The 72089-nt window shown below is 36.2% G+C and overlaps 2 protein-coding genes and 2 long non-coding RNA genes across 7 annotated transcripts; all 4 read left to right on the top strand.

Annotated features, from left to right (window-relative positions):
* Positions 1–7842: 7842 nt before the first annotated feature.
* LOC127860833 (serine/threonine-protein kinase pim-3-like) lies at positions 7843–8433 on the top strand. The gene has a single exon (XM_052399167.1). It carries the CDS (start codon positions 7843–7845, stop codon positions 8431–8433), a length of 591 nt encoding a protein of 196 aa, XP_052255127.1.
* Positions 8434–41358: 32925 nt separating this feature from the next.
* On the top strand, positions 41359–44917 carry LOC127857979 (uncharacterized). Of its 4 annotated transcripts, none has more exons than XR_008038712.1 (5): positions 41359–42648; positions 42823–42889; positions 43080–43131; positions 43437–44359; positions 44563–44917. It is a non-coding gene; the product is annotated as an uncharacterized LOC127857979 (long non-coding RNA). The 4 variants fall into 4 exon arrangements; XR_008038710.1 differs by having other exon boundaries at positions 41362–42296; positions 42461–42648; positions 43080–44359; positions 44563–44908; XR_008038714.1 differs by having other exon boundaries at positions 41363–42296; positions 42572–42648; positions 43080–44359; positions 44563–44908.
* A 1194-nt stretch (positions 44918–46111) lies between these two features.
* LOC127867526 (uncharacterized) lies at positions 46112–47115 on the top strand. Its single transcript, XR_008043536.1, has 3 exons — positions 46112–46412; positions 46533–46592; positions 46757–47115. It is a non-coding gene; the product is annotated as an uncharacterized LOC127867526 (long non-coding RNA).
* A 13985-nt stretch (positions 47116–61100) lies between these two features.
* LOC127857966 (neuropeptide FF receptor 2-like) lies at positions 61101–70052 on the top strand. The gene is made up of 5 exons (XM_052394763.1): positions 61101–61690; positions 67214–67662; positions 68467–68571; positions 68928–69036; positions 69338–70052. Exons 1-5 carry the CDS (start codon positions 61330–61332, stop codon positions 69454–69456), a joined length of 1143 nt encoding a protein of 380 aa, XP_052250723.1. The 5' UTR covers positions 61101–61329; the 3' UTR covers positions 69457–70052.
* Positions 70053–72089: the final 2037 nt, after the last annotated feature.

Genomic DNA, 72089 nt, shown 5'->3' with positions numbered 1-72089 from the left:
AAATCTGTAATAAATGATCGTGAGAAGCATTTGGTGTCTTTTGTTTCTCTTTGAACAATGTTTTCATCAAACGTTTAAGCATGTAACAGCAGTAAAAGTTGGATGTTCCATTGCAAACAATCACATACGCTGGACGTCGAATAAACCGTTTGAAGGTTAGAAGCGAAACAGCCTTTTGTGTTTTACCGAACTCATTCGCCGATTGAGTGCAAGTTTTAGTATACACATAACGAGTGTCTTTCAATACAGTTTTCAGTAATTTGTAAACCCAAGCTGGTATATTGATAACAAGAAATGCCATTGAGTGGTTTGAAATGACTCGAAAAGAAGCGTTGCATTTTAAGTCTTCGTTCGATTGTATCCCAACATCAATTGTATTTGAATATCGTTCAAGTTGATAAGGCTCCTTAGGCCATGTAACTAATGATGATTCTAGCTGTGGTGAGCATGACAATGATGTGAATGTTACCGCATCCATGCCTCGACACTAAATGATCAAAATATCGCTCTGCACATTTATCATGTATCCAGTTAATTAATATTTCAATGCACCTATTTTTGACAGACTGTTAGTTTTGACCATGAATACACGGCAATCTAGAGAGTTTTTAAGTATGAAACTACAAACTCGTGTTAATGAAGCTAAATGCAAGGCTCTAATAGATGATAAATTACTGTCAGACCTGTTCGCACACGATATTCAACAAATGCATTACGAGACTGTTCACAAAAAACTCGAAATGGCTTATGGTATGAAAAAGTTATCCGTCGCACACAACAAATATCTTTGCACTGCCATTGAGCAATATTCAAAGGCAATCAAATCCAATCAACAGTTGCTTAAAACGGTCAATACGCAAATAAACACAGTGATGGATAAAGAAAAAGATCTCTTGGAACTTCGAGAAGAAACAATTTTGGGAGTTAAAGAAACAATGGAATTAGAATTCAATTCCATTCTACACATTGATAGCGATAACGACGATGATGATAATAACACTTACTTACAACTATTGCCCCCTGTTCCTATGTGCGAACCAGATAGAGATGAAAAGCCTAAAAAATCATTATCGTTTGGAAATGTGATAATCAAGACCATCGATGAAGCAGAATTTGAACACCAGGAGAGTGAAGAAAAACAAAATAAGTCAACTCATGAATTTATTGATAATGTTGAACAAGAAAACGTTACACAGATAATTTGATGCCAATAATGTCGTATGCAATTTGAAATCGGTTGGAAGTATTGTTCTGTTTTATCGAACTGTTTGTATATGATTGCTGCTTTATAAAAAACTTTGGTCCTGCATTTCTGTGTTGTTTTTCTATGTTGACTAGTTGGTTTTGGTTCAAAAACGTATTGCAATCCCCAATACATTCTTTTTTCAAGAGCTTTGTTAAATTTGCATAATCTCTGATGTTGGTCGTCTTTGTTTTGATACCGAACAGTATCTTTTTTAAGAATTCAACGACATCCAAATCGTTTGTCACACGTTCTCGCTGTCCACACACGTTGATGAAATAGTGGTTTTTGATTGTGTCAGGATCCAAAGTGCGTATGATGTGCATCGCTGATTCGTTATCGCTCAGTAGCTGATCTTTGTGTAGTATAGTCATTATTGTTAACACGGCAGCATCTAACACTGTAACTGAGTGATAAGGCATTGCATCGAAGTAAAGTCCCAACACTGATACTGCATTACTGTTGTACGTTGAACATACAGAACACGTTGTTATCGGTGTTCTAAATATTCGCTTCACATTATCGGTTTCTGACCAGTACTTGTGATAGATGTTTGCAATATCTTTGTACGTTTCATTGAGTTCTGAGCTGAAGAGTAATTTGGCTAGCATAGTTAAAGCTCAATAGTTGAACACATCTTCATATATTCAATTTTACGATTTTCCATTCGATCAACTGGCTTGAATCGTTTCTCTTCGTGTAACTCTATGTATCGAAGGCCTTTTCGAAACCAGTATTGACTTATAATTTCCTGGATGTAAAACGGATTACCTTGAATGCAATTGACAAAATAGACCGGGTTGATTCTAACCATGCCGACCGAAACCATAAAAATGATAGTAGCGGTTATATCGGCTGTGGTAACTGTACTAAATGTGACATCTTTATTCAGAATAGACATAAAGATATCGTATGAATCCCATGTTGCTGCGTGCGATAACGCCCAATACAAGTTGTTGAATTTTGTGACAACTGGATAAACGATATTTTGATTTATGGTAGCTGTTGGTGAATAGTTGACCAAAAGCCTATTGATGTTAGTTTCGTTGTATCCTGAAATGCAATTCATCGCTAAAAACGAGTTGATGAAAAATACCAGTATACTTTTCACCACACGATCGATTAGTTTAGTGCGTGGTTTGCCGTAACTGCTCAGTATGTGATCAAAAATCTCTTCACATTGAGTTTCAAAACTGTTTCGAAACAACACCGTTTCATGCAAGGACCATGTTTCTTCCATGCTATCCAACAAGCAAATGGGCATTTTTTCACGATTTTGTTTATTTCATTAAAACGTTTACAGTTTTGATTATGAAACGACAACATGACTTTTCGCATTTCAGTTCCGATTAACAAATTTCGGTCAAAGCATTTTGTGTTCGCAAATCCTAACGAGCGACTTGTATTAAGCAATCTCGACAATGCCAGAAACACGTTTACGCTTCACTTTGTTAAAACAAACGTGAGTATTCGAATAGATACAATTTTATCGGATAGCAGTTCTATAATGCGATTATTTGCATTAGTTCTAATTCACGAAACTAGTGCTTATTTACGAACTCACACAGATTCATGTACTGGAAAACAATTTGTTCAACGCCTATCACTGCAACAAGTACAGCAAGAAGTGGATCGTGTAGTGGACAATTCAAACACACGTTTTCTCTATCAAACTATAAAATACCATTTTAAACAAAATAGCGGAGTTTTGCTCGATGTTACAGAAGGTTATAAAATTCTCCCTCCACCAGACAAACAACTGTATGCCCCACCGCGATTGCTTGATCAGTATGGTGAGATGATTTTGTTCTACAACATATCGCACACTATTCCAGTCAATTTCAGGACTTACAATTTTAAAGATCATATAACCGTACTTAACCCTTTTCCAGTCTATAAACGTGGAATCAATTTCGTTATACGAAATTACCAAAGTGGTTTGTGTAACATTCACCCGATGTTTATTTATCAAAAGGGGAAAATGGCAAAATTGTCATCAGCAACAACAAACAAAATAGCACAATACATGTTTTTGTTGAATATTGAAGACAGGCTATATGAAGTTATGGCGATTTATCCTAGCGATTATATCCACAAACTGAGACCCAAAGTACTTCCAAAAACAAAGGACTTCAGTCTTGATCGCAATCATATTGCCGGCTTGCTAAACTCTATCAATGGCGAGACGCAAAACGAAAATATGTTTCTAAATATAACGCCATATGAGAATCATAGTTTGCAATTAGAAGACTGGCTGTTGCAAGTTGTGGAAAAGTATGTTACTAAATTGGTTATTATACATGACGTTCCATCTACACAACTAACCAAGGGCGACATTGGATCTCTTACAGTTTGGGTACACGAAAGTGGTCTGCAGTTTTCAATTCAACTCAAATCCTTTTGTTTCGTATATTCACAGTGCAACAAAGTCAGCGACGCCCAAGAAACGTACTGGTATTTTGACGATATTGTAAAAGATACAACAACTCAAATGATACATTTAACTGCTATATTGCGAAGTGTATTACAAGCTATGAATTGTAAATCAAAACAACGAACATTTTGTTGGGACTCAGTGGACATCTACAAACAATCACTGCTATACGAACTTGCTGAAACTCAGCATTTGATTGATTACGCTGGAGCAAAAAGCATACTGATGATTATCTGACTAGAAAAGGTAACGAATCGACAGTGTTATTATGTACGCCAGATAGAACAACAAAGTAGTTGTATTTCATAAATGTGAGATTTGACAAAAAGTTTTCAAAATAAAAATCTGAAATAAACGTTTGCTTTTGCTCAAGTTCATACACTGTTTGACAAATGAAGCGACATAAATTCTTCAAATGTTTGCTGACTCGGTCGTAGTCCATAGTTCCAACTGCCGCCTGAATATCCATTAGCATATTTAAAATTCCTTTTGGATCAGTGTTATTATGGCTGTTGTAGTATAACATAAAAATGATGGTAAACGCTCCTGGGTACACCTGACAAACGTTTTTAGTTACAGTTTCATTTTCAAAAGCTATTCTAAATCGTCGCTTTAAATCTTCGCGGATTGTTTCAGACGCGTTCGTTAACAAAAACCTTAGTAGAATGCATTCAGATACTAGAAATGGGAATAAATCTCCTCTCATAGCAAACAACGCGTTGTCTATAACCGGTTTCATTTCACCGTCATTGTCATTGTAGTCGAAATAGTTTATTCTTGTGAAAACGCTTAACACGTTGTCATGTAGTATTGCTGGATCTGGTGATGGTAATGCATCGCCCTTTGTCAGTTCCTCCGTTATTTGTTCAAAAGTATATTTCTGTTTTTTGTAGATACTTAACACAAAATTCAATGAGTTAAACTCGCCCCAGTCAATCGCGTTAATGCAATAAACTAGTTTGTTCAAAGCACAAGCAACCTTAAATGGATAGCTTTCTCCATCGAGTACCTCATAATCTTGAATAACACTTTTGAATGTATTAGCATATAGGCATTGCAATAGCTTCTTATTTTTGGTCAATGTATTATGTCCAAAAAATATTTGATCGTTCAGATTTGCTTTAAGCGGCATATCGTTAACCCACGGGGACGTTTTGCTAAGCACCACATTCTTTTTGTAAGAGAAGAAACGCTTTGTCGCCAATTTTATGACTTTAGATATATTATTGACAAGTTGTCGTCTCGCTAAATATTGTGTCATGTATTCACGCTTCTTCTGTAAAACGCTTACGACACAATCTGTTGGTGATGATGGTTTACTTTCCTGTCTTAGTATTCGGATGAAATCATCAGCGCATTGAGAGCCTATATCATCGGTTGTCGTACCAAAACGTTTCTTTAGGTAATTAGCTCTGAGATGGCGCTTTAGGCGCTTTGTTCTTGCTTTCCTTTTCTCCGCAAGAAATTGAAAACGTTCGCGAAAAGAAAAAGACATGATTTTCAAAAATATTGAATGTTGACCGTTCAAATACAAAAAAAATAATACATAACTTCAACCTTAACGTCTAAGGACTCATGTTGCACTAATGACTCATTTACCATGTTGTATTACAGCGTGCGAGACATAGGTATTATCAATGAAATTCTCAGCTTCTTAACATGCGATTCGAACCACAATATTACAGGGCTAATCAAACATTTTCCCGAATTGGCTTCAGATCATGACATAAGAACAACTTCAAGTTCAGCTGTTTTGTCATTCCCACACAAGCTGGTAGCTATAGTTGGACACGCTGGTTCGGGAAAAACTCATATTCTAAAACATATCGCAAACCGAAAAAGAACAATGTTTTATGCCCCTAGCAATGCTGCTGGTATAAACTTACAGGCCACACTGTGGCCATCAATACTGCATGCTGCCGAAAAGAAAAAAGTGTACAAAACAATTCATTCATTTTATAAGATTCAACCTGCGGAGAGCACTATTTTAGGTCAGTGCGTTCAAAAGGCTAGAATTGGACACGAATCCCATGACAGTTATGATGACTACCTGGTTACAATGTTTAAAGCATGTAAGCCGTTTTGTGAAAAGTTGTTTACCAAAGATATGTCTGAATCAAAACTTTCTCCCGATCAGTATAACGAGTACAAAACACAGTGTTGTGGCAATACAAACTGCGACGATGACCACGAACGGGTGATAACGTATATTCATTCCCTAGGTCTCGGCAGCAAAATTCCTGATATTTTACTCTACGATACATGTGTTCTTGAGGAAGCAGGGAGAACACCTGATTACATGGCATTTCTCTTTTTGTTCTACTACTATTATATGCATATAAAATACAAAACATTCATCTGGAATCACAAAACACCATCAATGATATATGTCGGTTCACCAACTCAAAGTAGAGTTATTGACAACTATACGTCTTGGAGTGCTTTAACATTTGCTGGACAAGACTGCTTAAAAAATCACATTATGGAGTTGAATTGCATAAAAATCAAGTCATTTAAGGACAATCGCAGAATAACAATGGGTAATATTGACAATAACACAACGCTAGCGGCCGTGATTGGTAAGCTTGAACTAGGAATGCCAGTTGTTGGCTCACTTAGGGACAAATTCAATTCGGTGTTTGTAACCGATGAAGCAAATTTTTTCAACCCATTGTTCAAACCAAACTATTTTCGAATAGCCAAAAAACACGAACACTTGAAATCGTACAAGGAAAATGTATATCGACAAAATCAGCACAATGCTATTGACATACCAGAATTTATCTTAAGTAATCAAGACATCCCCGCCTTTACAGATTTAGAAGGTCATATCAATGTCAAATTCAAAAGTGAGAAATACCAAAGCATGTGGTGTAATACGAAAGAAAAATCAAAACTATTTGAAGAGGATTTCATTGTCTACAAAACATCAAGAACTTTGCTTAAAGGTTTCAGATATTTACTCACAGAATATCACAAGCTGTATATTTGCAACTTTTCTGGAACGATACAGCAGTTTGTAGAAACGACGGATTTACTGCAATCGTACATGGCGAGTGATCGAAGCAATTGCATTTCGTTTTTTGTTGACTGTGCAAAGTACATTATTGAAGATGTATTTTCAGATATCGCTGAACACGTTGCAAAGGGCATGAACGATCTTGTTACACAATGCTCTTCTGACCAGCCTACCATTCAGCATATATTATCACTTAAAACGTTATTACAACACGCCGACAGCAAAAGCATGTCTAAGGTATACTCGTACGCTAGTGAAAAACCAGGATCGTGCATTGTATTGCCGAAAGACATTTTTTCATTTGTGTTGATTGATGCAGACGTAAAAAAGAAGCTATGCGAACTCGATCGAGTATGCATATTTCTCCAACTTCATGAGTGCATACTGTTCAAACTGTATCATAAAGTAAAAGCAATTAGCACTAGCGAAATTTCATCGCAGCGGGAAAGTAAAAACCAAACGTATCGCCCCAATAAAAAACGTAAACTTTCGGTGTGTGACAGAGAAGATGAGGATCAAATGTATGAGATTGAGGACGATCACTGCTCAAATATGTCAGACTTAATGAACCAGTTAGTTCACAAATCATTCTTCAAAATCATCCCCTTGGTATTGCATATCTGTGCAACTATTGACTCGACACAAGGTTTAACAATACATAGTCCCATTTTAGCTTTACTCAAACGAGATGATAGAGCTGAGGACATGATTGTTGCACTCTCAAGAACAAGCAACCCCGACTCGCTTCTGGTAGCAAACAAAATATTCGATCAGCATTATGAACATATAGCGTACGAAACAAGAAGTCTAATCAAAATGATCAACCAGTCTCAAAAGAAGGATGGTTGGCTCTAAAGCAAAAAAGTATATAAATGGGTTAACGAAAACAAAATCGTCATTGTTCAACTTGACTTTGATGCAAACGGACGAAAAATGGATGATATCGCAAACATTATAGAACGGTACCATATTGGGGATTTAATTGAAACTGGCGCGACTGCTCGTGTGTTTGAAGCGATTCGCTGTACTGACAAAAAGGTTTTCGCCATGAAAGTCGTCAAAAACGTTAAGGGGCTTACTTCGTTTCCAGAAGAAATAGTATTCAACCAAACGTTGAAAGCATCTGGAATCAAAGGTGTCATTAACATGCACGAGTACGCTCTCGACTACGAAAGAGACGGATACGTGATGATCATGGACTACATGCCAATAGACTTACACACGTATGTGTCAAGCCGTCAAACACCGATGACCGAAGACGAATGCTGTAACATCATCAGTCAAATAGTCAACATTCTACTTCACATGCAAAATGTTGTTTGCGTGCAACATATGGACCTTAAAATGGAGAACGTGTTGATAGATCCTGAAACGAAAGAGGTTAAACTCTGTGATTTCGGACATTTAGCGCAAATAGCACATTTGTGGACGGATTCAACATCGATAGGGACGAAATGTTACTGGGCACCAGAAACTATTAAGGAAGGAAGATTCTACCCAAAGAGAACCATAGTATGGCAAATTGGCATTCTCGCTTATGACCTCTTACAAGAAATTCCATGGGATGTGTACAAAGACGGAAACCTGCAAGACTTGACTTTTGAACGTTATAAGTCTGGCAAGGCCGTGGAATTTATTCAAGTTTGCTTGGAACCAGACGTGCGCATTCGTGTGGAACTCGATGAATTAGTGTATATGAGGTGGATAGAAGAAATGAACAACAACGAAATGGTTTAAATCATATTTTGTATTCAAAAATAAAAACATGTCAAACAAACAATGCTCGTATTTCTCTTTTTACAACATTAGATCTAGTACAATAGTCGAAACAAAAACACAAACAACCAACGCAAATGTTTTCTGACAACGAACTCTTTGTAATGGGATTTCCATCAGCGATATAATCTGATATGATATCAACACAAGTACACTATTCTGGGGTTACATTTACAAGATAACTGTGGCTTTTCACCAAATTTTACTTCACTGCTAACAATTCCAAAACAGGTTCGACTGTTGCGACACATGGTAGTGTATAGTGCAGTTTTCTTACCAGATATTTGCTTCCGAAGCGCCAAATACTGATATCGAATACAATTAGTTGAATCTATGAAACATTTGTATACATCAACCAAATCAAATTCTCGACATCCATCGCAACATGAGAAGTAGTTTGCTCGACTATTCGCATCGTTAACAATAGACGTTTTGTTATATGCTTTGTGATGATAGTTGATGGGTTGACAACAGGTTTTGCATAAAATGAACAAGCCATTTTGGTACAAACGATCAAGATTTCCTTCTTTTCTAGTACACTTGGTGTGACAAAAACACGATGGTATATGAAGTGATATGATTTTGTTGTTCACAAAATCAACTTGCTGTCTGATGAGGTTTTGTATATAATGGCCAAACGATAAGTTTCTTGTTACAATAGGTGACGTGAGTAATATTTGAATCGATCTGAAACATTTGCGCTTACTACTAGGATTTGTAGTAAGCTCTCGTTTGAAGTGATACGCAAAGTCTAACACTGGTTTCGGGTAATATAGTTCAGACGTCAAAAAGTTTGCAACAGAGTCATGCAAAACAAGATTGCTAGTGTTATAAATATACGTACAGTTACACATTGACTTGAGGACTTGAAATACTTTGTGGTTAGGAATCCACTCTAATCCTTTCACTTGAGTTACCATTTTCCTGAGCGATGGGTGCACTTTTGAGATTTCCAACTGTAGTAAAAGGTCTCGCAGATGAATAGTTGTATGGTTATTCACACATATGATGTTGGACCTTTGTTTCGAAAATGTTACATACAGCTTATGAAATGGTTGTTTCTTTTGACATATTTTGCGAATTCCTCGCAGAATCTGTATGATTCGTTTGTTCATTTCATAGTCAGGTTTCTTGAAATAAAGAACACACAATTGAACAATCAAGTAAAACATGTGTATTTTTTCATCTGTGCTTTGTTGACTATACACATTTATCAGCAACAGGTCAACTTTCAGGTTTTGTGGAAACATATTTTTGATAACGAAGTGAGCGAATCTATAACAATGAAACGTGGTGAGAGTTTGCTTCAGTTTTTTCAAAGTAACAACATTGAGTCTTTTCAACAGCTAATATGCTTGATGGAAAGTTGCGTATACCGTTATACAAATGGTCATTTAATACATCATACACTGATTCCATCATGAGCAAGAATGACTAGATGTGTGAAGACAACATATGTTTATTTTAGGTATGTACGTGCTCATTATTTCGAAACAGTATAAAAGGGCGATGAAACCTGTGTCTATCATTCATTCTTACTCTTACAACCAAACATGTCACATCAACTTAGGTTCAAAGAACAACGTATTGCTGAGACATACATGATCTACAAGCAGTACGGTGGTGATATTGGTTTATACGGTATCGTAAAAGAAGTACAAGAAGCAGAGAAACGAAAACGACAGAACCTTTTGTCGCCAGAAATTGTTTTGGCAAAGATGGAAGAGCATAGCAGAAGATTTCCTTCATGGTATCATGTCGAAGATGCCACTGATGCTTTCCTGACTGAGTCGTTGATCAGATCGCCTTCTATCAACGCGTTTCTGAACGCAAAACGGGTCTTCGACATACCAATACTCACCAAAAGCAACACAGATATGTGCTCTATTCTAGAAGCTATTCTAAAGAGCGACATCGATATTGACAATGTTTCAGTATGCTGTTCGTTTGGACATTCAACCGTCGACACACCTCATAAGATGGTCGTGATGAAACACAGAGACAGCGGTACACCGTTCATGGAAGCACTCAAACATCAAGAGAGACAAAAAAGTCCAGTGTATATTGGAAACGTAGTAGGTGGAAAGTTTGACGATCCTAGCCAAGCGATCATTGTCACTAAAGAAGAAATGAGGCATACACGATACTTGCACGGCGCTTACTCCGAGTGTCAGTTCAGCGATTACATCCCGAAACACGAAATACCAATGAGGGTTTGCTACGGAGTGGTTCCAAATACTGTTTCAATCATAACCATGTGGAAGGACGACCTTCAAGATTGTACTTTTCCCGGCACTGCATACGGAACAGTGGACTTTGACCAAAAACAACGCCCTAAATGGAATCCACAGCATTTTGACCATCTGTCGTTATCATTTGCTAAGATGAATCAGTTTTGTATTGAAAAATGTTTATTGTTATTACATTGCAAGTTTGTTTTAATCATATGTTGACCAATATAAACATGAACCTAAATGTTGTTTTATTTTTATTTTACGTATAACTAGGATACACCAAGACAAAACACTCATTCATCATGACAAAAGTCTTTGCGATAGAAGGCAATATTGCTGCCGGAAAAAGCACACTACTCGATCTGTTAGGTCAAACATATCTTGTATTTCCAGAACCGCTGGATGAGTGGCAAAATGTTATGGGCCCTGATGGCCAAGTGTTAAATATGTTTGACATTTATTGCCAAGACATGCCAACGCATTCATTTGCATTTCAAATTTTTACACTTAAAAGCGCTATGAGTGTTTTGAGAAAAGCTCTAGCGTCCGGTGAACCATATGTGTTTGTTGAGAGGTCGTTTTTGTCAAACTTAAACGTGTTCGCAACAGCACAAAAATCGATGGGTTATATCGATGATGTTGAATGGATTGTATACAACGAATTGTTAAAATCAATGCTTCCGAGCGAAATTTTTGAGCTAGCCGGAATTATATATTTGCAAACATCACCAACAAAATGCTACGAACGTCTTAAAATCAGAAACAGAGCAGAAGAAAGCGAAATATCGCTAAGATATTTGAAGGAACTTAATAACAATCACGAAAAATGGTTATCGGGTATGGATCCAAGAAAAGTATTGGTGATAAATAACGATGCGCATAAATACGGATTGGCAGAATATGAAAATGACATTGCTAGAATAATGTCTTTTGTCAGCAAAAGGGACTAAATTGCTTAAAAGTGCGAGTTATTGGACACCACAGCCACTTTTTTCTTGTGTGCATTTTTGGTGCGGGATGCGGCGCTATATGATATGCCCGGAAAATGTTCTGACGGTTTAATAAGGGGGGTGGGGTTTTAAAAAAGACCCCCCCGCTAATTTTGCCGGGCGTTTTATTTTTCTGACAATAAGGCATTTGATCGCTACATGGATGGACATAAAATTTACATTACAATTTTTTGTATAAATAGCAGATGAATGCTTTACTGAGTCTAAGAACGTTCGTTCGCAAACATGTCGTTGTATCAGAGACTTCAATCGTTTAAAAACATGCCTTCCCATTTCGGCGTGTCAAAGGAAGACCTGGCTAGCCAAGGGTTCATCTACGACACTTGTGTAATCTCCGAAAATATTGAGTGTGTTCGATGCGTGTTTTGCCATGTGCACATTTCCATTTGGAACATGGATAAAGAAGATGTAAAACTGAGGCATCGACAGCTGTGCCCCGTTTGCCCTTTTGTGTTCGATTGGGTCATGAACACAGAAGAAGAAGTGAAACTGAAACTTAGTCAGCGACGGTTTAGCCCTGCTTGTCCTTTTGACAATGAATCATTCGGTCGGTACTTACAAAATGAGTTTTCCAAGCTATATCAAAAAGCGAACAATGGAATTGCGAAAACAGAAAGCAATAACCAACGATGTTCAACGAAATCGGTTGATATCCTTCAAACCAAAGATAACCAAAATGATGACGAATACGATGATTACAGTGATTTCGATGACCTGCTTACGGCGAAAATTGAAAAGACTTGTACTCGTACCCGCCCCAATTCCTATAAAAAACAAACTGAAAAGCAACGTAAAAAGGCTGAACAAAGGCGTTTGCAAAGGCAACTTTCAAAACGAAGAACAAAAATACGCAATGCAAATCGAGATCAAAAACAAACATATTGCCAGGAAAAAAACGACGATGATAATTACACAACTCAAACAGTTTCCAATGATCGAGATGTAAAAATACATGATCGAAAAATGTGTTGGGTTTGCAGAAGCCGTGATATCGATGATATGATAGAAGATCAGTTTTTGCAATCTTACGAACGTTTTTTGGAGGAAAAATATAAAGAAGAATTCGACAATTGTTTTGCGGACGAAATCGGTGGCGTCGATGATGAAGAACAAAATCAAATTGAACGTGTACCCTATGTTCTATCGCCATATGAATATTTGATTGATAAAAAGGTGGAAGAAGAGGCCCACCATATTTATTTTTCTGATTATGAGGCATTCGATGAGGCATACGATCGATTGCTAATCAACGAACCAAAAGATATATACCATCAGTACGTAGCACAAGGATGGATATGAAAATCAACACATGCTTATCAACGACCCAAATTTATAGCATGTTTGTTCTGTTGTGTTCGATTGTATGTGTTAATAAAAAACCTTGAAACAATTTTGCGTGTTGTTTGTTATTTGAGTATGTTCTGAACAAATCACGAAAACACAAGCTATGATACAATACGTTTTATTGAGCAATCACGATGTGATACAATATTACTCATGGTAATTTTATTGGTATATCTAGTCATCGCAGTGTGCGCTAAACATTTCAAAAACGTGCTCTGTTTCAAGAATATCTTTGGCAATATCTTTTGACTTTTCAACACCATGAAAATCAATTGCACCACATACCCAGTTTTCGGCATGAATGAAACTATACAATAAATCGAATCTACACAGATTTGCTTTCGTAGCAAGAACGTTCAGAGTTTCTTTTGTCACATCTTTGATCAGAAACGACCAAACTGAAAAGGTTTTCCTTGAAGTACAAGAGTCCATCAGCGCGTGTTGAATCTTGATTTTGCTTATGTTTGTTTTGCTGCAAACGAATTCAACAATTTCATCAAATAGACACATTATCAACTTCGTTGGTTGTAGAGAAGCTTTGAGTCTTGCGTACGTTTCGAATTGATGTGCAAAATGTTCTCTTGTATTTATTTCCACATGCTGGAAATCTGTCCACAGACACATAGGAATGCTATTTGTGGTGTAATCCATGTGAATGACTGGAAGACAAATAACTTCAATTTGTTTGTAGAAAATACTTATATAGGAACTTTCCAAAATGACAATGCATCAAAAACTCGTCATGTATATGTTTGTGCATATAGTTGCCCTGTTTTGTCCCATAGTTTTACAAACAAATGCGTTAGGACGTCCTAAACCAAATTTTTATGAACCGTCTTGTTTCAAGCATGTACAGAATACACCGATTGACGTTACGAATGGTTTATTTTATGTGTTGATAAACGTAACCTATGAGTATTTGTCATTATACGACGATGTCAAAGAAAATTTACAATTTTTCAACAAATGGATGCAAAACCCAGAGTTTAGTTTAGAAGGTCATGAGCAACAATGCAAATCCATAGGTCTATCTAGATGTCCGAACAAGAAAAAAGCGTTTTCAAAACCGGTATACAGTGTAGTTGATGGTTTTGTAGCGGGATCAATGTTTATCACTTACGACTTACCAAGTCTTTTAGTTAGATTGCAAATTGAGCCGAAAACGTACTCTATCAGTGAGTTTGTAGAATCTGTGTTTACTGAGATTTACACACACGCTTGGATACCTTTGTTTCCGTACAATTTTTCATTGACCTATGATGGAAGTGAAATTTGTGCAAATGGGATGCACGGTCATGCCTTCATCAGATTTAATACTGAACTGTGTACAACGTTCGGAACATGGTGCGATGTGAATTTAGAAGGTGCTAGTCCCGAGAAACAGGATCATGCGTTAACACGAATCAAAAATGCGTTATTGAAGAGAAAAATGAATGATTTGTCAGTCGCCAAGTATATCAAAGAATATGATCTAGGTTTGGAAATAATCCCTTCTAAGTCCAAAGAATTGCGAGACACAATTACACAAATAGAGCAAGAAATGAGTGAGATCCGCTTAAAAATCGATGATAAGTTCGACTTTGACTATGATCAATCTGACGAGGATTACTCTGACGAGGATAACTTTGATGAGGATTACTCTGACGATAATTTGGATGAAAAGCAAAGCGCTGAAAATGTACCAATTATCGATTTTTCTGACTTTTTTTTCAAAAACACTAAAGTTCTGTCAGTAACAAACAAACCTATCGTTGAACCTATCGTAAGCCAAAAAGTTCACGATATTCAAAATGCCAATACTTTCGTTAGCCAACAATTTTACGATATTCAAACTTCTACCAACAAGCCAAAAAACAAGATAAGTCCAACAGTTAAAAAAAATACTGTTGTTAACCAAACTTCTCACAAAATTCAAAATGCTCTTACCAAGCCAAAACTCAACGTTAGTCTGCCAGTTAAAAACGATAACATTGTTAACCAACAATTTCAAAATATGCAAGATGCTATCAACAAGCATAAAATGGGAATTAAGCACCACAAGCAGACCGTTGCAGAAGTATCTACGTATGGATTGCAAAATTGTTACTGCCTAACATGTAATCGTTCTACTACAATCGGTAAAGTACATAACAATCGTTGCTATTTCATCAACTTGGATTCATCATTCAAGATTTCCTCTAATACGCATTTTTCTCCGTTTCGTGAATACACACTCTTGATTATCAACGAACGTAATCATGCTTTACGTGCGATGCTAAGTCAAATAGTGAAACAAGTGAGTAACGAAGTTATTCTCGCGAAAAAGGCTTCATCATATCGACTTACTGTCTTCAGCACCAAAGATGGCACAACTGTTGATAAGATTTGTATGTCGTTATTCAGAAATACGTATCAAATTGAGAATTGTACCGAGAGCACGAATGCTGTGCTTATAGCGAGAAATGGTCATTTCATTCGCGTACCACAAATACAATTGGCTAATTTCACGTACTGCGATATTGGTGCTGTGAAAGCGGAAAATGGCAAATGTTTTCGGATTGATGCAAATTGTTCGCACTCAAGTATTGCGAGTGTTTACGATTTGGATGATACGGTTAGTTTCATATTTGGTTAGCATTACTCAGAACACTGCACACAATATGAGTGAGGCAAAGTTTCAAATAAAAAATATAGATGACAGTTCTGTCACAAGCGAACACTTCATTGTGTACAACAAAAGGACGAACAGTGGACAAGAATGCACGTATGTCGATATGCGATCAAAGACCATTTCAATCGAAAAATGCAAACACAGTCCCACGATTTGCGAGGTATTGTTGGGTAAAAGTACATTGAATGACGAACCGGGACTAAGAAAATTAACGTTTTGGGAAACTGTCGCTGTTTGTGTTGGTGGATTCATTGTGCTTGTGATAGCTGCTATTTGCTTCATAATTGTACTACACAGCATAGCTCGGCATAACGATACTGTTGTAAACAGTTAACATATATCAAAGCGTTTGTATCCGCTATTGTCATAACTCACAATGACTTCGTATGACAACATGTATACCATTGAACGCGAGAGCATTGGTAACACTCAAGAATTTTCCATCCACGTTTTTAAATGCATCAGCGTTTTGATCAATGAACAAGAACTGCTCGAAAGCATTTTTGAAACCATACTAGACGATATTGGAGACGAAAACGTGTTCATATTCGACTTGACAATCGAGTTTTGTTTCACAAAAGTTAGTAAAACTCTACATATCAGTCAGCTAAATTCGCAAAACTGTTCGTGTTTTGACATTACTTGTGCTATGCAGGAACACGGAATCAATTTCACGGTACCAGCTGATCTTCACGTCTCAGTAACAAAAAGCGTATAAACACATTTTCAGTCATCAATCTCGAATATTCGAAGTTGTTGATGGACTACAAAGTTAAACCATGTAACGGTGAGCGCTGCACTCTATGTTCTCAAATAAAGAGTGGAAATAGTTTTCAGTTTAAATGTGGTTTTGTGTATAAGGTGGAAGATGGAGAGAACTTAACTTGTAAATCAACAGATGTTATATACGTACTGAAGTGCAACACTTGCTGCGGTGAGTACATTGGAGAGACCATTAATCTGAGAAAACGCATTCATACACACAACTCTCATATTCGAACAGAGCAGCATTTGTGTCGAGCTACTGACCATTTGATAGAATGTGGGAAACACTTGTGCGATGTTAAGGAACGGTACACTGTATTCGTTTTGGAGACAGAGCGAGACAAGCACGTGCGTAAAGCCAAAGAGGCGTACTACATTCGATTATTCAAGCCAATGATGAACAAGTAAGGCGTGCATTATTTTTCAAGCGTATATATATAGCTGCAGTTAACAAAATAAGCACACTCGCAATCACTTTCTACGATGGCACAAGCAATGTTGACCTCGAGCTATGCTATAAAAACGAACAACCGAGAACGAATACAGCAGTTTGCGAACACTGTACTCAATCACGGCGTGAAAAGGAATTTGGTTTCTGAAGTCGAGTCAGGTGTCTTCTTGTCGCCTAACGATTATTTGAAGATAAAAGAACTTTCAGAGAAACTAAAACAGATTGATGCCAAACTAGCGCAGTACAAAAGCCTCAAAGTAAGAACGCAGAATCTGATAAAGGGCATCAAGAAAACAAAAAACCTGCAGGACGATGTTGTGAAGACTGTGAGCTCTAACGTTTTCGATCGAATTCCAATTGATGTGATTAACAAAATACTCGGTTCTGGGGAAGACGAAAACATGTTTGCGCTAATAGAGCGAATAAAATCTTCCAATGTTGAGGAAAAACGCAAATATGCCGATATCGACATCTCCGATACAGAAATCTCAGATACGCTAAACGATGATGAAAAGGAAATTATGAACGGTCTGGCTGTTAAAAGAATGCGCAAATCTGGTGAAACGAAAGCTGCAAAGAAACCGAAAAAGGAAAAGACTATACTCAGTGATCTAGAATTGAGCGATGATGACGAATGACTACGTTGTTGCAATATTGTATGATTATGTTGACTTGTGTGTGTTACATTTTTTGTATATGTTGTAAATAAATTGTATCAATGAACTGTAAACATTTGTTGCCTTATCAATGGATATTGACGAGGTTTTGATTGTTGACGAAGACGAACAGTTAGCACAAAACACCTACTTGCTTTCACCCATGTACTCTAGACATCACCACGAATGCTCGCTATGCATTTTTCAATACATAACAGAATATGAAGAACCAATACGAATATTCGAAAGCAAGCTAGTAGAAATGAACTCAAAACTCGGGTGTGGAATTCAAACGTGTGTCACAATGGTTCTCAATGAGTTCAAAGACGATGAACGCATGTCGTTGTTCAAAAAATTGACAACTAGCGAAATTACAAGCCATTTTGATTCAGTATTTGGCGATCCTATTTGTGGATACAACCGACTTAAAGCTTACAATTTTTTCTCTCTGTTTGACGAAAGTACGGTTAACAATTCCACATACATAAAGTTTATTTACGATACATACAAAACTTCGAGAAACACTTCACTCTGTCCTTATTCGCTTTTAGGAGTTTATGTTTTTCTTGTTATGATTAACACTATAGGATGTGATTCCCAGCTCAAGAAAAAACATGACTTTTTGTGGATGTTCAACTGTCTATACAATCACAAATTACGGTTTGGAAAACTGCGATAAAAATCTATTTAAGGTTAGTTTTTCTATAGAAACACTCAAACCACACACAACCATGTCAACCATGTCAACCATAAACGTTAAAGATATTAAACGGGTCACTGACACCGAAGCCACTAATCGCTTGTTCACTAAACTGAAGTACGATATTGGTATTGAAATCTCTTCAAAGCTCATTCAGTCGCTTAAACAAAGCAAAGACAGGGTTGTATTTTATGTGGGCAAAGAACAAAAATCATACCCAGCAGCAATTGTGAAAATGTTCACTAACGTTAAGACAAATCATGTCAAGATTCAGCCGAAGTACAGTGTTCAAGAATTGATGAACGTGTTTGAAATTCTCATGAACCTGTCTGAGTACCAATGTAACGGTCTCACGCTAGATTACTCGGATTGGCAGTCAATCTCTAGTCTGGTAAACATGATCGAACTCGCTGAGCACCTAGGCATGACAGAAGTGGTGATGTTTCTTAAACGCATTCCACAACTTCTTACATTTCACAACAAAACCGCGTATGATAACGAATTGCTCAGAAGAGAAAACGAGTCTAAGGAAAACCAAAAACCAATGTCTGTCAACGAACCTAGCGAAAACGATGAAAAGCGGTCGAGAACTAGAAAGAGAAGCTTTACAAAAGTGTTCAGTCGTAGTTTGAGCCGAAAGCGCAGAGAAGAAAATGTTATGAACTAAATGTCGTATTTTGTTTGTTGTATGTTGAAAATAAAGAGCAAAAACAGTAAACACGCGTGTTTGTTTTCTTCACGCAGCAAGATAAAACCCAAAACGTCAATATACTTGCATCTTCTCTACCAAACTAACAACCAAAACATAAAATGCATTTCAACATTTTATTTGACGATACTATTCAAACAAATACACACACAAGCATGCACTAAAAGTCATAACACTAATCAGTCCAATGAATCCGCTTCCAATCAAATATTTCAGATCTACAAACAGCGCATTTGTTCCCGTATATATGCATGTGCCAGCAACAGTGTACGCAGAAAAGGTGCATGCATGGTGCTACGGCAAAGGTTTTCTCTTCATTGCAGCAAATTATACAAGTACGCGAGTCTTTCACTGCTTGCTCTTTTTCCAGGTGAAGTTGAGCCATACGTTTTTTGCAGTCTTTGCAATCACAGCAACTATTTGCTTGAAAGCGTTCACGAAGTTCTTTCATAACCTGTATGCATTCTTTTCGTATTTTTCTAACAGAAAACCACCATCGTAAGTCTTGAATACAGATAATCGCAAGCATTGTAACACCGATCATGGCTTCTTGTTGTTGTCAAGTTTAGTCTTTTTGCGATCCCAAAAATCGGGGTTTCGTTCTTCGATGATGAATCGAATAAGCAAAATGCCAAGAAATATAGTCGCAAACATCAAGAAATGAAATGAAGCTTACTTTTTGTGCAGAACTTTTATATGCAAATTTTGTAACGATCTATATCACAAACCATTTCACCTAGTCTGCTATCGTTGCCATTTGATTACGGGCATTGTAAACCACCACGACCATGCAAGGAAAAGTTGCACAAAAACAAAAGCTATAACCAAAGCAACAACCACAAATGTTAGTGCAATAAAAAAGACCCAAAAGCTGTTTATTTTGAAATCATCGTCACTCGATGAATCAAGTCCCATGCCAGGAATTCGAATCTGACACAGAGTTCGTTTTGTTGTACAATTTTCATTCGAAATACATTTTTCATTCACGTCGATATACAAGCACGTATTGTTCCCATCAAATGACACTCGCGAATAAACTATCACATAATCGTTTAATTCGAGCGTTTCGTTCAGACTGTCAATTTTAAGCATCAAATTATAAGATATCGCATTCACCGTCGGGTCGCATTGCAAGTCTTGAATACAAATCAACGCAAGGATTGTAACAGCAATCATGGCTTTTTCTTGTTGTTTTAACGTTTAGTCTTTTTGCGATCCCAAAAATCTGGGTTTCGTTCTTCGATGATTAATTGAATAAGCAAAATGCCAAGAAATATAGTCGCAAACATCAACAAATGAAGTTAACTCTGCGTAGCGCTAATATATATGCACATTTTGTAACGATTTCGATCACAAACCATTTAAGTGTCAGTTAATATCGGAAAGTGTTACATTTCAAAACATGTACTTTGGACGCAGATGGTCATCTTATGCTCGTCCGCAAATGTCGAAGTATGATCGCATTGAAAAAAGGAAAAGGAAAATCAAGTCACAAGCTGATGCAAAACAGTTGTGGGAAATAGTATCGAAGCATTTGAGCATCACATCAACGGAAAAGCCCAAAGTTAAGAAGTTCTATGCGTATAGATCTGAAACGTTTCAACCGGGTTGGTCAAATTGTTATTTCGAGCCAAGACCTGAGTTTAAGTACGAAATTAAACTAACGTGCTTTGGAATCACAGTTCATCTTAGCGTGTACTTAATGCTTGTTGAAGATGTTGTTGGAAACGTCGAAATCAACGACGATAATTACGCCGATGTCGATCTAATAATACGGGATACACTAGATGAAACGAAACTGCTTTTCAGTATTTCTGATCGAGATGGCGAGACTGAAAAGAAATATGATTTACTGAAATCCAACGGCTGTGCTATGTGTAAGGAAATCATCGATATGATTGGTATCAAAAACATTTTTGATAAAAACGATTTGTTTGTAGAGTTGGAATCAAATTTATCGTTTAGTTTACAGAGCGACCGTGAATGTGATGATTGAACATATGAATAAAACAACCAAAAACGTATTTTTCTGTTTTCTACTTTTTATTCAACAAACTCGCTTACAATACTGTATAAACGATGTCCATTTACCAGGTTGATTTGCAACCCAGTCAGTAAGTCTATATTTACGGAACACGTTCTGTAGTTTATTCAGGTGGTAGAAGCCTTCAGCGTTGTAATTCGATATTTCACGTACGACGGCCGCAAACAAAACAAATGCTGTCACAAACACATCCCAGCTCAAACCATTGTTCAGCTTTTGTTCAAGCAATTCGGCGAAATAGTCTTCATCAAAACAAGCTATGGTCAGTTCATCTTTTGTAAGAACATGCATCGTAACAGTGCTATTTACAACCAAAATCACACATTCGACGATGTCACAAAGAGTGTCATTTGAGTCCTCAAACTGCTTGCATTCCAAGTAATTTGCTACCATCGCAGCCACAAACTCACAGCTGAACATTTTTTTACGTTATGACAACTACTGACTTTGCGTGAATGGTTTTATACTCGAGTTAGGCGCTTGTTATTTGAACTGTTGTAGTAGTTTGTAAACGTCTAGATTGAAATCCTTGCAACACATACGCAATAACTATAACTATAACCAAAGAAACAACCACAAATGTTAGTGCAATAAATAAGACCCAAAAGCTGTTTATTTTGGAATCATCGTCACTCGGTGAATCCAGTCCCATACCAGGAATTCTAATCTGACACAGAGTTCGTTTTGTTGTACAATCTTCATACGAAATAGATTTTTCATTCACGTCGATATACAAGCACGTATTGTTCTCATCATATGACACTCGCGAATAGACTATCGCGTAATCGTTTAATTCGAGCGTTTCGTTCAGACTGTCAATTTTGAACATCAAATTTTGAGATATTGCATTCACCTTCGGGTCGTGCGTTCTGTTAATCAGATAGTCAAAAGCGTTTTGAAACTCTTCTTCTGTTTGCAGCACTGCTGGTAAGCACTGGCCATCTTCATTCACCACGAAACAAGTTTTAGGAGATGTGATCGACGCTGCTGCGTTTTCGTCAAATGAACATGTCTTGTACGCACGCGGATTGAAAGGTGACACAGTCACAAACTCTCCTCGATCCGCTTTTAACAGCGCTACGTTAGCCGTTTCGCATGAAATGCCCAAATATTTTCGTTTGAACAAATGAACGCATTGAGCAGGCCTATCTTTGTTGTTGAACAGCGCTATCTTGATAGAACCTTGAATGTTGTTCAAAATAAATTCGTTGCTTACTTGAGTGAAAACCGTTTTTAGATGAATGTTTTTATGTCCAAAAATGACCACATCGTATGCATTATAGTCGGTGCTGTTTACAGTTTTACGTACATTGACGTGCGTTGAAAACTGGTTTCCAACTTTGAACTGTTGCTCAATACTGATAAAGTAGCAAGATCCATCATATATTTTACCAATACTTTTAGTCGGATCACACACATTGCAATAACAGTTTTGTAAACCGTAAGAAGAAACGCTTTGAACTGTTGTGTTTGCGCGGACAACAATGAACAAACACAAAACGATAAACGACCGCATGCTTGGCTTAGAACATTACGAATGGCAAGATTCGTTTATATGAGTGTGTTTTATATTTATTTTAGTTCCTTTGTTTTTTTTATAACGTTATACACAAATCCTATAAGTCCAAGAACGATTGCAAACACGGCTAGAATGCAAAACACAACTTCGATTATAACAAGGACAGATCCTGTTTCGCTATTTTCGTTAGCCTTTGTGGTTGTTGAGCCATTATTTGTGATATTACCACTCGTTATGTTATGGATTTCACTGTAGTTTTGTTGTGTGCTAGTTTCGTTTGCAACTATCGATGTGCCAAGATCGCTATTTTCTTCAACCTTTGAGGTTGTTGAACCATCGCTAAGGGCATTGACAACTGATGTGTTATGTTTTTTACTTAATGTTTTAGTGGTATTTTCGTGTGCAACTCTCGGTGATGCTTGCGTGCTTTTTTTGTTAACCTTTGTGGTTGTCGAACCATTGTTGGGGATATAAGCAAGCGTTGTGTTTTCCATTTCGCTGTTTGTGTGTGTGTCAATTTCGTTTGAAACTGTCGATGTGACGAGCTCATTATCGGTACTGCGTTTTTCGATGTCTGCAACATGATTAGATGTATTGTCTGGTACCAAGAATCGCCATAGAGAATCAGTAGCTAGCATCCTGCCTATATTCTCGGTCAAAATCAAAAAGAGTTTGCCTTTGATTTGGAAACAAAACCTGTCCCTGTGATTATCAATGGTCAAATAATTGTCTTTCACGCCCAAATTTTGATTTATGACTTTTCGTATGGCCTCGAGAATATCATATTGCGTTGTGTACATTCTCTCAGGAATATATACAATTTTGCGTAACTTGTCTAGCTCATCATCATAGGAAACGATTGAGAATGCACCATTGTATATACCCAGATCGCGCTCTGGCGATTTCTTGAAGCAGTTATCGTTACAGCTACATAGAGACACAAACAAGACAAATAGTATGAAAGCGCAACATAGCTGGTTTTTATTTCATTCATCTAACAAAACACATGTAATAGCTATATAACAAAAAATTTGCACACAACAGACTACAACACAAAATCTGCAGGAATGTACAAAACGAGGCCGTTTGTCAGCAATTCCTTCGACACACAAAATGCGACAAAGTTCGGTGGGATGTGAATGTTGGGAATGCATGTTCTAACCGCTTGAGAGAGCATATCTTCGTGTTCTTCGTTTTGACACTGATTGATGAAGTAAACTTTACATGGGTCTTCTTCAGGTAACATTTCGCTAACGGGCATTGGGGCTTCTTGTACCTCTTGTTCTGGGATAAACGTTTCCGCAATTTCTTCTTTCACGATTGACAAATCGACCGGCATACTGATTATCTCATTTTGCTCCGAACATGCCTTCACATCAGAACAAGGCATTTCATTTGTTTTGCAAATTTTGCAAAGCATCTTTTTGGGGAGACTCGACTGATCCTTTGGATCTTCAACAAATTTGCGTTTGCGATTAGGAATAGCATTGACTAGTCTACCTTTTCCCCCATCGATCAGCTCCGTTTCAATGTGAAGACTGTTGATGTGCTTGCGGTACAAAGGATGCATCACAAACAAAACCTCTAACGCCTGACACAAATTTGTATTTGGATATCCATATTTTGGTTGTAGTGAGTATACGTTAGCATTCATCTCTCTCATTTCGATGCCAGTTTGCAACGCTTCGAATATTTCACCACAGCTTCTCACAATTTTCAGACCTATTGTGAGCTCTTTCTGTGTACTGACAAGCTGAAAGTTTTTACTCGGTAGCACTCCTTTTTTCACCAATATTTCCACGATATCATTTTCCGAACAATCGAGTAATGTCATGACTGCTCGAAAGTAGGTGTTCAGCTTCAATCGTATCTGTGTCCTTTCCAAAGATAGGCAAGTGGATTTCACCGAATAGACTTTGCTAAACTCCTCGATTCCGTGCAACTCCAACACTGGTATTATGCATATCGGCAGTCTGTAGTTTAACGTGGGATTCGACTGCATGTATCTACCCTTCTTTATGCGCTCGTTTAGAGTTGCGAAATGTTCTGGTACTAATGTTTTCAATATTTTGAAGTAGCACATATCAATCTTTTCATCGGCAACAGAAAACATCAAGTCAACATATCGTTCAAACGCAGCTAGTGTCGGTTCATCGAGAAACACATGGTCCAGCGTTGGCTTGTAGTTCAAGTAGTCATACGGACTGTTAGTTATCGACGTAAAACGCAGTCCCTCGACATCTGTGAAAGGACATGTAACGCTGAACATGTACTTCTTTTGGTGACCATTCGCATTGAAATTTCTTTTCTCACGAATGAATTTTTCGCACAATGTTTGGACCGACATGTTGTCGCTTCTGTTGTCAGATTGTAAATGAGACACATTCAGTTTTTGTTGCAGTATTTATACAAGTCGTCGTATTACAAATTCCATGATAAAAACCTAAATTGTTGAATTTGAATAACAGAAATGGCTCGTTGCAGCGAAAGGAAAGGCGAAAGCAAATTGAATACACTCATCAAAGCAAACCAACCCGAGTTGCTAGCTACACACATTAATCAAAACTTTGGTTTCGATTCATCGTGTTACATTGTTATCAAAGAAAAACATGTTTTGCCTGTTGATTTCACACAAACAGACCTAGAACAAGTTGTCATTCATATATCAAAATCTGAATTCATACAGTTTGTGAAGCTCAGGTTTAGTGATTCTAAAAGCAATGGGTTTGATTTTCTGCTGTGTGAACAGACCGATTACGAAGATATCTACGGCAATGAGGTTCATCAGTGTCACCTTTATTTTTCAAACACATGTACCAAAGATATGGCAGCTACAAGCTATTACTTGACAAACGCGTTGAGTATGATTGGAGTACTTACATTTTCAAAGCATACGCATGACAAACTGGCTTCGTGTCTAATCAAACGTTATGGTCAAACACTCGTACCCAAATGCACCACTGAATTTTGGAACAAACAACTTGACTCATTTCGCACAAAAAATATTCGTGATAAAATAGATAAGGTCTCACAACAAGATGACTCAACAACACTTCGTGATGAAATTCAGCGTTTGGTGCAAACAAAGTACAACTTTGTTTCTTGTCAATACAATACTGCAAACAAAATTCTCAATATTCTGTACACGAACACAAGTGACAACAACTTTGGGTTAGTGGTTCTCAAACAGTCGCTGAATATAAAATGCGCTACATGACTATTGATTCAAATCATTTTTGATTTAAACACAAAAGCGACAACATGTCTGTACCAGCAAATAAATTTCAAGTTCCACAGACTGAGAATTGGGACTTAGAAATAAGCCAGTCCGAGATGAAAAGTAAGTTGTGTTGATAAGATATTGTGTTTTCATAGCAGTTTTTATTGTAAGCATTGTTCATTTAGTTGTTAACTTTTGCTTTTTCTGTTTCAGAAAATACCAGCATCGGGGTGGTAACTCCAAAAACGAAAACCGAAGACTGGGAAGCTGAAATTGCGGTGGCGAAACGTCCTCCATTCTTTCTCAGCGTGGGCAAAATAACACAGCGACGTATAAACCGAATGCACCGATGCTGGACCTGTCACTGCGTGCCTGTCAATTGTCGATGTGCAAAATATTGAATAAACTTGTTGAAACGTTCACAGGTGTTTGTTTGTTTTGTAGAAAAATGTTATATAGCAGTAATTTGACTTAGTACACTTCACACAAAACAATGCTAGCCGTCGAACTCAAAGATTTAGGTTTTTTTCGACACATGTTACGTTTAAACCTCGAACAGTGGAACAAAGCTGTCGAAATGTACATCATGGATCTCTATCCAGATGTGAAGTTTACATTTTCGACGCGAGATCAATGTTGGAAAGCGACAGATACGGAAATTGTGTACTATGTCGATATTGAGGTTATTCTGATCAATCCGAAATATGATTTGTGCTGGACACACCAAGATCCCACAAAACGACTTCAAACCATTAATGGGATTTTGTTGAGCTCCAAAGCCAAGAGAACAAAACTCGTAACGTTTGACCAAGAGTATTTTTGAGACAAAAAATGTATAAAGATGTTGAAATAACCAATTGCATGTGTAATATAATATCATATCATATCATGGATGATACCGACGCTTTTTGCACGAATGAAACAAGTATGTTTATGAACAACTATATCGACAGACTGAAAACGTTTGAGCATTGGTCTCCCCAAATACAACCAAACAAATACCAGCTTGCTTCTTGCGGGTTGTACTACTTGGGACAACACGACCGTTGCAAATGTTTTCGTTGTGGCATTGTGTTGTATCATTGGAAATCTACAGACGATGCGTTCTTGGAACACCATAAACATTCACCGAATTGCCAGTTTTTGCGAATGGTGGGTCCAGGAACAAGACTATTGATAGACACATGAGTAGGTTTTGTATGATCGTGTTGTAAATAAATATCATGAACCGTTCAATTCGTTTTGTTCTTATTCTTGTAGTAACATATACTTATTCATGCAACTACCAAACGCAAAGTTGAAAAACAAGTACTATTGTGTGCACGAATGTTTGATTTCGCTATTGCGTTAGTTATTGATATAACCCAGTGTCGTATGTTTTCTCAAACTATATTATCCAACTCTAATCAAAGCAAATACAAACAACTATGTATATGTAGTTTCAAACGATTTTATTCTGCAACAATCAATATTTCAAACATTCAATCTTTCGCAACAACAACGTACAACAGTTTACATAGTCCACTAGATCAGCCCACATAGTCCGCTCGATCACAGATGCAAAAGCCTCACTCCTCTGTTTTGGCCGTAACCCTGAATTTCGCCACACCATTCGCAGCGATCGTCGATCCGCGTACATGACACACAGCTGAGGGCCTCGCATCTACGGCAAAAGTTCACCATCGAAAAAAAGTTTTTGCACCTATGACACACAATCACTAACGTAGTGTCATACACAGTTGGCAGCATTTCGCCCATGCTCTTAATCCATCTGTTACAAGCTGCTTTGTTGTTTCCAGCTGACGACTCATTCTCACGATGCTTATTCTGCCTCTCTAACCATGCCTGGAAACCTCCACTTTTCTCCACACCTGACATCCATTGCTCGCAAGCTTTTCTGTCACTCATTATGCGTGTTGTTCGTTCAGTTTCAAAAATCGAAATGATTCAAACACGATCAATTCGCCCTTTTATAGTATGCCGTTATTCAACTCAACAGCATAAAACTCGAAATGCATGTCCCTTCCCCAAAACATGAAATTTCACAAAGTCGACAATCGCCCCAATTATATGTAAACAAAGTGTTTTATGTTTTCATCGACGAGTATTTTTATCAACAAGCCGAATTTTGCGGAATATGCGGTGTCATTTATTCTAGAAAAGATAGTTTTACTTCATGCTTGACAAAAAGTTTGTAGTTTACTTTGCTTTTTGGAAAAATACAACGTTCAAAGATATGAGTTTCATCCGAACCTTCCGAAAAATGGGTGTTGTTCTATGTACAGTATCGATACATGTATGTGAGGCATGTTAAGGCTTTCTTTCTTGGATTGAGAGTTCAAGAAACGATGAATTCTGTCAAAACATGGATGATATGACAAGCAAGTACTACGAAAATGGTTTTGTTTTTTTGTGATAGACAAAACCGTGTATTGTTGAAATGTCAACACATCTCAAATGTAAACAAAGAAAAATGAAGTACATGATAAATCATATTGTGTAGATTTTTGTACCAAAGTTAAATGCTCTTAACAAAAGGCGTTTTGCAATTCAGATTATTGTGACCACTTCTGTTTTGTGTTTAAGAAGGCAGTTTGGAACTTGATATGTGTTGTTTTGTTTTTTATCTGCATCAGACCTTTTTGACTGTAGGTTATTTGTAAACATCAAACTCTGCCATACAAAGTTGATTTCTACAATGAATGAACACTCAGTATATACTTTTTACCGAGTGCTGCTAACACCGTGACTGAATATTTCATCTCATGTCATAGGTTGAACAATATCTGACCAGAATTTACATCTCAATATGATACTATATGTGAAAAAAAACTGATTTGTCAGCATACTTCTAAAGAGGCTCACTTTTCATATTTTAGGCATAGAATGCACAATTGTCCATTTCAAAGTCTTCTTCGCAAAAATATGTATTGTCCCAAACTAAAAAAAAATCTATAAGCACACCAAAATACAAATTTTGCTTTTTACCAACATGTGAATTTTTGGCCACAACAATCTTTCATTCAAGTTGACACAAATATGTGTATCAACAGCAAACCCCATAGGAAGTTTGTCTTGGTTAGAGTACCTATAGTATAGATATTTAAATATCAAGAAGCAAACCCTTCATAACAGGTTATGGTGTACAAAGTTCAAAAAAAGGTATTAACACAAAAAATGGAAAATTTGCATGTTGGTCAGTACAGAAATTGTATTGCACTCACATATGTTATCATGTTGACTTAACAGTGTAGAATATTTCATCTTGAATCAGAATTTGAAATTGTGATACACTGTATGAATTACAAAAGAACATGTGTTCACTTTCTTTTTAAACATTTTTCTCTCTACAAAAAAACTAACTGCATATGTTATTCTGTTTCAGGTCTTTTTTCTGATCAGTTCCCATGTAAGGTATATTTTAGAATTTTGATATAAATCCCACATAACCGGCTATGGTTGAGAATGATGCAAAAAAGGTATTTACACAAAAAGTGGAAACTTTTGCTATTTTGCAGGCATGACAATGTCTGTTTACCAGATTTCATTCAAATACATTTTACAGTGTGTGTGAGCTAGCAAGCACAACCACAAGCCAATTCTTGGTTCAGATTCATAAGCATCTGCATTCTTGTTTCAGTGCAAATATGTGTGAAGGTAATTATGGGTATGAGCTAGCAAGCACAACCACAAGCCATGTCTTGCTTCAGATTTTATAACTATAGAAGAATATTTGACAATTTTAGTACACATCCAACATAACCGGTATGATGCAAATGCTGAGAAAAAAGTATATAAAGGCTATTTAGAAAAATATGGTTTTTTGTCAGCAAATTCATGTCTGGCCACAAAACTCATTGCGTTGTTTGTTATGCAGTGATGATCAGTATATATTATCAGATTGGTTTAGAAGGAGATCTATGTCATGCAAAACTAAATCTCTTCAGTCAATTTCTTCTGGGCATGATATTGAAACTGTGTGGATAGTATTTACAGTCAAGTATAAAATTTTGCATTTTGGTCTACACATTCATATTTGATCACAATAATCATTCTCTACCCAAGCTAATTTGTATGCAATGCAAATTGAAGCAACCAAAATGTATTAACACTGTGTGGGCTGGGATTGTACAACTGTTCTCTCAGCTTAGCATGTTTGAAATAAGAATTGGTTAACGACGTGTATGATACAGATATTTGAGGATTGCAAATCAAAACTGGCATATCATGTTTGCCTGAATGTATGTGAACAAATGTCATATACATGGTCAAACGGGGTATTTTAGTTGAAGAGAATATCTGATCACAATCATAATTGCTAGGTTTTGACTGCTATGCATAGTGACTATCCAGCATTGATCAGTTCAAACGCCAGAGTAGTAGAATGTATAACGCTTTCTCCAGTCCTGTGCTGGTTGAAAAAGATCCAGGTTCAAGTCCTGGCTTTGGCATGAACATGTGAAATGGCTGCATTAGTCAATATCTTAATTTCTGATCTATCACTATCAAAGAAACAGGATTAACGGTTATAGAGAGCATTAACAAGTACAACATGTTTTCAAAATGTATGTTTCCACATTGCAGTTTTTTTGTGAAAGTTGATATGTGTGTCTGACGTGTGTGAAATGGCAGTTTTCGGTATTTTCATATGGCAAAGCATTTGACAGTTCGTTCGTTCGACAGGTGCAAATTCATAACGTCATTTCAATATTTATTTAATTTCATCCTACCAACTAAAGCGGCGTTAACATATCGATAATAGAAAATTGTGTTTATTTGTAAGTGGTTTAAATGCAATATCTCTATAACCCGTTGTCCGAATTCAATAAAATTTTCACAAGAGTAACAGGAATTTTTATGCGCTCATACTGATACTATTTGTTCATACAAAATCGAATGCGCGAGGTATGATATTTTGATCTTACCGCAGTTGAAATAAGAACAGAGCTGTAGTCGCTTAAATAGTGCGGAATCATATCGAGCTGATTTCGTCAAACGAACGTCATGTAAACAATTGTTATGGGTCAAAATATTGTACAATAACGTGTGTTCATCTGAGTTTTCATTCCGCTATTTTTTAAGGCCAATATGAGCCTGAAGTCGTGTAAGCATATAACATCAAGCATGTGAAACAAAACACGTTGTAAGGTTCTATACATTTTATTCATTCTAAGTATCAACCAATAATGCCATAGCGAGCACCGACTTGATATGTTGCATTCTTATCGTATGGATGTCTGCATTTCAAACAAATCAGTCGCCCAGAATTTTTGTTGTAGACGTATTCCAAATACTTCATTATGCAATTTATGCAGCAGAATCCGTGCCCGCACGTTTTGCTTATAATTGTTGGTGGATTGTCTTCATTTTTGCATATTCTGCAGGAGTCAACATCGCCACTGTGTAGTTCACTTGAGATGCTTTCTATGGCTTGCGAAATATTTGAAGATGCCTCGGACAGAAAAGAGCAAACCGTTGGCTCATCGCTTTCTTTGGATTGCACATAGTGTAAGGATTTTTCAATGAACGCTATCCTTGTACGAGCATCAGCGTGCAACGATTTTATTTTTTGTTGTTTCTTGAGATACTGCTCTACAAAGTCAGTCTGCTTATTTTCACTTGAGATTGCATTTTGTTTTGCATTTCGCGAGCCCTTAGGTTTTTTGACAGTGTGTCCCTCGGAATCACCAATAGCTTTGCGTTTGTTCGAATTCTTAGTACTACTCGAACCTGATGAGTCGTTGGAATTTTGCTGTACAAGCTGAGCAATAAAATCGGCAGCTTCTTTTTCTTCATTTTTTTGCAAATGATACTGTTTATCAGCTTTCTCGTCTCTCATTTTTAGAAGGGAGTGCACGTTTTGACAAGTTTGGTTGAGCTCATTTGGAATGAGATATAACGGATGACTTTCATCATCTAAACATAAACCAACACCAGCAAGTTGTTTTGACACCATTTCGCTTCGTTACTCAAATGAGAATGATTGCGTTTGTCAAAAGACTGGATTTATATAGTACAAGTTTGTGTTATAATATTTTTTTGATTTCGCTGCACATTTCGAAACATGTTGATACTACTAGATGTTATATTACACAATGACTCATATTAAGCATTCGATCCATTGCAATTCAATACGACATTGTTCGTAAGCTCAACGTTATTTTACTCTACAATCAAACTATATCTAACCTGCTCAATTAACGACCAACACATGATATGCATTTCAACATTTTATTTCACAACAAACAAACAAGCATATAAATAAATCCAAAACATCTAATCAGTCAAAAGCATTCGCACCCAGCCAGTAACGTCAGCTCGACACATAGCGCAGTCTCCATCAAACATCATCAGGCAGCAGTTTTCACAAAAAGTGTGCCCACACCTTGTCAAGGTACTGTTTTTTTCCTCATCGTAGCATATGGTACACGTTTTCAATGCTCGAATAGCCTCTTCTTTTTCTTCTTGAAGTTTTGTTCTAAGCGAATTCAAAGCCTGCTCTTTCTCAAATTGGAGCTGCGATATTATCCTATCGGTTTCGAGTTCATGTTGCTCTTTTAGCGCGCGTTCGCGTTTAGACCACTCTTCGTTGAAGTAACGCTCTCGATCATCAACCAAATGTTCGCTTGCTTCTCTCTGGTACGAGGAAGCCTTCTGAATACACGATACCATTTTTTTGCAGACATCGCGACCTTCCTTTGACATAGCGTAGTCGCTGCTGTTCACAAACGCTGTAACCTGACTTCCAAGTCTGTTCAGTTGATAGCCGAACGACTTTAGATCAATTGACGCCGATTGTTCTGGTCGAGTGTATGGCTTTGTAGCATGTCGCTTGCCCTTGCCAGTCGTTTCGCTACTACCACTAGCAGCGTCTGTGTCCTCGAACTTTGGCAGTCGGTTTGCGTATTTCGGCATGATTTCGAGTCAATGTTCTCTCTTGGAGTCTCAAATCAAGAATGATGACAATAGCTGTCCGTGTCGCTTTATATACCCAACGGGCTGGTGCGTTTTCAGTATATAGACAAAGCATAGCGCTTACATACCAAAGTCCTTGATAAAGATGAATAGCAAATTTCTAACGCGTGGCAGATATAGACACTCGTACTTAAGAAAAACGCTGAACAAAGTTGCATGTCTGAGGGATTTTGATAAAACGTACGTTAGCGAGTTGGGTCAGTACCTCAGAAAGACATTTCCCACACTTCGCGACGACTGTCGGTTGTACATAAAGCACGAAGTAACAATTCAGAACAGGCGACCCGATTTCGTTATTCATATACCAAATGTTGCCCTGATACTACTCGAATACAAAACATCGAATGTTACAACAAAAGTACGCAGAGAATATTTAACTCAAGTACTCGATACGTTTCACAAGTTTCGACAAAGCTTATGCACTTGTGAAAATTCAAGCCTTATACGCTTAATGAGTATTTTGCTCATTCGCAATTCTTCATCTCGACAAAACAAAATTGTGTGTGTGAAAAATGAGTCAATACCTAACAGCTGTTATTTGATATGAACTTTTATGAATATTTTTGCGAAATGTACTATGATCAAATTTCAACGCAACAGTGCAGTGGAGTATTTTTCAAATCACAATATCTCGCTAGTACAAATTTTTTTCCAATCCAATACTTCATCAACGCATGAGGAATTACACCCAGTACAGCGAGGTCATCAAGTGCAAATAATATCGAACGTCATTTCACAGTAAAGTACATAGATAGATGAGTATTTGCGAGAAAGTTTAACTGTACATTTCTCAACAACCAATGCAGATATTGGGATCAAATTTTGACTATGATATTCAACTTAGAGAGCCTTACATCGATTATTCCGAACGTTTTATTCTTTGTTGATGCTTTTTTGACAAACATACTAGTTTTTGATCGAAAATAAAGCCTTTATGAAGAAATCTTTTTGCCTTTTCGTTTTGCGATACATTGTTCAAAATGTGTACCGTTGAATATGAAGTTTTTGTGAGGATTTAATAATCACACATTGAAACGCCGATTTATCAGCAGAAAACTGAACTCAACTCTGATATTGTGTTTCTACAACGCACTTGAATTCATGACGTGCAGTAGATCTACGTTATTTCGCTTCATGTAAACAACCTTGGTGCAATATCGTACAACGAGGTTTAAGTGCATTTTCTTTGAAACCACTCAAAATATCAATATGAAATTTTCAGTGCATGACACAGATGGCTATATGCTACAATTACGTACTGATTAGTTTGCCCTGAAATATATGTTTCTATGTTAAATATCTGTCCGAAATCTTGTGTATGAAGAAAACTTTTTTGCCTTTTCGTTTTCATAAACAAAATATGTACCGCTGAATAGGGAATTGTTTTCTGAAGAATTTGGTGTATATCACTTTGTATGTATGTGAAACATTTCGATTGAACACGAGTTAAACGCAACATTGATCGTTTTCTTTAACCCATTTAATTCGGCAGAAAATTGCCCTGGACTAAGCATACGCAAAGTCTCGTAGCAATGGACTTTCGAATTTAGGATGGATCGACCTAATTGTTACAGAGTAATTATTACTGCGAATTGACAAATGGAAACATGCGCAACGATTTTAGCAAAATATTTCTAGCACCATTAACGGCTCTGTATGTGTTATATTTGCAGTTATCGCAATAAAATGTTTCACTCTTTTCTAGATTTTTGTTTATTGTTCCACACACTCCACACGTCTTCGAAGTGTATGCTTCATTTTGAACATCCAATATGCATTCTGTGTTCGTAGTTCGGTGAGTTAGCCTTTGGCGAAATCTGTAATGTTGCCAATATAGCAGATCCCTTTTGGCTCGCGGTGAAAGCGGTTTTGGTCTGTCTGTCTTTACCAGTTGCGCTACATTGATTTTACCCAGTGCCACATACTGATATTCTTTGACGAGATGTGAGGAAAGCTTTAGGTGAATATCGTCAACAAACGTTTTTAGTTTTAAATGTGTTTTCTTTAGTGATACAATTCGTTCACGTGCTGCTTGTTGTTGCTTTTTGTTTTGCGCTTTAGTCAAATGCATATGGGCATGATCAATTTTATTGTGGAGTTTACTAATCGCATACTGCTTGTCTTCTTTAATTCCAACTTGGAAAACACAACAGTCAATAGGGTCATATACTGTAGCAAACGTTCTACCACCAGGATCAATGCCACATACACGTTTCTCTATCGTATCATTTGATGCATTTCTTCGTGTATACTTAGGATCACAAGGAATATTCATGATAAACATGCCATCAGCACGCTTGACAATTTTAACGTCGTGATCAATAGGAGGTATTTTTGTTATCGGTTTAGCCAATTTTAAGAATCGTTCTTTAGGATTTGAACGCTTTTCAAAATTGTCCGGCATCATACAAATGTATCGGTTCTGCATTTGAGTATTATCGATAGAAACATCTTTATCTGACAGACGTCGTATGAACAGTTTTTGAACACAAAAAGATCCCTGTATGATATTCGATACAGACATGGGTCGTTTTAGTTTTGATTTTAGTGACTTAGCCGACTTGTAAGACGTACAAAAGTTTTTGCACGATGTAAGTTTTATAGTTGACATTTTGTTGTTGAAAAACCAGTTATCGTTTTCCATCCTATAATATGGATCAACATCGCTGGCATTTGTTTTGCAAACAACTTTCTGAAGCTCGAATAGGTGTGGCTTTAATCCTTTTTCGTTTACTAACCACAAGCACCAGTTGTACGTATAATTAGACACGCGTAGCATTTCATTAAGGACTTGTTTTTGATGTTTAGTAGGACGAAGTCCAACCAAAAATGATGTAAGAAATTTATCTGATTGTGTCTTTTGCTTTTTTACACTAGCCGACTGTAACAATTGAATCACATCGCAATCAGTTTTCTCGTGATTAACCATATCCTTTCGTCTTATGTACGCCCACCAATACCACATACTTTTGTGTTTGTGGACGTTTGCAGCATCCCATAATGTAAAATGCTCTCGTTTGCGTTTCATGGCTGTACAATAAAAAGCAGGAAATAAATGTGTTTGCTTATATACTTATTTTTGATAAACTTATATCAGGGCGATACGAATGAAACCGTATCCCGACTCAAATGGGTTAAATCGACATCGCGCAAAAATTCATTACATGTAGTACGTCATTTCGCTTTATGTAAACAACCTTGAGTAAAATATCGTACACCGAGGTTTAAGTCAAATTTCTCCGGAACTGTTCAAGTCATCACTATCAAATTTAAAGTACAATGCCCAGCTTATTGATAGCTACAACTTTTCTATTGATATTTTTGTTCCAACATACATGCTTATGTGATAAAAATCACTTTGAAAACGTTCGCAACAAGAAAACTTTTTCATTCTATCGCTTTTTGAAACAAAACTGATATCAACATGAAGAGCATGTAATTCCACATATTTTGATATGACATGCTTGTATGTCTATTGTATCGCTTGATCAAGACTAGCCGAAAACCATTTTGCCTGTAATCATGAATTGACTTTTAAAGCACACATGTACTGTAGCTCGAACGTCATTTCTATCCATGAAAACAACTTTGGCTTGGGTGCAATATCTTACAATGAGGTTTAAGTCAATTTTCTTTGAAACCACTCATAATATCCAGATGAAATGTTCACCACAATATTCTATCATATGATAGCTACAATTTTTGTCTCGCCTATATTGTTCTCACACGACTCATTGTGTCAGATATTCAATTTTGCAAAATTCGCTAAGAAGAAAACTTTTTCGTGTTAAGAGCATTTATCTTCATTTTGGTATGATTTTGTAGGAAATTCAATTCCACGCATTTTGATGTATTACACTTAAACGTCTGTCTAAACACACAAACAATACAGTGCAATAACGATTTCGTACTAAACGCATTTCTGTCTTTAACTTTAGATTTTTACAACGTCGTCTTTTATCCATGTAAACAAACGAAACAAGATGTTAAGTTACATCGGTTTAACTCAATTTGCTCGAAAACGTCTCATGATATTAAGATGAAATTTTCACCATAATATTCTATCATATGATAGCTACATTTTTTGTTTCGCCTATATTGTTCTCACACGACTCATTGTGTCAGATATTCTACTTTGCAAAACTCGCTAACAAGAAAACTTTTTTGCGTTAAGAGCATTCATCTTTAGTTTGGTATGATTCTGTTGGAAATTCAATTCCACGCATTTTGATGTATAACACTTAGCTATATATCATAACACAACAATAAAACAGTCCGATAACGATTTTGTCATAAACGCATTTCTGTCTTTAACTTTAGATTTTTTTTCAACGTCATTGCATTTCTATGCATGTAAACAAGCGGGGAAAGAGTTTAAGTTGCATCGGTTTAACTCAATTTGCTCGAAAACGTCTCATGATATTAAGATGAAATTTTCAACATAATATGTAATCCTATGATAGCTACAATTTTTGTCTCGCCTATATTGTTCTCACACGACTCATTGTGTCAGATATTCAATTTTGCAAAATTCACTAACAAGAAAACTTTTTTGCGTTAAGAGCATTCATCTTTTGTTTGGTATGATTCTGTTGGAAATTTAATTCCACGCATTTTTATATATTACACTTTACCGTATGTTTAGACACAACAAAAATACAGTTCGATAACGATTTCGTACTAAACGCATTTCTGTCTTTAACTTTAGATTTTTTACAACGTCATTCATATGCATGTAAACAAGCGAGGGAAAGGAGTTTAAAATGCATCGGTTTAACTCAATTCTTTCGAGAACGCCTCATGATATTCAGATGAAATTTTCACCACAATATTTAATCGCATGATAGCTACAATTTTTGTTTCGCCTATATTGTTCTCACACGACTCATTGTGTCAGATATTCAATTTTGCAAAATTCACTAACAAGAAAACTTTTTTGCGTTAAGAGCATTCATCTTTTGTTTGGTATGATTCTGTTGGAAATTCAATTCCACGCATTTTTATATATTACACTTTACCGTATGTTTAGACACAACAAAAATACAGTTCGATAACGATTTCGTACTAAACGTTTTTCTGTCTTTAACTTTAGATTTTTTACAACGTCATTCATATGCATGTAAACAAGCGAGGGAAAGGAGTTTAAAATGCATCGGTTTAACTCAATTCTTTCGAGAACGCCTCATGATATTCAGATGAAATTTTCACCACAATATTTAACCGCATGATAGCTACAATTTTTGTTTCACCTATATTGTTCTCACACGACTTATTGTATCAGATATTCAACTTTGCAAAATTCGCTAACAAGAAAACTTTTTTGTGTAATGAGCATTTATCGTTATTTTGGTACTAGCTTGTAGGAAATTCGATTCCACGCATTTTTATATATTACACTTTACCGTATGTTTAGACACAACAAAAATACAGTGCGATAACGATTTCGTACTAAACGCATTTCTGTCTTTAACTTTACATTTTGACTCAACGTCGAAAACTCTCTGCGAATAGAACAGTGATTTCGTACAAAGTTTAACTTCGCGTTTCTTCCCAACCATTTGACCGATCAACATAACATTTTCGCATTAATATGAAACGTGTTAATAGCAACAAGTTTTGTGGGGATCATTTTTTGTTAACATATTCGCATATAGAAGAAATTCTTAGCTTTTCGCATATAAATCACTTCGCTTACAAGAAAAAAAATTCCCATTTATGACAAGTACATAGCAATTGATACCATTCGATAAGGAATTCTGTTCTGCACATTTTGATGTATGATACTCCACAATAGGTCTAATTACAAGAATACTGCTGAGAGAAAACGCATTCGTGCTTATAGAAATTTTGAACTTTAAAGTATCGAGTTAAACCGAACGTCGTTAGATAGCGAATAGTTGATAAAACTGTGTTTGTATCGAAGCGGTTTATTTTAACTGTCACAATAACGCGTGAACGCATTTCGATGAAATTTTCACTACCATAACCAGCAAATAGAGACGAACAATAAGAGTTTAAATATTTTGCAAGTAGATAAGTGGATATATGTCAAAATTTCTGTTTATTGGCCAAACTTGGGTTGATATGAAGAAAAAAGTAAATCGTTCACAATAGTACAATATTTGTTTTGTACCATTCGATAAGGAATTCTTTTCTGTGCATTTTGGTATAATATACTTGATACTTCTGTGAAACGCTGCAGTTATACGGGCAAAAAACCATATCACAACAAACACACATTTCATGAATCGTAATTTTGACCCTTCGTTGTCAGTGCAAATCGACGACGTCATTTCAATAAAACTCATCTTTCAACTTAAAGGGGTGTTGACATATCGATGATACAAAATTGTGTTTATTTGAAAGTGATTTAAGTGCAATATCTCTTGAACCCGGTGTCCGAATTCAATAAAATTTTCACCAGATGAACCGAAATTTCGATGCGCTCATACTGATACTATTTGTGTATACAAAATCGAACGCGCGAGTTATGAAATTTTGATTTTAACGCAAATTTTCTCAATATTTCAAATTTTCAAGAACAATTGTACACATAACCATACTATTTGTATATCATTGTGTAGGCGCCAGTGTGCTGAACATTTTGATATATGTGGTTTGATATTCATTTTCTATATCTTCGTTGTACTAGTACTAATCACAAAACACAGTTGAAAAAATCACAGCGCGATAGTTGCTCTTTAATAAAGTTAGTGCGAAATCGTATCGAGCTGCTTTCGTCAGTCGAACGTCATGTAAACATTTGAGTTCTCAGAATTGAAAATAAATATTGAATTGTTCAGGCTATGTAGAAAACTAAATGGGTATTCGGGAATATTTTGTGCTGATGTTAAATGTTCAGTAATAAATATTTTGATGGATTACTCACATATTTGATATGATCTAGGATTATTTCAGAATGATAGGTTAGTAAATCTATGTTTGACTAGATTTTTTTATATACTCGCCTTTTGTCGTTTTAACATTGACTATAAAAATCTGCGTTGAGTACGCCTCATAACAAGATTTGAGACCTAAAGACCATGGATTTGCTTTAACTCGAAGGAAATACTGGATGGATTGTACGGACTCATGCTTATCAATTTTTATGCCCATTCAAGCTGTGAGTGTGAATATTTCGGCTTGTATGGTCATGAAAAAATATCATCACAAAGTCAATATTTGTAGGATTTTTGCATGGTAAGTATGATTTTTAGATTTGTCATCAAATACACATTCGATCGTAACTCAAATCATGAAGAATAAACATTTTCCATGTGCTTTTCTGTCATTCTTCGTTTGGTCGTTGAAGGGTTCGGACGTGTTTTTCGAAGCTCTCGACGTCGTGACCTAATTATAATTTGAACTGCGCGGGTAAAGAACGCTCAGTTGCGACTTGGACATTGACCAATACGGACGTGTTTTTAAAGCGCTCTGAAAAAAGTTTTGACTTTTAAATTTTTTTTACTACGACAGAATCTTAGTTGACTGATGGTCTTTGACAAAGACAGACTTGTTTTTGTGAGCTCTGAAAAAAATTTGACTTTGAAATATTTTTACGATTAAAAAGTTTCAGTTGACTTTTGAACGTTGACGAAGACGGACGTACTTTCGTGAGCTCTGACTATTGATGAAAAGTTTTCGCGTTATAGAATAGCGACTTGGTACTTGTTGAATGACTGGATGACTGTAGTGTTAGGTTATTGTTATGAGATAACAACTTGACTTTGACTTGAGTTGTGAAATGAAATCATACTCTTATGCGATGATAACTTTTGAACGTTTAGTACTGACTGACAACGAATTTGTGAGCGTTATATATGAAATGTTTGACTTACATTAATTTTTTTGAACGACTTGACTTCAATTTAAGTTTTGACATCGGACTGATCGGACGTGTTTTTTTAAGCCCTGACTGTTGTGAATAATTAAATTTATGTTGTGGTGTCAAGCGATTGACTGTCAGTTGAGGTTCAGATGTCGAGCTGTGCGGACATGTTCATCGAGCTGCTGTCTACAAAAAACGTGAGTACAAATTTTTTTCGTTTTACTGTTTACAAGTTGCGTGATGATGTATGATGGTTGTAATGTGTTGGGTAGAAATTACTCAGTGCTGATACAGTGTCGATATGTTGTGATGAGCGATAATAGTGGATGATGGTGGAACAGAATATTCATTGAGCTATTTTGAGGAAGCGAACATATGATGGAAAAATGTTGCAAAAATATTAAATGACAATGTATTGAATCGCTTTTGTTGATATGTATGATATTGATTAAATTGTATTTGCATGCTGTAACATTTCTATTCCATTTCAGGGGGCTGTGGTGAGTATTGTAGTATAAATTTGTTTCAATAAATCATGATGAATGAAAACTGATTTTGATTCGTTTTGTACAGGTTTACTTGTATAGAAGTGTAATGCGTTGGGTAGAAATTAGAATCTACTCAGTACTGATATAGTGTCGATATGTTGTGATTAGCGATGATGGTGTATGATGGTGGAACAGAACATGAGCTACTTTGGGGAAACGAACATATGATTGAAAAATGATTGCAAACATAGTAGATAAATGATATGATATTGCTTAAATTGTATTTGCATGCTGTAACATTTCTATTTCATTTCAGGGTGCTGTGGTGAGTACTGTAGATTGTAGTGCATATGTATAGAATTCAATAAACGATGATGAATGAAAACTGATTTCGATTCGTTTTGTGTAATTTTAGGTATTTTCACTCTATCACAACTCTGTCGGTTGGTGTTCATGAGTGTGAGACTAATACAGCAATGTTTGAGTAGTACAAAAATGTTTTCGCTTTTGTGGTCGCCAGCTGTCCGTGATCTGTAAAGTGAAAATACACAGAGCTATGAAGCATACAGATGTTTCGAAATTTTATCAATGATTGTATACTATGCATGTTTTGATTTAGTTCGTTTCAGATTTGACATGAGATGAAAACCTGACATGATTTGAACAGAGCTGGGAAATGAAAAGGTAAGTCTGTTTCATTCCACTATGAACACTTGTATTTTGACAAAAGAAGAGATAAAGTGAGTTACTTTATCATCATGGTTTCATTTGGTGTATAACACATGAACAGAGGTAAACCTAGCTAGCTTTTCGTGTACTCTATTTTGGATGATGAGTATGTCAGTAACTTTAATTGTACGGCTAGTAAAGTATGAACATGAATGCTTTGTTCAGATTTTCAGATGTGTGCTGGCAGTTGAAGTCTGGCAGCCGGAGTGAACAGTCGTGATTTCTGGAGCTCCAACAATATGCTAGAAGGTAAGTAACTATGTTTGTTTTGCATTGCATGTTTTTATATGTTTCAGACTTTCAAGCAGAGATGTCATGCTGACTGGAGTTGAGCACAGGGCAGTGACAAAGTGAAAGGTAAGTACTTTTGACTGAATGTTTGTTCTATGCATGTTTTGTTTTAATACATTTCAGGAGTGCTTATCCAGTGATGATATGACAGTTGGAGTGAACAGTGGAGCCAAGCAGTCTTGTTTTTGGAGCTACTCAACAAGCCTTGAAGGTAAGTTTAGAATTTCTCAATGTTAGTGAATTGAAGTACTGTCACTTGCTTTTGGACAGTCGAACAGAACAGACGTGGTTGCGAGAGCTCTCATATCTGTTGTGTTAAACTGTTTTTATGATATGTTATGTTTGTTTGTTTGTTTGTGATGTACTATTTTTCAGATGCTGATGGCAGTGATGGGTTTTCAAGCTGACCTGAACAGAAAAGCACTCATATGGTAAGTACAAAATAGTTGTTATATGGGATGTTTTGTGCATGCTTTTATGTTTCAGGTGTACTTGCTGACAGCGACGAAGACGAATCAAGAAGAGGAACATTGTTGAGAAAGTGATTGGGACTTGCAAACAGGGTAAGTGTAACACTTGTGTTTGTTTAATTTGTAACATGCGTGCTTTGCTCTGTTTTAGATTTCACATGCAGAAATTAAACAGGATTTCAACTGCTGAGACACAATTCATCAAAAGTAAGGTAAGTTTTAATTCATTGATTTGAGTTGTACAATGTGTTCTTTACTTTATTTCAGATTCGAGTCACTGGTTTACACATGGAAGAAGATTTCCACGTCTGTTACTCAACTCTACAGAAGCAAGGTAAGTCGATCAAATTTTTGTTTTCATTGACTGCTGTAATGTGATGTTATGCTATTTTTCATGTGTGCTATGCAGAGATGGAGAATTCAATTTTAAGAAAGATTAACTGCTGCAGCTTAGCTCTGCTCTGTGTTGATTTTTGTTCAAAAACGTTTAAAATGTATGTGTGTTTTCAGATGTTTTGTTTCAGTGGATGTCCAGATGGCAAGCAGAACAGACGTGTTTCTTGGAGCTGCCAAACAGTGAGTACAAACGTTTTATATTTTTCAGTTGTTTACTCATAGAAGTCTGTGAAAGATGATAACAAGGGTTGAATCTATCAGCACTTGTGTCTAAAAATGCTGATGTGTGACGGTTTACTGAAAAGGGTAAATGCTAGCCAGTACTTACACTTGAGCAACCGTGGGATGTCGAACTAACTGATGATGTACTATGATGGTGAACACTTACTATGTGTATCAAAATGCTTTTGTTGATATTTACTATAGATGATTTGATATTGGTTAACATTTGTTTGCATGCTGTTAACATTTCTATTTCATTTCAGGGAGCTGTGGTAAGTATTGTAGTATTAATTTGTCTCAATAAACGATGATGAATGAAAACTGATGTCGATTCTTTTTGTACAGTTTTAGGTATTAGCACTCTATACAAAACTCTGTCGGTCGGTGTTTGTGAATGTGAGCTTAATGTTTGAGTAGAACAAAAATGTCTTTACTTTTGTGATCGCCAGTTGTCTGTGATGTAAAGTGGAAAAAACACAGCTATGAAGCATACAATTGTTTCAATATTTTATCAATGATAGTGTGCTATGCATGTTTTGATTTAGTTCGTTTCAGATACGACATGACATGAAGAGTTGACAGTCGAACAGAGCTGAGCAAAGCAGAAAGGTAAGTGTGTTTCATTTTAGTATGAACACTTGTATTTTGTTTTTATATGGTATGTTTTGTGCATGCTATGTTTCAGGTGTACTTGTAGTCAGCGACGAAGACGATTCAAGAAGAGGAACATTGCTGAGAAAGTGAATGGGACTTGCAAACAGGGTAAGTGTTACAATTGTTCTTTTGATTTTTGCCATGCATACTTTGCTTTGCTCTGTTTCAGATTTCACATGCAGAAATGGTCTCATAGCAGTGCCAACAGTGAATAAGGATTTCAGCTGCTGTGAAACAACTCAACAGAAAGTAGGTAAGCATTGAATGAATGCACTTGAGTTGTACAATTTGATGTGATGCTTTTCTCTGTTTCAGATTCAAGTTCCTGGTGTAGACAGAGAAATGTGTTTGAAGAAGGAATTCTACTACTGTGATTCAACTCTACAGAAGCAAGGTAAGTAGAAACACAATTTTGGTTTAATTTAACTCATGTGTTTTGCACTGCATGCTATTTTTCAGGTCTCTCATGCAGTGATGCAAAAGAAGAAGATTTCAAGAAAGAATCACTGCTGCAACTCAGGCCTATAACAAGGTAAGTGTTTACTATATTGTATACAACATGTTTCTCTGTTTTACTCTGTTTGAAGGTTTCAATTGCAGAGATGTTGCAGAGATGTTTTGACAGCTTGTGACAGAAAAGAAATTCAGCAGCTGTGTCTCGACTCTAGCCACGAGGTAAGTCAAAACAAATATACTGGTTTGTATGTTATGTTGTTATGCCCTTCTATGTTTCAGACTTACATTGCTGTGACTGTTCCACAGTGGGTCAAAAAAGAGACGAATACAGGTTTCAAGAAGAAAATTGGCTGTTGAAAACCTGCACAAAATATGAGGTAAGTAAACTATTCTTTTGGTTTGTTTTGTGCTTTGTTATGCTTAACTATTTTTCAGATTGGAATGGTGGGTCGTTACAGAGCAGACTTTTGGACAACTGAGAAGTTGAGAAACAGAGAATGATTCAAGATCAGCTAGGTAAGTCTTGATTATTCTGCATTGTAAAATGTGTTTCTTTTTCATTTCAGTATGGCTGTGGTAAGTACACAAACTTTCTTTAATTTTCATATTGAACTGTTTTGATGACTTGTATTCTACTATGCAATGCTTAATGTATTTTTTTCAGTATGGCTGTGGTAAGTACACAAACTTTCTATAATTTCATATTGAACTGTTTTGATGATGTGTATACTGCTATGCAATGCTTAATGTTTTTTTCATTTCAGTATGGCTGTGGTAAGTACACATACTTTCTATAATTTCATATTGAACTGTTTTGATGACCTGTATTCTGCATTGTAAAATGTGTTTCTTTTTCATTTCAGTTGCCTGTTGGTAAGTACACTAACTTTCTATAATTTCATATTGAACTGTTTTGATGACCTGTATTCTGCATTGTAAAATGTGTTTCTTTTTCATTTCAGTTGCCTGTTGGTAAGTACACTAACTTTCTATAATTTCATATTGAACTGTTTTGATGACCTGTATTCTGCATTGTAAAATGTGTTTCTTTTTCATTTCAGTTGCCTGTTGGTAAGTACACTAACTTTCTATAATTTCATATTGAACTGTTTTGATGACTTGTATACTACTATGCAATGCTTAATGTATTTTTTCAGTAGCCTGTTGGTAAGTACAATTGCCTTCTTTAATTTTCATATTGAACTGTTTTGATGATGTGTATACTGCTATGCAATGCTTAATGTTTTTTTTCATTTCAGTATGGCTGTGGTAAGTACACATACTTTCTATAATTTCATATTGAACTGTTTTGATGACTTGTATACTGCTATGCAAAATGTCTGTTTTTCATTTCAGTAGCCTGTGGTAAGTACACTAACTTTCTTTAATTTTCATATTGAACTGTTTTGATGACTTGTATTCTGCTATACAAAATGTGCTTTTTTCAATTTCAGGTCAGCAATGGTAAGTATAGTGTGTTTCTTTATGTATAATTTTGTATACATATTGTTTTTTTCATCATAGCATGTCTTTTATATTTATGCTTTGTGTAAGTAAAATGTTCATAAATCATTCTTATCTTCAAACTAAAAATGTATTGTGCTATGCAAAATGTCTGTATGATTTCAGTTGCCAGAGGTGAGTACCATTACAGTTGAAAAGTTAGTTTTGTTTAGTTAAAGTTTTGGTTCACAGTTCTGTTTGTTATTTGGCAAAATTTACATGTATGCATTGAGTCTTGATTTCAGCTAGATTGTGGACTGAAGAAGATTGCCAGCAGAGGGATTGGATACAAGATACAAAGTAAGTACTGAGTTTCTTACTAAAAGTTTTGAGTTGTATTCATCGTGTGTTAATATGCTATGATTGCTATGAACATGACTTTTGTATTTCAGCGAAGACAACATAGGTAAGTAAAATTGTTATCTGTTTCATGTTTACTGTTACAGTTCAATATTGTGTTTATAAATTGTAAGTTGTACAAACACATTCAAAAGTTTCTGATCATGCTTTCGATTTCATTTCAGCTTTACTGCTGGACGAGTGTTCTCTACTACTAGACGTGTCAGGTTTACTACCAGGCGAGCAGTGACAACAAGGCGCCTTTGTGGAAACAACACAACAAAAAAGTGAGTATTAGTTGAAATTGTTTTACTGTATGTTATACTTAAATGCAAAATTGTGCACATAAATTGTAAGTTGTACAATTACAATGAAAGTTTCTGATCATGCTTTCTATTTCATTTCAGCTGTACTGCTAGACGAGCAGTGACAGAAAGGCGCCTTAACATGCAACACAAAACAAAAAAGTAAGTATCAGTTAAACAGTTGGTAGAGTTGTGTGTTTTTCTTTAGCAGTTTGTGTTTACTATTTTATTTGATACATGGTATATTACACATGCATGTTTTTATCATTTCAGGCTGTTTACTTTCATCGTTTACTGTTTAACACAATTTGCTTTTCTATTTTCAGTGCCAATATCCAAACCTTGATGTGGACACCGAGTAGTCAATACATACGTGTGGCGTATAGCTGCGACAAAACCGTGGGTCCATCGCACCGATAACTTGAACATTGGCCCGTGTATGGACATCAGTGCAACTTTGTGAATCCATGTAACTTTGTGAATCCATGTAACATTGCGAATGTGTGTCGATCGAAAAATGTGTACATTCTGCACTGAAACGAACTCGGTGTTGCAAGTGGCAAGTGTTGACAGTGTGTATGTTTATGTTTATGTTTTTACATGAAAAATAAAGGAGATTGTTCTCCTACCTTTTTTTTCCTTGTTTTATTGTGCTGGCCAGCAATATTGATGTATTGATGTATGTGTTTGTGTTTAAACTATGTATTAACTATGCAATACCAAAATCAAACAAAAAATAAACATTAACAGTCATTAACTGTGTTTGGGCGGCCGAGGGGTTTAAGACTCCACAAGTGTGAAGCGCACTGATAGCACTTGGGGGTAAACACCTCGGTATTTCGGTGCTAAAATGTTTTCACGGTGCTTATTTTGACGCACTGTTAAAACTACCAACCAGTAAATGATTGCTTGATTTATAAAACAAATATTCAGTCTCTACTTTGGCACAAGAGACTCTAAGTATCAAATACCAACAATTTAGACGCAGACAATCACATGGTGGTACACCAGTCCGAATATACTCATTGCTCTAGCCAGGATTGCAAATTACTTGTGTTGACTAGCAAGGCTCCCTAGTAACGGAGCAGTGTTACTGGCGTTTTTTGGGTCGATAGTGCTTAGGTGAGGTTTTGCTCGAATCGGGAGCGGGTCACTCGCTTTGGCGAGTTAGTTTTCGCTCGTAGTTTCCAATCTGGCTAGATCAATGTAAGGTTGTCGTTGACTGCTATTTGGCAAGCAGAAAGACAACAGCGGTTAATTAACTGAGTATGGGCGACCGAGGTATGTAGGTGTCAATAGACCGACTCCACAAGTTGCGAAGCGAACCGATAGCACTTGAGGGGAAACGCCTCGGTTTTCGGTTCTAACATGTGTTATCCATGCAGTCGTTATACTCTGGCAAGGCTCCTCAATCTATCGCGAGGGACACTCATTATTGCCCGCAAGCTTTAGAACCTGACGTGGGTCGATGCGTATGCGAGTCCGAGGACGCGATTGCATTTGATAAGGCTACCAACCAGTTAATGATTGCATGATCTATAAAACCAATTTTAAGTCTACTTGGGCACAAGAGATTCCAAGTACCAAAATACCAACAATTAACAAGCAGACGCTTTTCAAAACTATGACCGCTGAGATTGATAGTCAGATGGAGTCCTGCCCATTTAGCTGTGTAGCGGTCTAGGGCGGGGTTGCAAGTCAATACGAAATGAGGCGCTATAAAGCAACTCGTCCCCGTTATGACCGTCAATACTTTCGACACTATCTGGGAATCCTTTCAACACCACATTGTTGCGCTGTTGGAAGGGTGGTAGGCACGCATGGTGACATGCCTGTGCTTTGCTATGCGACACCATGGTATTTTCGTACGGTGACACGAAATATCTTAATCTGGCTCTCTCAGAAACGCAGGCACGCGTTGACCGAACCTGACCGATGACCGAGCAATAACATTTCTATTAAGTGCTTCAATGCACAAAGTCTGCTAGGGCTGGGGTGGGAAGGCGACTTCTCTTGTACTCAGACAAGAGGAACGGTCACAAGTCCGTGAAAACGCCGAGTGACACCACTAGCTTTCAATCGTACAAAGCAAAAAACTTTCAAACTTTAGTTTGAGGTGAAATGATAAAAAAACTATATAAACAACTAACCGTTATAAGATATTTGCCATATGGACACAAACTATGCTACTCAATGTTGCGTTGAACATTAATTGCGCCTTACGAACTACTCGTGTTGAAACTAACATTGAGTGACTCGTAAACTTAAAGCAGTTACTCGCTTTTGACTGCATACACATTTTGTACAACGGCTCGTTATTGGTATAACTTGTCTTTCAATGAGGAACGTCTATTGAGGTTGTAGAATATACGAATAAAAACACACAACATAAATGACGTTAGGATATTATTTTGACTTTCGATATGAGGTGATATGATGAAAAAAAGTATATACATCGGTCTGAGAGACTTTCATGACATTCTCAGAATTGCTAGCACAATTGATAAAAACCCTAAACGCAGTTTTATGACTTTCAATGTATGGTCATTAACTTTGAAATACTGCAAAGCAATCCCAATTAAAAACCTTACGCTACACTGCAGTCTACAACCGTATTTGAAACTCAACAACTCGAATGTTCTCATTTTGAAACGACAGTAAGTTACACAACTGCTTGAATATTTTGAAAAGCAGTATCGCTTCAACGCTATGATTTGGTTGTGAGATGTAATATATAGTATAGTAGCATCAATGTTACAGACCTGTAAGCACATTCATACACCTGCTTGAATATTTTGGAAAGCAGTGTCGCTTCAACGCTGCTAAAACGTTTTAGCTTGTCGCTAGCTAGCTTGTATGTTTAATTTGATTGTGAAATGTAGTCGAGATTGGTGTGTAGCAATGTATAGTAAAGGTGTTGATGTTTCAAATCAGTAGGCACAAACACATGCTTTCAACGGGCACATGCGACTAAATTCGTATCACGACAAAACGGGTTAAACATACGCTATAATATATCTCTATGTTAGCACCACAGATGAGGTTGTCGATAGCTTGCGTTGTTGATTTGGTCGTGAGATGTAGTCATGATTGGTATGTATTGTATAGTAGAAGACAATTCTCAGCAGCAGGTGGTCTGCAAACACTACAATGCAATTTTGCAGTTTGATACGAACGTGTTTTGTTCACGTGTAGTTGGTATGAAAATCTGTCGTGTCTGATCAATCTAACATATTTGGTAAAATAACACAGTTGGAAGGCCGTAGCATATCTAAGGTTGTGCTATGTTACAGCTCCACTAATAGTTATTCGTCTTGCAAGATACTGGAACAGATGTCCACGTGTTATTGTATATTATCTGATTTAGGATATTTTTGAGAAATTATGCAACAGAACATTTCTGCAAAATGTGAAAAATATCTATTTGAATGGGATTTCTGAGGTTTAGCCATTGCCGAAAGGCCAATGTTTCTTCATGTATGTGTGACAAAAGCTACTGCTATATTTGCTATTATGCTAGTCCGTATTGCATATCGCAAGGTGGTAAAGCGGCTCTTTTCATTTCGCTGTGAAAAGAACGGTCACAAGCCCGTACAAACGCTGAGTGACACCTCTTGATCATGTAGCTTGTATGAAACGTGTTTACAAAACCAAAGTAGTTCAAAGCAGAACGCTTTTCCTTCTTTGAGGGAGAAGAAATCTGGGTGCAAGTCCCGGCTTTGGTTATAACACAAATACTCGCTGCTCAGTTGCAATATTCATACTCTTACACAGTCAATATAATCTCGGGACCAAATGCCACTAGGCTCGATTTTGAGTTGCTACACTCATGATAAAAATGAACCAACACATTGACATTGAGTACGTGATTAAAATGTACCAGCAATTTTTCGCTAATCGGTATGTAGTAAAACTATTTGACAAATCTACGTTATAACTAGCACAGTTAAAATTTAACGTTTAAGCATTCGCTGATAATAGGCATGCAATAGCAATCCAACGCTGAAATGATTCACACTCCTACGCAATTAATTTTATCGCGGGACCAAATACCCATAGGCTCGATTTCGAGTTGCTAACAAAGAACCGCAGAATATAGATGAGGCGGTTTATTTTGCCGTGAACCTGATAGAAATCCGAGGTTCAAACAGAGCTGAAAGGCGAAACCGTTATAATGCCAGGAGAACTGAACACGACGATTATGATAGTACCGTTGCAGACGAGGAAGAAAAGGCTTTCGCAATTAAGGGGGCAGATCCAAAGACAACTCCTTCGCGAGTAAAAAACGAAGATGAGAGCAATAGCGAAGCATCTACGATAAAAGAGCTATTGGCGAGGATCGAAAAGCTAGAGGCAGAGCGAAACACACCTCAAAAGAGAAACTTCAAGAAAGATGTGACTTTCTTTAGATGCCAACAGAAGGGACACTATGCAAGGGAATGCCCCAATCAAGAGCAAAAGAACGCTTTTAACAGAACAGCTGATGAAAAACAGAAGCCTTTAAACGGGAAAGGACCAGCCCTTGCGGCCAAAGGGAGGTCCATGTAAATGATCTAGTATTGGAGGGCCAAAAGGAAACCACAACAGCGACAGAGCCAGTGAGCAGTTGTAACGACAGGGACTATGGAGATGGTCTGTACATTGAGGGTACAGTGGAAGATACCCCTTTCGTTTTTACAACTGACACTGGTGCCTCGAAAACTATTGTGTCTTCGAGGATCTTCAATTGGCTTAGAGAGAGTGAGAAGCCAAAGTTAACTGGTGCCATAGGTTTGCAGGGAGCTGGGGTATACCCATTAAGGTAATGGGTCGAGGAGCCTTCAGAATGCAGCTTGGGCCAGTCAAGAGGCTTCAAGAAGCTATAGTAGCCAACATAGAAGATGACGTGCTGTTGGGCTATGACGTGTTGGGGAACGCCGAGAGTCCAGCTGATATCATTTTGAGTCGCAGTATAATTTCTTTAGATGGCAAAGATATACCTTGTATACAGAAAAGGCTGAGGCAAATGCGAAAGGTAACTGTTGCAGACGATGTGCTAGTTCCAGGGAACTCAGAAGCTGTGATAGAAGTGTATGTGGAAAGAGAAGAGGCTGATGACGGAGGGAAGCCTGACTTTATCATTGAAGCCACTGATATGTTCCAAGAGCGGTATGGTCTAGTTTTGGCTGCAACATTAGTTAACATCAACTCAGCCCCTACTTGCAAGGTGAGGCTTATGAATCCGTTCCCAGAAGAAGCAATGCTGAAGCAGGATGCCGAAATAGCACGTGCAGAACGCATTAATAGGGTGGTAAGTGTCGTCGTTGATAAAGAGAGCGAAGATGTGGCGAATAACATTAGTATAAGACGAATTGCTGTAAGACCGAATCAAGAATTGCCTGGTAATGTAGAAGCACTTGCCCAAACAGGTTTAAAAGAACTACCAGCTCATCTTAAAGATCTTCACGAGCGCTCTACAGTAGGTAAAACGGAACACGAGAAAGCCGTTGTTGCAGGTTTGCTTCACAAATGCAGCGATTCATTTTCTAAAGATGACTGGGATATAGGTCTAACCCATTTAACAGAGCATTGCATCAATACCGGAGATGCCGCTCCAGTGAAACAAAGGACTCGTCGGGTACCGTTAGCTTATGTCGACGAAGAAAGGAACGCAATCGAAGATCTGATGAAGAAAGGGGTGATCCAAAAGAGCAGTTCGCCTTGGGCTAGTCCGATAGTGCTAGTGCGAAAGAAATCATGCGCGGTTAGGCCGTGCGTCGACTACCGGCGCGTCAATGCTTTGGTTAAGCCAGACGGGTTTCTGCTTCCGCGAATCCTGGACTGCTTGGATGCCGTGGCTGGGTCCAAGTATTTTAGTAGCTTTGATTTGACGTCTGGCTACTTCCAGATACCTCTGAAAAAGGAAGATGTACCGAAAAGCGCTTTCGTGTGTAAGTTCGGACAGTTTGAAATGACACGGATGGCATTCGGTCTTAACAAAGCTGCTAGCACTTTTCAGCGTACCATGGAATTAGCACTTCAAGGTCTCCAGTGGCAGACGTGTCTCTTCTACATTGACGATATTATTGTGTTTGGTGAAAATTTCGTTGACCACATTGTCCGCGTTGATGAGGTGCCGGCGCGTATTCAAGACGCAGGTCTAAAGTTCAAGCCTGAGAAGTGCCACATACTGCAAACAGAAGTTGTCTTCCTTGGACATATAATGTCAAAAGAGGGGATCAAACCGGACACGAGTAATGTTGAAAAGATAATAAATTGGCCTATTCCACAAACTGCAAAACAAGTAAAGCAATTCGTGGCTACAGGCTCTTACTTCAGAAGGTTTGTAAGGGACTTTGCTAAAATAGCCAGACCAATGCTTTACCTGACAAAAAAAGAGGCACCTTTTCTTTGGACTGAACAATGTCAGAAATCCTTTGAAACCATTAAGAAGGCATTGGTTAGCCCTGAAGTGATGGGTTATCCATTGAACGGTGGTGGTATTTTCATTTTGGATGTCGATGCGTCTGGGTGCGGAATAGGTGGCGTTCTGGCACAGGAGCAGCAAGGTCGCGAAAAGGTGATCAGTTACGCGAGTAGGTCCCTTAACAAAGCTGAGCGTAACTATTGTGTGACAGAGCGAGAGCTACTTGCAGTGGTCTATTTCACACAATACTTCAGGCAGTACCTTCTGGGAAGAAGTTTCATCGTCAGAAGCGACCATCAAGCCCTTACTTGGCTTTTCTCTTTGAAAGAGCCTAATGGCAAAATCGCCCGATGGATCGAAATCCTGTCACCGTTCGATTTTCAGATTGAGTATCGCACAGGAAAGCTTCAACCGCATTGTGATGCCCTGTCGCGCTGTGAAACGCCAAGGGGTTGTACATGTCACGAGGTCGATATGAGTGAACCCCTAAAATGCGGACCATGCAGCCGATGTAAGCATAAGGCAGAAATTATGGAATTTCAGCCGCATGGTACTTTAGTAGAAAGTAGAGAGCCATCAGAGGTCCATCAAAATGATGCTAATGTAGAGCAATCTTTGAATGTTGACACCAATACCGATGAAGCTGCTGGGAATAGTAAGCAGGTTGAAGGTGTAAAGGTGGCCAGCATAAGCGATAACGTACGAGTGACTAAAGAACAGAATAACAACCTTTCGTGGGCATGTGAAATGTCTCCTGCCGAAGTGGCGAATCTTCAAGCTGTTGATATCAATATCAAGCCAATCTATGAAGGACTTATGTCCGTTTCCAAACCACCATGGGCTGATGTGGCAGAGCTGAGCCCGGAAACCAGACATTACTGGTTGATTTGGGATCACATCAAGATCATAGATGGTGTACTATGTAGGACAAAACTAAAGAAGGATGGTACAGGTGAAGCAACCCAGATAATACTCCCAGCTAACATTAGATCAACAGCGTTGAAGGCTGTACGTGACACTATTATGGCGGGTCATCTGGGTGTTAAGAAAACCAAAGCCAATTTGACACGAAGCTATTACTGGTTCCGCATGAAGGAAGATGTCAGACTTTACATCCAACGATGTGATACATGTGAAGCTGACAAGAAGCCAAACAAGAAACCGAGAGCTCCTTTGGGCCATTTGAAATCAGGCGGGCCATGGGAAAGAGTGGCGCTAGACTTTATGGGACCACTCCCAGTAACAAGGGCACAGAATAGATATATTTTGGTACTGACCGACCACTTTACTAAGTACACAGAGGTTTTGGCTGTTCCAAATCAAACGGCGGAAGAATGCGCGAAGAGATTGATGAATGATGTAATAGCCAGGTGTGGTGCTCCATTGTCACTTCACTCGGATCAGGGGGCGGCATTTGAGAGCAGAGTATTTCAGGAGCTATGTAGAACTTTAGAAATAAAGAAGACTAGGTCAAGTGCAAGAAATCCTAAAGGTAATGGGCAAGTGGAACGGAACAACCGCACTCTTCTTAAGATGATCAAGGCATTTTTAAAAGGGGAACAAAGCGACTGGGATCAACACCTGGGATGTTTGGCAGGCGCCTATCGTGCAACCCCACATGAGGCAACAAAGGCTTGCGGCATTGCTGTAACTCCTCGATTGTCAGCGCCACTGGACACACCTGCCAGCCAGATCTTCACGGCATCAAAGTCTTGCGGCATTGCTGTAACTCCCCAATTGTCGGCGCCACTGGACACATCTGCCAGCCAGATCTACACGGCCGCAAAGGCTTGCGGCATCGCTGCAACTCCCCAATTGTCAGCGCCACTGAACACATCTGCCATCCCGGATTCATGGTTTGCAGTGGATTATGAACAGGGGGTAGCTGAAGGGCCAGCACTGTGTCTGCAAACTACTCTGAGTGCGCAGTCAACCAACGCCCAAATGATGTCATCAGAAGTAGCAGCAGATAACTCCTTCCAGCCATTGTGTCCATCAGCTGGTTTCGGATCACTAACGAGGTACAGTGCATCGCTGTCCACACCTGTGCTGGATGAGAAAGAAAGTCCATTTCTGGATTTCCTAGGGGACTCAAGACCGATGACCCCTGTCGCTCTGAAAATGCCACTTCCAGTGCCATTCGCAGAATCTTCAGGCAGCCGGCATAAGGTCCAGCGAATTTAGGCATCAACCCAGTGTAGTCCCAGTCCCACTTGCAAGTGTAACGCGGCGAACGTTTTGAGGTCCTTATCAAGCGCAATGGACGAGCAGCTGAAAGTTAGTCTGTCCACACAGAGGTCCGTGGCAAAACTTGTGGAGGTTAGTCTGTCCACACAGAGGTCCGTGGCAAAACTTGTGGAGGTTAGTCTGTCCACACAGAGGTCTATGGCAACGCTGGTGGAGGAGGTCTCAAAAATCTCGAAGCAGCTGGGCGGCATCCAAGAAACATTGGCGAAAGAGAGACGGTCAAAGTCAAGCGGGAAATACCAATCATACAAAGACGCTGGGCACTGACATTAACTTTTGAGTAATAAGTGCATTTTCAATTTAACATGTTATGTTATTTACTGTTAAATATTTATTGAAGTTAAATGTGTGTTTAAAAAGATCATACAGACAGTGAACACTGAACAGTAACTGTTATTTAAATGATCTGCCGTACACTATGATCAGTTCGTACAGTAAACAGTTATACACAAAGTTATAAGATTAATACTTTGATCTGTTATTGTTGCTTATTTTTTAATGCAATGAAGTACGCTGATAAGCAATTATTGGTATGTATGTGGTGTATTATGATAGGTAAAAGGCAGCAGGAGCTTTGCCTCATTAAGAGGGGGTAATGATACACCCCAGGTGTGACAGTAACACTTACCTTTTCTCATTGACTGTGAAGTTGTTCGTACTGGTGACATTATGTGACTATATAAATCAATTGGCATATTTTCTCAAGTGAATGTATATAATCTAAACATCACCAGAACTTTCATCTAGTCGTTAGCCATCCATGTTATAGAATTTCGTTTCTTTGTAGTACATTCCAATATTTTACAATTTCTGCCAGCTTACATGTACCTATTTACCTATTTACCTTAAGTGGCACCTTGTAATTTTGGTAGCCATTTGTTTTATTGAATTCTGGGAAATTCCCTTTCCTGAAAGTCACTTTGACAGTTTGAGAGTTCAACTTTTTTGACGCAGCAAGATGTATCACATCAAAGTAAATCCATGTTTAATTCTTTGTAATTTTCATTGTTTTTCTAAATAAGGCGCCAATATGTCTTATTGTTATGACGTTTTGTAAACGACGTCATGAAACGTTCCAATTTCTTGGTCATTATTTTTGGACAGTCACGTGACTGACCAGTTTTGGTCACTAGTGCCCAGAACTCGGGTCATTAATGACCAGAATCTTGGTCATTGCCCAGAATCTCGGTCATTGCCCAGAAGCTTGGTCACTGACCAATTTTGGTCATCAGTATTAAACAATAAGTAAAAACAGTTGGCAGTTGAGTTTTAGTCAAGATGTAGGATAGACGTAATTTTTGTTAAGAGAGTCATTCATTTTTCGAAGTAAATACCTTTTAGTCGTTATCACATGTTTTATAGTAATAATCCAGTAAATTGAAGATTGTTTACATTAAGTAACACTGATTTTGGAAGCATTTTAACACCTAATGGTATTATTTACACATAAATACTGCAAGAACGCAGAACTGACTGATTGTGCGTCACACGCCATTAACTTTGTAAATACTACCCTAGTGTAATTACCGGGAAGCTGGCGGTTAGGAATCACTTACATTGTGTTGCTGTCTAACGGGTGGTTAATTGCGATTATTGTCTTCGCACGAAGTTTATTGCGATTATTGTCTTCGCACGAAGTTTATTGTGATTATTGTCTTCGCATGAATAAATTATTGTTTAAACGTTTACTATGTACTTTACTATTAACAGCTATTAGAAAGCTAAAAGTAATCAAGTCATTAATACGGTATACCTCAAAGCAGAGGTACGTAACAAATTTAACAATAAACATAGCTTATATGCTATATCAAATCAAATTACGTAAGAAAAGAACCAAAACGCGTAAAAAGTATGCTTTGTTGGAAGGATTCGAACCTGCGCGGGAAGATCACAAAAGATTTCTAGACTATCGCCTTAACCACTCGGCCTCGACAATTTCACATTGATACCTGCTTAACTTAGGTATCCATACGTAAACGGGTAAAAAGGCTCTTCGATCTTTCAAGAAATCGCGGCGAATCATTTCGGGCGCGCTACCTTAACTAATCGAAAATATGTAATAACAATGCGTATAAAGATACACAAGTACGAGCGTTAATTTTGAAGATAAGTGGAACAATAATATGTAAAAGAGACAAGTATTATCTGGTAGGAAGGCGATGAACCCAACGGTATTTAGTATTTACCAACCAACAGTTTTTAAAATCAAGTGTGTGTTTACATTTATAAAACAAAGATAATGGGATCTCGCAGCGTACTGACATGCGCCATCACCAGACTTAACACATACACAATTCAGCCACGCCCTCATGAGAGCATTTTTTCTCTGTGTCCTTTCACTATGTGTTATTTCTCTCGTAAAAAGGTATGTGAAGATTGAGGGCACACCCACTTCACATAGCTTACTGATAATACATGCGTAACACATTTAATACAATTTACCATTAATTGCTTTTTCATAACTACATAAAACTGTATTAGTACTTTTAAATCGAGGCGATAATTTTACTATCAATCTTATATAATCCGTGCAAAGGCGTTCAACGATTAATTATTAAGAACAATGTTAACGAGCTGTGAAGCAACAGGCGAGCTTAGGGCCAGAAATGATTGATAAGACGGGGGAATTCTCTAACCAACTGCGTGCTTAATTAAGTTAGCTGAAAAAGCCGTATTTAAGCAGCCGCAATTGAAGCAGAATAACCGTTGCAATATGTACAGTTTTACCGTAGAATACCGTAGAACCGTTGTTAGGCTCGTAAGTAAGGATCAGAATCCTTTTTAGCTTACATCTTCGTTATATAATGATGACTGGAAATATCCGAAGACATCTAAAAGTTCTTATACCACTGAAACATTTATGCTTAGACAGCTTCGGTTCATTGTTCGTGTTTTATGTTCACCCTTGTAATGCTCAGATCCATAATATGGTTCATCAAGAACAATTGAAGTGTAAATTATTTCTGTATTGCGCCCAAATTTAGCAACATGAGTATTACTATGATTTGGAAATTTATTGTTTGGACATAGCGTTAAGGTGCATATTAAATAACTGGATATTTCAGCGATATTCTATTATTTTGTGATTCACTTTCTCTATAAATTTAACTTGTTTAATAAAATATGGTATGATATGACGACTCGTGCCAGATCTTATACATGTGTATATTATTATTTATTTGCAAGGGACGTGTCCACATATATATTTGACAAATGCCATTTTATGTTCTAAAACTAAAACTGTGTGTGAAGTGGTTATACATGCTTTTAATAGCAAGGAAAACGAAACAAAAACGTGGCATCACTTAGGAAAATCTCGAAGCAAACCTTTAAAATGCGCAGGCTTGTCAGTTGATTATGTATTTTAAATGATATGTTGGTAACACACGTGTTTGTATCGATAAAACGCGTTGCAAACGCTGTGTTATTTTCTCGATTTTGATTGATGACTGCATATAAATAAACCATTATTTTAAACAAGTTTCCTAAAACTATCTCATGGGGAAACGATCATGGACTTCATATTAACACAGGTCTCACCACAAACTTATACATGACATAACATGTTTTAAGGTAACCTCTCTTACAATATAATGCTACAAGAATTAACCGCTGACGTTTTAAAAACTAGCTTTCGGAAATTTGATGAAAACTGTCTGCCTGCCTGAACTGTTACGTTTTGCATCTGGATTATCTTTATAGACCATACGTTAACAAAATATACTCGTAAAAATGCCGACAAAAGCCAATGATATGAGAACAAAATAGCAAAATGTAGAGCTCAATTAAATTGGCGATGCATATATCGAATCAGGTAAGAATCGTTATATTATCGAAACAAATAGCAAAACAATATCCTTTACTCGAAAATGTTTACTGAATTAGTATATGTTGGAGGTCATCATTTAACATGCTTTTCTTCGTTCAACAATGACATAGGAAACTTTAAATCTGATCCCAAAATGGCCTTCAGAAATAGAGGAAGCAATGACCAATTTATTTGCATTCTTATTTACAAACAGAAATGTGACTCAGTGTGCGACAAATTCCGATAGATTATCCCGGAGCAGATGTTCATGTAGCGACAGCCGACATCGATCTTCTGTTTCTGGGTTTGTAAACGTCACCCACTGTACAATAAAGTGTGTTTAGTTTGGTTTTGGTTCCTTTGCGAAAAAAATGGCGTTGAAATACTTAATTGGATTTACTTCAGAATATCATCTTGGTTTTATGTCTCTTAGAAGATCTAGTTGCAAACGTGTTATTGCTTTATTAAATAGTGTATTTGGACTGCTATTCACCATTCGAACGAAAACAGAACGACTATATTTAATAAATGACAAGCTGGCAATCTGCACATAAAGCAGTACCTTAGTATCCGAAATAATGCGTAATATCAAAAAAATTGTATACCATCGCCTTAAATTCTAAGCCGTTACATTGTCATGTTTCAAAAGGTAAATAAAACTAAAGACAACCTACCAGTTTTGCCTGGCAAGTTGATTGTATAAATAACATTGTCAACGTATGTTATTTCTATTTAATGTTGCTATGAATTCAATGGTGATTTACGTGCCGTTTTACTTAAACAATGTGAAAATGTTCGGTCGCGAAAATGAACAACGAAATAGTTGTTGGTTCGTATAATAATAAATAAATATAAACTATATTTTTTGCTGATTTAATGCTGATCCGTTTTGATGCTATAGAAACGTATAAAACCGTCGATACATTTCAACTGAATGCCGATTCCTAGTCATAATCTGCGAGGTAAATCATCGGCTTTTAGAACTGTGATTTAAACATCGGTATGTAATTTATACCATGCCAGTAATGTTGGTACATGCTGTAATTTTCCATTATTTCCCATGAATCATGCATAAATATGTTGTCGAAACGCTACAGGTGAACTTTCTTTAAAACACTAATATAAAATTTCAAACAATGAATGGGTCAATGTATGTTTGATTTAAAATACTTGTTGATTAGAAGCATTGAGCTTTAGTACATTTGTTCTTTAGTTCATGAGCTTATTTGAGCAGTTCTTATTTTCGTAATGCACACATTATTTATAGACTGACGTATGATTCACAATGATATAACATTTACTTGTTTTTGCAAGATTAAAAATGAATTACTTTGAAATACTATTTTAAAGGGGCCTTTTTACGTTTTTATAACTTGACGAATTAACAAAAAATGTATCAGATCCGTAAATGTTCGTTGTAGTTATTATATTTGTGAGGAAACAGTGAAACTGAACATTTACCATGCTCTGAAATATCCATTATATGCATCTTTTGAAGTTTTAAAAACCTGACAATTACAAAGTGTTTAAACGCGAAACGATTGAAAAAATGGAGAGTTCTGTTGTTGTCGTTGTATTTTGGGACACCACGAGGATCGCTTATATAAAGTATAAAATGTGTCACTAATTGTTTAAGCATGGGTGGCCTAGTGGTCTAAACATTAGACTTTTACTCCAGAGGACAGTGGTTCGAGCCCAGTTGAGAGTTACTTTTTTACTGTCTTTCTTTCTTTTCTTTCTTTAATTTAATTTTGTTTTTAATGGAGCTTTTTAAATCCAATGTTTACATGTATAAATATATAATATGTAATTACAAACTTCAATACATGCCGATTTGTACTAGTATGCGGTCAATACTGTTATTGTGTGTAATTGGGTATTCTTTACAATCGATAGTCTTTCTAGTTGGCTCAAAATCACCTACAATAAACAAACCATTTAATGTTTACTATCGTTCACACATTATTGTTTGTGATTTACTTCAGTGACAAAAACAGCGAGCTAATCGGTCCATCACGACATGCCGTGCCGCTGTACGTGTATACTATAACGGTGAATTTATGTTTATGGCGGTATATTTCATTGCGACAACCGCTTTTCGATCACACTCTATACAACGCACGTAGTGATTGGTCAGAGACTTTGCAGGCGCTTCGATACAGCCGCTTCGCTACAGCCGCTATTCTATTTAAAACAGTCTCGACGCAAGGGAATCTTACAGTCGAAGTAGTTTGCCGTTCTGATAGCACTTTACCATAAGCGAACTCTTGGAAATAAATCTCATGGGAAATAATATATAGTTAAAATGCTATGGACTATGATAAAATACAATGAACATGTATTTTATATATCAAATATTGGGTTTATTATGTAAAACATTTTTAAGTGACAAAATATAAAATATTATGAAGAATTAATGTGGCTTATCCTATGAGAAAATGGAAAATACCATCGGTGAAACTTTGAATGTAACTGCAAATCCATATATATTGGACTACGACAATGAACTTAATTGGAACTACCCCGTGCCTTTGAAAAAAGTAGCACAATGGGAGATTATCTTAAAGATAACACTTTACTCGCTTCTTATGCTTATCGCAATCGTTGGGAATATTTTAATAATTGTGGTGGTTGCGCGGAACAAACGCATGCAAACGACTACGAACTTTTTCCTTGTAAACCTAGCGGTGTCGGACCTTCTAGTGACCGCGTGTTGTTCTTGGGTTCGACTTGTGGACGATCTGACCGAGGGATGGGTACTGGGAAATGTCTTCTGTAAACTAAACTCATTTGCACAAGGTAACGAAGTGATACATATTTAATTGGTCGCGGTTTATCTTTCGATCAATCTCTTAGATCTATACCAATACAGCAAATAGTTCTTACAGAGAAGCAGGATCGACCATAACATGTCAAACAATGTGCATAAATAAATATACACTATATTTACGAATATGTTATAATTTATCTGGTTATTTAGAAACACAAATGATCACATTTAATATTTTAATAATTTGCCGAATTAAAATGCTGATACTAGATATGTTTATGAGAAGGTTTATATTAAGGATAATAAAATTATGCAACAAAAATATGTGAAACTTAATGCCTTCCATTTTTAGAGTTAAATGTGTATTTTGGTTAAATTATGAACTACTAGAATATATATAGAACTATTGACGTATCTAACAACGGGTTAAGGAATGATAATAACTGTTTATAAAAAATAAAAATAAAACAGGACGTCATAGTAAAAATAATATTTGTAATTTAATCAATCACATTACATAAACGAATTATACGTCGACAGGAAATTTTGATTGCGAGTGTAGTAAACATACGTGAAAAACCAAAATGCGTACTTTTGTTCAAATGATATGCATTAAAAAAGGGCTCAAATGTCTGATATTTTTGTATTATTAAAGTAATAAACTTACAATACAGGCTTCATTTAAAACTACGCAATTAGCAAACAAGTTTTGGGATCAGCTGTCATTAACTGGAAATTTACTGGAAATCAATTGGAAAGGAAAATAAAACAATACTTTTATTAATACATAACTTTCGTAGAGTAAAGTCATTTACATATATTATACTCCGACACGGAACATTTACATGTTAAACGATTCACATTGATTTTATTGTAAAAATTCGTGTTATGCTTGATTGCTTGAGACTGTTAATCATTAAAAGACTTATTCTAATTTCAAATAAGTTTTGTAAGACTATTGCGATTGAATTTCACAATACAGTTATTTAAATTGCAATTTAATTTTAATTGAGTTCATGTTTGTTTCTGGACAAACATGTGTTACATTCGTTCGTCAGTGTACAATATTTGTAAGGATGTATAACCTAATTGTCATATCGTAGGAAAGAGTACGTCTTAAAAGGTGTCGTTTCAGCATTTAAAAGACACGTTCGAAACTATTCTCGATCTCTACGTAAACCGAACAGGACATGAGAAACAACATATAAAGAAAAGTTTCATGTACTTAACATTTTTAAACGATAACATAATATATCGATTCGCAACAGCATTATAGGGCATCGTACCGATATGAGGAAACAATTGAAAAGAATATCAAAATATGATCGTCTCTCTTCCTCAATTTTGACGGAACCGTAAAAATATGATTAAAACAATGCGAACTATAGGACACATTATTGTTGATGAAAGATGCTATTACTACACTTTTAAGACTATTACAAACAATAAATGTTAAATTTTAGATAAAATGTGGCTAAATCTACACATATATTTCACGGTAGTTATGTGATATTCATATTTATTTCAGATAGTCAACATTTAAAGTTATTAGGTGACTTATTTGGCAGTTTGGCAGATTGTATTCTAGTTTAAAATCTGTTATTGCCTATACATGTTAGTGTTTGTACACGATTAAATTAACAAAATAAAAATAGACATTTATTTAACTACTTATTTTGATAACTTCGCGAAACTTTACAATTTAAGTAAATTGCGGACGTTTGCTGTACACCACACATTGCGAGCAGTGGTATCGATCTGTTATTAAATTTGCAGTATTAAACCATAATTATACTGAACATGTTACAAAAACCATAACCATAATTATTTACAAGTACTTTTGTTCGCAACCACTTTTAACCATATCAATGGCAGCACATGTGCTTAACAATTAACATACACACATCTTAACGTAAATTCAAGTACAACTTAATAGTAACTTTTGGCAGAATCACACACCACACCAACACACACACGTTGTTTTTAAAGGTACAAATTTAGTAAACAAATTCATTTGATTCTAGCGACTTATAATGATGATAGAGATATATCAAATGCAACAGACCAAATAATCAAATAATGGTTGAACCTTACTAGCATTTACATTGAACAATCACATACAATGACTGATTATATTTTGCTTGTCTGTTTTTTCTGGTTTCTGTCAAAGATTGTTTTACATGCACAAGAAGGGGTTTCACATATTGCTGTGTTAACTGCGATATTCAGATGACAACTTTCGCTTATATCCGCTTAACGATCATATCGTTTCAGCTATTACGTCTTGTAAAACTATGGCGTTTGTATGACGAATCCTTCTTGTTTAATCTTTTATACTATAACATATTGAGAAACTTGCGTAAACACATGTTCATTAGCTTATTCAATTTTACCCCATATAACAATTTAAACCATGTATTGATATTTAAACGAAATAACGAAAAGGAAAAAAAACAGGGAAAAAAAGATTTATTTAACAACCGGTAAAATAAATATGTACTTACGTATTTAATAGACCTTTTTCGTTCAAATAACATTTAATATAAAAAATTTAATGACCGGACCTAAAACAAATTGGATTTTTCTATGAATACAAATTACTCGTGTACATCAATCTTACCACTAAATTAAATATTATTGTAATTAAAAACTTGTTTTCAATGAGCAATTGCTTTTCAATCAATGCACAAAAATCATAAGTTCTGATGCTTATACATTTTATACGTGTTCGCCTTATTAGTATATTATTATCGCATATGGCCGACTAAGTGTAGATACTTGTCGATAAAAAAACATTATTGCATTTTTTTCATACCATACATAAATTTTTGAATATTAGAAAAATTGAAAAATTAAACACTATTTTTCAATGCTGTGATTATGTTCGGTGCTATGTTAGCATAGATGTGTTCGTTTTTCTTCCAATGAAACATTGGCTAGTAATTTGTTAGAATAGCAGTAATCAATCATACTTAAACACAATTTTTGTTTCTGGACACGGCTTGCATGGTTTGAACTCTGAAAATAAATGACATATTCAGGAAAAGGTTTTGATTTTATATGTTAAGTGTATATTTTGTGTTAATTAAACAAATAACATGGAACATGTAAATACATTTCAACAAAGCTTAAATAAGCCCAGTTTAGACAGACAAACTTTTGGAATAAAAAAAGTTTATTAAACACAGAAAACGCCAATATTATGTCAATAAGTTGTGTGTTTCCAATATATCCAGTCAGTGTTCTAAGTAATCAAATGTGTTATTGTGTAATTTAATCCAAATATCGTTGTCGCCAATTACAGTAAGCAGCTGGAGCCCTCTCTCTACGGGACAGTTTTCTAATAGTGTTGCATATGAACACGCTATGTCTTGGGCAAGACGCTATTTTAGAAGACATTGATGAATGATAGCATGTCATCAGACTGACAATTTAAGAAGTATTTTTCATACAGAGTAATTTTCTAAACAAGCTCTCCCAAGATATGCGCGTTAGGATGTTTACGTTTGGAAATACAGTATGGGATAAAACGTTAGTGTCCTTGGAAAGTAACATAGAATCGTCATCGTAAACAGCAAGCTTACGCTCGTAAATCTGCATTTATCCTGCCGCTTAAAGCGGACATCCCATGCAGACGGCATGTCTTGCATTATTAATAAAAAACGGATTGCAAGCAATAGATAACGAAGGCATGCATTTAAAAAATGACTCAGACCCAGACGCAATATAAAATATGCATCTAGAGTGTCTTCACACTAGACAACTTGCCATTTTTTGTTTAAAATGCTTTACAATCTGAGAATATATCACAAAGACAATAAGCTTATAATAATATTATACGTGTTGCAATTATAAAACTACATTTTTACATTATGTGGTCATTATGTATTAACCTCATCCATCTGACATTCTCACTAAACATGTTGTATTTCATTCCTGTTTAAATTGAACTTTCTTTGAAATGATATATGTTTTGTATTTAATTGACACGCATGCTGTTATTGCATATGTATGTATATGACGATGTGCTTAAGTCGAAATATACTATTCTGTTCTGTTTTGTTCTGCTATAATTTCATTTTTTAATTTCATTATGATTAAACTCGTTTTTTGCATCGTTTTAATACCACTTGTGTTTGTATTGTTAACAGACAGTGTTTGAGATGAATTGAATTTCTTAATATATTCAAACGTTATTACAGCGAACATATCGGACCTTCATATATGCATACTATACATGCACTATTATAGTCTATGAATGTGTTGCAAGGCTATTCCCAATGGTATAGATAAAACTCGGTCTTATTATAATGTGCATGACATCGAGTTTTATAAGTACATTTGATGAGTGATTGTAACAATTGTGGTTCTTTGTTCGGTATATATTAATTCACTCGTAATAAATACAGCGAAACCATCGATAGTGTTGACTATAGAAATCATATACAAAGGGAGATGTTTTATATATTAAATAGTTTACATAATTTTAGTTAAAGTCGGATACTTTTAACATTCCATTTGCTCATTTTAAAATAAGAAATTCGTAGACAAATGCTGTTCAAACTCACATTTAATTGCAAGTCATTGGTATTATATATATATATATATATCATTGGTATTATATATATATATATATATATATATATATATATATATATTTATATATATATATATATATATATATATATATATATATATATATATATATATATATATATATATATATATATATATATATATATATATATATATATATATATATATTTATATATATATATATATATATATAAAATATTTTGCATAAAACGGAAAGTTTAAGCTGTTTTTATATGAGTATTAACAATTACATAATGTCTATGTGTTTAAATAAAGTGCTTCTCCAAAAGTTGTATCCGTTGTAATCGCATATGTTTTATAATATTAATGTTGTTATTTATGTATAGTATCCTGGGTTGTTAAGCCAACTTCAATATTGCTTCAAACATCATATGAATATAGGATTCATTAGAAATTATATATTGTATTTTATTATTATCTTATATTATAGTAGTATTATTATCTTATCACATGTAATATTATTATGTGGGTATACATTTAACTCAAATGCTATTAATACCAATATTTAATTGACTGTCTAGATCAGATTAGTTACCTGCACACCTACTCTTGTACCCTTATCATAATTGAATCATAATTAAAGACATACTCTATTTTCCGTTTCCAACAGACCAAACATCTTCAATTCGAGCAAAGTGCACTTACCATGACTGAATCTTTTGTACACAATTCTATGTGTTTACATGATTGTACAATCTTCTCTTTTTATGCAATAATCGTTTCCGAATTCAGAATACTTTATTACATTTAACATTTAAAAGTGATAACAGTTTAGAAACGGACCATTTGAAGCCAATGACTTTGACACATCAGTATTCACGTAACAGACGCACGCAATACAAACACACACTCATACACACACACATAACACATCGGTTATAAAGGATTAATATTTTATTACAACCCACCTTACTCATAATGTATCTCTCTTTCAGTAACATCAATGGTGGCCGGAATTTTTTCTCTCGTCCTGATTGCTTGCGATCGTTTCTTCGGCATTGTGTTTGCCATGAAAGCCCACATCATCGAGAGGAGAGCCAGCTACGCTATAGTCATCACATGGGTATGCGCAATAGCTGTGGCATCACCTCTTCTGTTTGTCCGCCAAGAAGAGTCTAGAGTATGGGCCAATCACGTTGAGATATGGTGCGATGACACATGGCCACTAATTGAGGAAGTAGACCCGGTGACAGGGTCTATAATGAAATCATTTAAAGGTCGCAAAGCATACTACACGTTTGTGACAGTAGCTCTGTATTTTGTCCCAATATTGACAATGTCGGTCATATATTTCCTGATAATACTCACTGTGTGGTTTACACGGGCACCGGGTGAAAGAATTTCCGTCAAAGAAATTCAGGTGCAAAAAAAAGTGAAAAGAAAAGTAAGTTTCCTGCATATGCAGATTCTGTAGTTCCTAGTTGCTCATGATACACTTTAATTTTTATTTAATTTATCTTTAAAAACTTACTTTATGTACTATTTGTCCCATAAATACCATCTGTAGATTAAAATAGTAAAAAAAACAACACCATATTTCAAAACTACAAAACCAAATCCAACCATATTTCAAAAGTACAAAACTAAATGTTAAAGTAGTATAAATACTCAAAACCATTTGGTAACATAAAGTTTAACCATAAAAAAATGTATGTTCAGTATAACAATAGCCAAACATTCATCGCTAAATGTTTTGTGGTGGCATTGATTTAACGAGATACAAAATGCTCAGTTTTATTTGTATGTGGTATAAGATGTTCCGTTTAAAATTCCCGGAACGATATATATTTATACGACACACGAAAACTAACTTGGTTCATGAACATGTGTTGATTATATAGTCCCGAAAAAAACAAAAATAGCAGTTTGTATCTTGTGAAATCTATGTCACTTAACCACATTTAGCGTTGAATTGTTTTTCGGTTGCTATAATTAACATTGATTGTGTATATGTTAAGTTAAACTTTATTTTTCGAAATATTGCACGAAATGTTCGTTGATTCTGAGGGTTAAATTGAATACTGGGTACAATCGTGCATTATATAGAACATAATTAAATTGTAAGTGACGGCAATCGCATAAGCGTTTATAAATTGTAATTGCATTTAAATAAAAACTGTTAATTATTAATCTTAGTTTTGTTGAGAATAATAAAACGTACATACATATATTTGTTTTCAAATTTCAGGTCGTTATTATGCTGATAACAATTTTGGCCACCTTTGGACTGTGCTGGTTACCCCTGGAAATTGTTATATTATATTCTGAGTATCGACCGAACAAGCACGAACAGGTACGTTGGCATTAAAAGAATATGCAAAAACAATTAGTAGTTTAGAGGGTTTGTAAATGACTTCACATTTGCGCGACGGCAAAATGTGCGAAGGTTCAAAAGTAGCATACCGTTTATATATAATATACATTGACGACTTAAATTCATGCAACGTAATAGCTTTATATTTATAGTGTAAAGCTCAAATACATATGCTTTGCCTTTCCAAATATATTAACCATAAACTCGTATCTCGCTTTTTTATGTGTGTATACACGGTTTTCAAATAAGAAATAAGTAAATCTTGTAAAATAATACATATTTGTTTGCTGGGTATTCGCGTGCTACTTGTTGCAGCTGATGTTTATTTGTTTCAGTTGCCGCATTGGTACAGCATTATGGAGTTTGTATCATACACTCTTGCTTTCGCAAATAGCGCCTTGAATCCACTTATATATGCGGGTTTTAACGAGAACTTTAGAAAAGGTACACGGACCATTTTAACGAGGAGGAAAAAAGCATGTTAATGATAATTTATTGTAATAAAAAATGATCATCAACCGATCTCGTTTAAGATAAATCAATGACACTTTTTAAGCATTTGCTTAATTGCAAGTGTTGAATTGTCTATACGACCATGCAGTGTGTATCCAATCAGTTATCTACCTTAATCATATGAATAGCCGATGTAACAAGACATGTCATGTCTGATTACTTCTGGAATTTGATATATTTTTTATTTAACATATGTTTAAGTCATTCCTTGCTTATAGCATCGTCTTTGCAGGGTTTCGAGCGTTATTTGGAAACAACGAGAGAAAGTTATATGCTGCAATATATCGGGCGGATTCCATGTACCACACGTCCACTACACACGTGATGACGACCCAGCATACGCAACTGTGACAATCAAGTACTCAACAACACTCATAAACGTGTTGTGTAAAGTGGTCTGTTTTGTTGAAAGCTATTATCAAATCAATCACCCAAATAACTATGATAATGAGGGATAGTATAAAACAAGAAAGGTATAATTGGAAAACGTTATAACGATATATTTGACATCTAAATGCGCATATGAAACAATCAGAACACATGCCTTTTAGTGTTCTTGTTTGAAGTATGCTAGACTGGTACAATCAATGGACATGCATTTAAAACATGTTCGATTACAAAGAATTTAAGATTGTACGCATCGCTGTAAGTGATAACATCAGAAATACAAATTGACACTATTAAGTCCAGAAATAGTTAATTATTGGAAGGTTTTATGTTGGACTAACGATTCCCTATAGAGCAAACACGCTTGGAATGATTGAAGACGGGCTTAGTCCAGATTGCAAAAGCTGAGCATTATCACATACTGAGCCTATGCCACGTTGAACTGAAGAAACATTTTCGTTTGCAATTACATACATGCCTTTGGGTCTGTGAATGTAATACATATAAAAAACTGTGTCTAGGTTTGAGTAGTTTACGAAGACGCCCGAAGATATATCAGGAAGCTTATAATTTTGTAGTAAAAACGTGTAAACAGAAATTAAAAGTTATACACTTATAACTCGAAATAACAACATGTCAAAACATTCGCACCACAAAGACAATATCAAACAATTCATTAATTCATTTATTAAAAAATAAATAAAGTCATTTTAAAAGAAGAAAAATGGATTAACAAATAATAAACCAAAACATTACCAGGTTGAAACACGTAAATAGTATAAAAAAAAACAGACTACAACAATAAATGGCGTTTGTATTGAGCCAGTCGATTTGCGAAGGGAATCATGGTCAGCAATGTGCAAGCTATAACACAAATTTTGATATCTGACCAATAAACATCGTTTTAATTGTATCTCTCTCATACTGATTGGGTAATTCATGTATGACGTCACAGTTGTACGCATACATACCAATGGACTGAATCTCACAACAGACACTCACTGATACATCTAAGGGAAATGCCATAAGCTCTGGTATATGTTATATATTCCAGTGCAATTGATGGATTCATTGGATAAAGTGCTAAGCAGTTCATATAAAATACGAAGATGTGTTTTAAAACAACAACATGCTACATACACTATTAATACACCATTGAAATATGTTCATACAAATGCCATATTACAAGTATTTCTAATGGAAATCATACTATAATACTATATTATACATGAAATATTCAGTTAATATATACAAACAATATATACGTGTACTTGAAGTTAAGGGATAGGTTAACAATACGCGCATGCATGTATCCAATTAAATGCATTAACATAGCATGAACACCACAATTTCTCTGTGATACCGTCATTGCATGAAATATGAAAGGTCAGTAGTCGCTAGAGAAAGAAGGTTTGCACGGTCGTCTTAAATAATTGTGTACTTAAAAATACGACCTCTACGTTAATTGCGTCAAGCTAGGTTTAATAATTTGATGAAATGGCAAGTACCCATTGTTAAAGAACATATTCAAATCACGGATTTTATATTTATGTCAAGCCCAATCCATACACAATCATCATAATTATACTGTTTTAAAGTGCCTTAAAGGGACTGTCAACCACGAAATGACGAAAAAAGAAAAGTTCTTAAATACCGTCTTTTTTACAATTATTAGTTTATATTGATAAAAATATCACAACTGGTGTATTTCATTACTTGAAAAAAAGTTCATATTTTCAGTATATTCGGTAATTAAATTTCGCGATGTGAAATCGAAAGTACATCGCGAAAATGGGTGACAAAACGATATACACGCTATAAATAACACAAGTAGATTGATCATTTTATTTATAAAATGCAATTCACTACGCATGCACAATGTGCATTCCTGGGTTTACACCGTGACGATGATGATCAATCTACTGGTGTTATTTATAGTTAACTGGTAGTTAACTGGTAGACATACCCAGTAAAATTTGTTACCGAATATACTGAAAATATAAAAATTTAACAACTTTTTTCAAGTAATGTAATACACCAGTCGTGATATGTTAATCAATATAAACTAATTATTATTAAGTAAAAAAATACGGTATTTTCAACTTTTCTTTTCTTCGTCGTCGTGGTTGACAGTCCCTTTAAAGGGGCCTTTTCACAGATTTTGGCATGTTTTGAAGATTGTCATGTAATGCTTTACATCGATGTAAACATTGGATCTTAAAAGCACTAGTAAAAACATGACTACAATTAAAGAAAGCAAAAAAGTAACCCTCAAATAGGCTCTAACCACTGACACCTGGAGTAAATGGAGTAAAAGTCTACCGCTTCGACCACTCGGCTAACCGTCCTCACACAATATTCGATGAATTTTATACTTTTAATAAGCAATCCTCGTAGTATCACAAACAACAACGACAACAACAAAACTCTCCAAATTATTCAATCGTTTCGCGTCGCAACCGTTATAAATTTCATGTTTTTAAATCTTCAAAAGATGCATATAATGGGTATTTTAGAGCACGGTAAATGTTCAGTATTACTGTTTCCTCATAAATATCATAACTACAACCGCAATTTGCGAATCTGAAACACATTTT

The sequence above is a fragment of the Dreissena polymorpha genome, chromosome 1 (genome assembly GCF_020536995.1).
Source record: "Dreissena polymorpha isolate Duluth1 chromosome 1, UMN_Dpol_1.0, whole genome shotgun sequence".
Classification (NCBI taxonomy): Eukaryota; Metazoa; Mollusca; class Bivalvia; order Myida; family Dreissenidae; genus Dreissena; species Dreissena polymorpha.
This window is presented reverse-complemented; position numbering and strand designations above follow the sequence as displayed.

Coding starts and splice junctions, on each gene's coding strand:
- LOC127860833 (XM_052399167.1), top strand. CDS start 7,843: ATGCACGAGTACGCTCTCGACTACGAAAGAGACGGATACGTGATGATC.
- LOC127857966 (XM_052394763.1), top strand. CDS start 61,330: ATGGAAAATACCATCGGTGAAACTTTGAATGTAACTGCAAATCCATAT. Junction 61,691..67,213: donor ACTAAACTCATTTGCACAAG/GTAACGAAGTGA, acceptor TCTCTCTTTCAG/TAACATCAATGGTGGCCGGA. Junction 68,572..68,927: donor GACCGAACAAGCACGAACAG/GTACGTTGGCAT, acceptor TATTTGTTTCAG/TTGCCGCATTGGTACAGCAT.